Below are 55,534 nucleotides of genomic sequence, written 5' to 3'. Positions count from 1 at the left end.
CGATTTCAATGCGTATAGACAGATTGTTTAAGACTGTTACTTTCCAGCACTGCCCAGATGACTTCAATGTGTGATCAGACGATAGAAGGCCAGTGCAGATGTTTCCTACAGCACTTACGCAATACCTATTAACCATAATAGGCTTCAGCTGTGGTCTCTTTGCTCCAGCACAGACCACTCAAACACTGGGATGTCCTTCTCTGAACTTCACCTTCCTTTTTTAAATCAAGTATTTATCTTCATCTAACAGTTCAGAGATCCACATGAAAAAAAAAACAAAACAAAATGAGGGACAGAAGAAAATAAACAACATTTTTGAAAAAAGGTTTTGCTGGAACATGTTTCTTTCAACCACATATAGTAGCCATGGTAATCTTTCAGGATTTGTGGAGGGAGAAATCAAGTCAAACAGTTCTGAAGCAAACTGATGTATTCTGAGAGAATTAAAAGACATTATAACAAGTTAAATGTAACATTTTTATTGTTACTATCAGGAGAGTGTTGTGAGATTTGTTGTTTGAAGAAAAAAAGTAACCTTTTTGATTGATTAGGTAATGTTACTAGGTTTAAGAATGTAAAGGCTCAGTTTAGGAAAAGCACCCGTGAAGCTTCACTGCAGCACATGTAAAAACCTCCCAACACAAATAACACCAGTTGTGTTCCCAGTCTGAGATTTATTCTTTGATATTAAACTGCTACATGAATAAAATGCAACACCTCAATGCGAGATTCAGATTTAGAAAAATAAAAGATTTAAAATGATGAGAGAAAGATGGAAAATATAAAGGAAACATTTTAAGAAACATAATAAGTAACTCTGAGTTAATCATGCATCCCTAGTTGCACAGTAAGATGTGCTGTATTTCCATGATGACTTCAGGTGCGCTGAGGTGGCAGCACAAGTTTCTTTCTCAGGGTGAATCTCACTTCAGGCATCTGCTTGTCCAACGAGGAGGTCTCGCTATGTGCTACATCATCGTTCACGTAGTGGAGGATGGAGACGATGTCCTCGCCCCTAAGAGCATTTATAGAGATACAAAAACATGTTGATATCACTGTCAGGGTCAGTGTACACATGTGTTTGGTGATTTTAAAACAATTACCTGGGACAGCGCTCCTTCAGCTGCTCACAAAGAGACTGAATGAACCAGCTTCCATTGACTATATGTCTAAATGAAACATGATCTTCAACAGTGGCCATGGCAACCAGAACATCAGCTTCCTCAGGGATGGTCAATGGTGAAGTATCATCATCAGTCTCCATCAACTGCACTCCACGCTGTTTGTTACTTCCTTGGCAGGCCTGGATCAGGAACACTTTGGGCTTACCAGTGAGGACAGACTGGTCACACCCCCTGAACTTTCGGGTAATTTCTTTAATGGGGAAGGGGTCCCTGTCAGTTCCCAAAACAACACCCTTTTTTCTGTGACTCAGAATAGAGCAGATGAAAGCATCACCGTGCTCAAGAACCTGCTGAGGATCAACAAAGCTGCTGCCATCCCACTCTTTAAAGTTGAACTTCTGCAGCTGAGACATGTCTGCCAGGGAAGCAACAAACGTCAGTGCCTGATCCATCTGATCCTTGGTCAGGTCTTTACACATCAGCACTCTGAAGCCCAGCCAGCTGAACACCTCTGCCAAGCTTTCTGCAAAAAATGTAATTAGAGAAAAATATTTAAGCACCAGATACTAACAAGAAAGAATAAAAAATCTGCCCCTGAAACTTACGGGCATCTTTATCTGATCCTCTTCTTGGTGAACCATCCAAGAAGTTCTTATTGTTTATGATCACGCAGAGGCCGACGGGCCGGCTAATGATTTGATAAACATCCTAAAGAGTGGACACCAAGATTTTATATGTGTTACTACAGGCTGCGTAACCACAGAATTTCATCTACATATCTGTCTCAAGCGATGTCACAAGTGTAGGAGGCTGTTTCTGCATCAGCATCTCACCTTTGACATATTCCCATCTTGTGGCAGAACATCTGAGGGAAGAACAATAAAACTGAGTTAAACAACCAAACACAACAGGAGACACAGCGTTTCTATACAGTGTTACGTGTGTGTTACCGTGCTGACATGAAGACACTTGGACAGGCTTGGATAAAAGGGGGGTGTAAGTCAGTTGTAAACTCGCCAGCTGAGGGAAAGTTTCTTTAATGGCGCCATCGGTTTGCAGGAGGTTCAGGAAGTCTTTGCATCTTTCTTCTCCTTTATTCATGATCGTATCCACGAGCTCAATGACGTGGGTCTCCACGTTTGCGTTGTTGATGCTTTTAAGATTGTTGTACTCCCGCTGAGTGATCAGCTTATTCTTATAAACTTTCTTGAGAATTAGCTCGCGGTTTCTGCACAGAATATCTTGAATGTCTGTTTTATTGCTCCTCATTGCATCTTTGGCCGACATGCTGAATCTGCGCAAAGGAAAGAGTCAGAGGTGATCCTAAACACTGCTGTCTATGAGAAGGAAGTAGTTTACTACAGCTTACTATCGTAACAATAGCTGCACATTATATTACATAAAACGTAATTCTCTTACGGTCAGTTGGAACTTCTGCTGTCCTTGAAAACGAAACCTCGTTCCTTCTCTCAAATAACATCTAGCACGAAACTATCCCGCGTGTCGCTACCCGATCCGTACCGGAAACCCGATCGGTACCGCGCATGCGCGAAAGGTGTCTACTTCCGGTCGTAGCGTTTTACGATAGTTACGGGTCAGAGTATCGGTTAAGATGTTAAGAATAATAAGTATATCTTAAAATGTTTGCAATAATGAAGCATTTCAGTACAATGTAGACAAAAACGAAAAATAAAAAGATAGTTACGGATCGGGACTCCCCGATCCTTACTGCGCATGTGCAAAGTCGGACCGTACAAATCGGGTCTACCCGATCCGTACCGCGCATGTGCAGATGTTTTCTTCTTCTTCTGTTCGTTTAATGGCAGTGTACTCCCCAGTGTACGAGGATACTGCCACCTTCTGACCGAGCGGATGAACCCTATTGTAAACTGAATTGGCGTCATTACAAACGTGCGTTAAATTTGATTCAGTGATAGTCGAGTGTGTTTATGCTTGTCTGTTTGGAGAGGATTGACTGGAATAGTGATGATGATGTCCGCTATCACTGGCAATTGTCAGTAAACACTTCATCTGGCTGATGAATCTTCACGTGACACATTGCTAAGTCTGTATTATTAACTCTGTAATTAGGCGCCATTCTTCTTATTTTACGGCGCTGTTGTTCAATCGGGGACGCTCTCTGTTGAGGAGAAAAGCATGAATTTGTTTGTATACGGATTATCCATTGTTTAAATGTCCCGGGGAGTCGAAAAGGAGGCAGAGCTGTTGAGAAATGCTAGGAGCTAACTGGGCGCTAACCTTTTTTTTTTTTTTTTTTTTTTTTAAACTTTATTTAACAAACAATGAGTATACAACATACGAACAGATGAAGTATACAAAACAGAACATGAACACAAAAAGCCAGGGGTAAAAGAAAAAGGTAACAATTATAAGAATACACGCAAAAATTCACATACATATATTGTTTTGAGAGCCTTTTTGTTGGTGGAGTCTGATATTGATTGAATGTACATTTCCACATCCTTAAAAAAATGACAGAAATATGGTGTTTTGTTAGTAAACTTACATTTATGGATAAAAAATTTAGCTAAAAGTATTAACAAATTTATCATAAAAAAACATTTATCATACTTCTTGGGGAACTTAAAGAAACAGAATAAAACATTTTCCCATCGTAAAGAAAACTCCCTTAAAATATGGACAATAACAAACCTGCTAAATTCCTTCCAGAATCTCTGTGTAAAAGAACAGTACCAAAAAAGATGTGTCACAGTTTCTGGATGATCCCCACAGAAAGTACAATTAGTATTTATGTCCCTTTTAAATTTTACCATGTAGTGACTGGCTGGATAACATTTATGTAGAATTTTAAATGAGACTTCTTTCACCTTATTTACAATCAAATATTTATGGGGGATCATCCAGACTGTCTTCCACTTGATATCTGGAACATATCGGTTCCAATAAGATATTATATATGGGAGAGAGACAATATCTTCTTGGAATAAACTACGTATTCTCTTATTGCTGTTACCAAGTTCCTGTGAAAAGCAGATTTTTCCTATTGGTGACTCAGCTGGATCAGGGAGAGTGACTGAGGTAGATATTGAGCTGTCAGTGTTTTTATATAACATTAAAGTACCTGAGGGTATGGCACCAAGCACCATTGAGAATTCCTGAACACTGATTGGAAAATTATATAGTGCAATAAAGTCGTTGTAAGTAAGTAGTTGTCCCTCTTTATTAACCAGCTGAGCCACCAATAGGATCCCATTTTGGACCCAAGTTTCCAGGAAAAGTGATTTATTTTTATATAAAATATCTCTGTTGTTCCAGATAAGGTATTTGTGAGGTGAGAAGTTGTGTTTATAAATGAGGGTCCACGCTAAGAGGACCTGCTTATGGAAGGATGAAAGCTTTACAGGAAGTTTCTCAACCTTGTAATTACAATTTAAAATAAAATTAAAGCCACCAAAACGAGAGAAAATATAACTGGGCGCTAACCGTATCATTCAAATATATTGAATGTCGCAATGTTGGCAAAGAGAGGAAGTGACGTAAGATTTGCGCATGCGGGGTACCGATCGGGTTTCCGGTACGGATCGGGTAGTGACAACACCGCGTTCTGCCAGTCACTACATGGTAAAATTTAAAAGGGACATAAATACTAATTGTACTTTCTGTGGGGATCATCCAGAAACTGTGACACATCTTTTTTGGTACTGTTCTTTTACACAGAGATTCTGGAAGGAATTTAGCAGGTTTGTTATTGTCCATATTTTAAGGGAGTTTTCTTTACGATGGGAAAATGTTTTATTCTGTTTCTTTAAGTTCCCCAAGAAGTATGATAAATGTTTTTTTATGATAAATTTGTTAATACTTTTAGCTAAATTTTTTATCCATAAATGTAAGTTCACTAACAAAACACCATATTTCTGTCATTTTTTTAAGGATGTGGAAATGTACATTCAATCAATATCAGACTCCACCAACAAAAAGGCTCTCAAAACAATATATGTATGTGAATTTTTGCGTGTATTCTTATAATTGTTACCTTTTTCTTTTACCCCTGGCTTTTTGTGTTCATGTTCTGTTTTGTATACTTCATCTGTTCGTATGTTGTATACTCATTGTTTGTTAAATAAAGTTTAAAAAAAAAACAAAAAACAAAAAAAAACACCGCGTTCTGAGAACAAACTCGGAAGTGACTCTCAGATCCTCCAATAGGGCTTTGGAGTTGACGTCACGCCGCAATGCATTATGGGAGCGCAGCGCCATTTTCGGGGTCTACGAATTAAAACAAACACACTGTTGGAACGACGACTACAAGAAAGATGCTTAAAAGCAGCTCAAAAGAGAATGGACTGTATAGAGACCGATTGCGTCCAGAGGCGAAGCGGCGGTACTTGCAGAAAATAGCGTGCATTGGAAATGTGGACCCGTATGAAACACGGCTGTGGAGTAGAAACCCTGAAGACCAACCGCTATTGACGTAGCCTGACATATTTTCGTACCTTGTCTGTGGAGTCAGCGCGTACAAGTCGTCATTCAAACAAAGGTAAGTCAGCTCGAGTACTGCGTGTGAAATGCGTTTGATTTCCCTGCAAACATTCAGATTAGTGCAGCATAAATTCATTCATGAGGGGAAATTACAGTGAGAACATGTGGAGGCTGTTAGAGGGATAACATAGTGAGTTCAGTGCACTGATGTGACATTGTCCTGAAGGATTTAGTTATTCTTTATGGTTAAAGAAATTGCACTAATTTATTCATATTTATTATAAATAATTCTAATTATACATCTTGCTTCCATATTTGTATCTTGTGTCACTAAAAATACATTTTATTTTAGTTTTATACATTGATTAATGACCTGCATAATCTCCTTATCATATTAAGGGATTCATAATTGTCACTTTATGCTTTCTCCATCTCTAAAGTGATGACATCCTTGCATTACATACTTTAGGTTCATTTTCTGCAGGCAGGTTTCTGACAGAGAACAGGCAGATTAACACTATAACATGCAGCCTTCTATAGATGGACACATAAAGAAATGAAACATGTATGTGCTAACTTTCTAAAAACTTTGTTACATTTATGATAAAGTAGATTAAACACATTTATGTCAGCCTTGGCTCATAGTTCTTGTCTTTAAATGAACTTTGTGTGTGTTTCAGGTCCTGCACTCTCAAAGACTGAATGAACGAGCATTACAGCCATGGGTCACTGTGAGCATCACAGGGAAGGTTGAAGCCGCCCACTGCACCTGTAAGGCCGGAGTCGTGGAGACCTGCACCCACGTCACTGCTCTTCTGTTTAATGTAGAAGCAACAGTGTTGATCTGTGGCACAGGACTGTTACAGATGAACCTGCATGCTGGGTTTTGCTGGGTAATGTGACCAAGATACAGTCAGAGGTTGGCCGTAAGATAGACTTCTCCTCTTCAGCTGCCCAAAAAAAGGCTCTTGATCAAAACATAAACAGACCATCCGTAGTGACAGGGAAAAGGAGCCGTCCTCAAAAAAGAAAAATCCCACCTGCTACTGTGGAGGAGTTGTCACTGCTGGAGGATACTTGGATACTTTGCTGGAGCACAGTAAAGCTGTGGGTTGTGGGAATGACCCATAATGTTTTATCTAGGGGTCTAGATTTATGCCTGTAGTGCACTGCCATGTAAATAATTTGCATTTACTGAATATGTACTCACTGAGTACCACTGTTCAAAAATTGAATAAAGAAACAAACTAATTTCTGCCTCTTTTTTTTTATTATTATGAAAACCACTTTATAGAACATCACATCCGTTACAATGTAGAATCCAGTCATTTATAGTTTACAAATGACAAAATGTTTACACAAAATCATGACAGTGTTTACGTGATATCAACCACTACTAACATTACTTTATTTACTGTATCTTTTGGAAAAAATACAGCAATTTTAACAGCACAATACTTAAGAATATTTAACAGGAGCAGGTTTCATATTTCCCTGGTTTTATTATCACACTGTTCACCAAAATGCAGCAAACCTTCACCATCTTATCCAGAAGGGTCACCTCTTCACCCTCACATGGAAGAAGTAATCTGATTGGCAGGGTGGTATGTTTGAAGCAGGTCCCTTGTGTAGCGCTGGAACCCAGTCACGATGTGTTTCATCCATTTCATAGGCTGGTTTGCTGCAATAATGCCAAATAATTAGCAACTCTATAAATAGAAGGTGGTTCTACAAAATCACTCAGTAGGATGTTTGTTCTAATTTGCTATGAGCTCAGAGTGCATCGAAAATAAAACTAATAGGCTATAAAGAGTGATATGAACATATTTAGAACTTACCGGAATGAAACTGTCTGGAGCACCAACAGATATTTGGAGATGGAAGAGAACTGGATATCAGCTCATCTCACAGCTGCTATCCAGGCTACACGCCTTCGTTTGCTAACATTGATACATGAGCTGCCTCGTGTTGCTTCCAGGTTGGGAAAGAATGAAAAGATAAACCATTTTCAAGCTTATTCTCTTGCCGGTCGTGCGATCGAACATTGCAGCCGACCACACAGCAAATATGAACCGTGGCTGTTGTGTGTGCCTTCGCTCCCTTTTCACTTGCGCTAGACCCCGAAAATGGCGGATCGAGCCAAAATCCTTTCCACGCCCACCCCCGTGACATCACGCTCCAAAGCGACTACACGCTATACAATAGCGCCCTCTACTTCTGGACAGCAGGAATAACAGGTTTACAGCCTTTGGTGTCGCACTGAGAAGAAGCTGTGCTCCAGCACCCCCGGTCGCAGCAGAGAGTATTCCCCACAAATCCCCCACCCTGCTGCAAAAACGCACAGTATTATTATACAAACATAACATATTTTGTAAAGATCTCACTGTGAATTTCACACTGAATTTATCCGTGTGTGTGTGTGTGCGTGCGTGTGTGCGTGTGTGTGCACACCCATGTACAATTGTACATTGTAAATCATGATTAAAAGACATAAAAGCTGCATTTTAAGAAAGAAATTTAAGGAGCGCATTGTATTTACCATGATAATTTATTTGGTGAAGGCAGACCTTTTGTATATGTGTAAAATAAACCACATATCTGCCAACCTCCTGTCTCAGGCTCAGGTGTTCCACTCCCATTGCCCCATTCCCACACACTGATATCTGAGGATGGAGGTTAGTTATTTTATGTCACAAAACAAGTGGAATTGTGTAAGGAAAAAAAAAACTTTCCTTTTTGCTAAGGCATATAGGATTCCCATGATGCATTGAGTATTTCTTCCTCAGTTACATTTCTCACTCACTGTGTGTTAATAGACCTCTGCATTGAATCCTACTTGTTATTAACCTCTGTCTCTCTTCCACAGCATGTCTTTTATCCTGTCTTCCTTCCCTCACCCCAACCGGTCGCAGCAGATGGCCGCCCCTCCCTGAGCCTGGTTCTGCCAGAGGTTTCTTCCTGTTAAAAGGGAGTTTTTCGCTTCAAACTGTGGCCAAAGTGCTTGCTCATAGGGGGTCATAGATTGTTGGGTTTTTCTCTGAATGTATCATTGTAGGGTCAACTTTACAATAGAAAGCGCCTTGAGGCGACTAATGTTGTGATTTGGTGCTATATGAATAAAATTGAATTGAATAGAACAAACAGCAGCCCGATTTCAGACAGAGCTGTCATTAAACAGAAGCTATGAACACAGCTCTCTTGAGTGGACAATTGAAGAAGTTTGTTTCAAGTTTTAGATTTAGGTTGCTCTTCATTTTGTTTTGATGCCACCAAAGAAGACTGTGTTGAAAAGCTTTCAGTAATGAACCGTTTTTCAGTACAAGCTTAAATGCTTCAGAAAGCTTCATTTAGCCAGCAGAAACACAAAGTCCATTGAGCCAAAATGGAAGGAAACACATGGGCAGACAAAAAGTACAACACAACAGAAAGCTAGGACAAACCCAGACTTTATATACAGACAGACGGAGCATTAATAGAGAATGAGTCACATCTGGGGAAAAATAAGAAACAGGTGAAAATAATCAGATAACTAAACAGGGGAAGCAAAAACGCACAAGAGACAGACTAGAAAAATAAAACATTATGGCGACTAAATAAGATATGGATGAAACACGGGGAACGTAAAATAAACTTAACCAAGGAACAGAATACAATCAAACTAGAATTATGAACAGAACACAGACTACAGGTAAAAAGGCCTGATGATGTAGACATAATGAAACCAGCCATACTATAAAAATAAAAATTGCATAATTACAACAGACTAAAGGGTCAAAGAAAAACCTAAAAATAACAGAAATTGAGCGCAGGAAAAAACAAACACACACACACACACACACCACAAAAACAAAATCAGTATATATAGTATATAGTATATACAGTGGGGCAAAAAAGTATTTAGTCAGCCACCGATTGTGCAAGTTCCCCCACTTAAAATGATGACAGAGGTCAGTAATTTGCACCAGAGGTACACTTCAACTGTGAGAGACAGAATGTGAAAAAAAAAAATCCATGAATTCACATGGTAGGATTTGTAAAGAATTTATTCGTAAATCAGGGTGGAAAATAAGTATTTGGTCAATAACAAAAATACAACTCAACACTTTGTAACATAACCTTTGTTGGCAATAACAGAGGTCAAACGTTTACTATAGGTCTTTACCAGGTTTGCACACACAGTAGCTGGTATTTTGGCCCATTCCTCCATGCAGATCTTCTCAAGAGCAGTGATGTTTTGGGGCTGTCGCTGAGCAACACAGACTTTCAACTCCCGCCACAGATTTTCTATGGGGTTGAGGTCTGGAGACTGGCTAGGCCACTCCAGGACTTTCAAATGCTTCTTACGGAGCCACTCCTTTGTTGCCCGGGTGGTGTGTTTTGGATCATTGTCATGTTGGAAGACCCAGCCTCGTTTCATCTTCAAAAGTTCTCACTGATGGAAGGAGGTTTTGGCTCAAAATCTCACGATACTTGGCCCCATTCATTCTGTCCTTAACACGGATCAGTCGTCCTGTCCCCTTGGCAGAAAAACAGCCCCATAGCATGATGTTTCCACCCCCATGCTTCACAGTAGGTATGGTGTTCTTGGGATGCAACTCAGTATTCTTCTTCCTCCAAACACGACGAGTTGAGTTTATACCAAAAAGTTCTACTTTGGTTTCATCTGACCACATGACATTCTCCCAATCCTCTGCTGTATCATCCATGTGCTCTCTGGCAAACTTCAGACGGGCCTGGACATGCACTGGCTTCAGCAGCGGAACACGTCTGGCACTGCGGGATTTGATTCCCTGCCGTTGTAGTGTGTTACTGATGGTGACCTTTGTTACTTTGGTCCCAGCTCTCTGCAGGTCATTCACCAGGTCCCCCCGTGTGGTTCTGGGATCTTTGCTCACCGTTCTCATGATCATTTTGACCCCACGGGATGAGATCTTGCGTGGAGCCCCAGATCGAGGGAGATTATCAGTGGTCTTGTATGTCTTCCATTTTCTGATGATTGCTCCCACAGTTGATTTTTTCACACCAAGCTGCTTGCCTATTGTAGATTCACTCTTCCCAGTCTGGTGCAGGTCTACAATTCTTTTCCTGGTGTCCTTCGAAAGCTCTTTGGTCTTGGCCATGGCGGAGTTTGGAGTCTGACTGGTTGAGGCTGTGGACAGGTGTCTTTTATACAGATGATGAGGTCAAACAGGTGCCATTCATACAGGTAACGAGTGGGGGACAGAAAAGCTTCTTACAGAAGATGTTACAGGTCTGTGAGAGCCAGGGATTTTCCTTGTTTGAGGTGACCAAATACTTATTTTCCACCCTGATTTACGAATAAATTCTTTACAAATCCTACCATGTGAATTCATGGATTTTTTTTTTCACATTCTGTCTCTCACAGTTGAAGTGTACCTCTGGTGCAAATTACTGACCTCTGTCATCATTTTAAGTGGGGGAACTTGCACAATCGGTGGCTGACTAAATACTTTTTTGCCCCACTGTAGTAACAAAATAAAAATAAAACAAATGCCGTTGTAACTGAACTAACTCCATAAAGGTTTAGTTTCACTAAACTAAAGAAAACAAGAAAACACCTGCAAATATTTTCTAAAATGTAGTGGTTTTTTTTTTTGTTTTTAATTTAAAATATTGTACAACAAGACGAAGCTGCAAACGTGAACGCAATTCTTTTTTCTCAACTGAAGCCTTTAATCGAAAAATCAAATAAACAAATTGGCACTCTCTTTTGGCCAGACACGTGACAGCTCTTCTGCTATCATTTTGTTCACATTTAAAATAAAAATGCAGACATAAGTGTACACATTAGTTTTTGAATGCTAGTGAAAAGGGTTTTCTTTTTGTTTGTACTCTCTTGAGAATAATCTTCTCCTCAAAATGCAACATTTGTACTTGCAAAAATTATTTACGTGCGCTTAGAATAGAGGCACAAAAATAACGTCATAGGTTAAAAATGATGTATAAGTCACTTCTAAATGTTAATGTTTGGTTTATTTCGGTGTTTCATTGGTTCCTGACTAAATCGGTTTGGCTTCATAATTGGACCGTTTAATTTAATATTGAAGCCTTACTCTGAGAGCTGTCAATTTTGAATTTCACCCGTCATATCCCCCCGATGTAAAATCTTCTGTTCTTATTTAAACGGCTGACCATGAATTGAATTTAACATTAAAATATTTTAATACAAGAGGAAACATTTTCACCGGGAGCAAAAATATTATGTTAATAAGTGGACATCCTGAAGATTGTATTTTAAATATTGTTCAGTTCTCTTCCAAACCCCAGCAGCTGTGTGCTGTAAGTTTTGAGTGTCTATTAAAATGAAAATAAAAGCATTCTAACATCTCACCTGTTTGTCTTTATTCAGGCATACATGTGTACTATGTTTATTAATAGAGAGATTAAGCTTGTGTTTCTGTCATGTAGTGGTTTTGCTTAACCGTATGAAGCTTATTAGACATTATGAAACAGATGATATGTAAAAGCGAATTTTGCCAAAGTGCTTAAGATACTTTTTAATTATTTTTTTCTTAAAAAAAATCTACTGCATCATGTGCATTTTTTTCATTTCATGTGTAATTTCAATTGCAAATATTAATCACAGTTACATTAAGAAGGCAACGCAGTTAAAACTCGTGATGTCATCACGTACACTGCGGTCCTCGGGAAGTCAGGACTCCCGTGTCTGGCGAGAGAATCGAGAAACTGGCATTATTTGTTGTATTTCGTCACTGGGAGCCTCCAAACATAAAAACTTGAGCCTAAACAGAAACACGTGAAAGGCAGTCCTGCTCGTGTATTCATCACCAGGAGATATTAAAGACATGAAAGGCAAAATCGTGTGCCATAGCCAGGGGTTAAAGTGCGCCCGTGTTTTTTTATTTATTTATTATTGCAATGGTGGCTGATAATGAAGTCGTCAGCAAAGAACAAGTGACTTTTAACGAACGTAGCACATAAAGATCGTTGAATGTAGTACAGCTTACATGTGTGTTTATCAGTTAGCCATCTTAACTATATTCCTGGACAGCATTATTCTTCGACAGTAGTCCACAGTGGTGCAGTTTGGTATGTAGCGCAGTGAGTTTTAGGACTCAGTAATGCAGTGCAACGTTGTTATTGTTAAGTGTGATTCATCAATTAGCTGTCAATCACTTGAATTGACCTCATTTAAATCGATAATAAAATATAAATATTATACATATAAGAATCCCCAAAGAATAAATTCGAAACCCAATTGGTTAAGAAAGAACAAGCCCCGCCTTCCCCTGCTATTTACGTGCTCCGATGCAGCCTGACTCCATCCTGACTGATTCTTGATGTTCAGCACACACATACACACACACACACACACACAAACACACACACAGACACACACAGAGAGAGGTACTGTTTAAAGTTTAGTGTTAACCTGAGTCACTGATCATTTACAGCAGGGGTGTCAAACTCAAATACACAGTGGGCCAAAATTCAAAACTGGAACAAAGTCGCGGGCTAACATTAATATTTATTGAAAAAAAAAACTTCCTCCAGATATAAGAATGAATCTTTTCTTATGGACTCAAATAAGTTTTGCTGGAAAACTGAATATGGAACAAGCAAAGCTTAATACTAAACAATATATATATTAGCTGTATAATACCAGTAGGCCGGCTCTAATAGTAATTTGGTATGGCTTCGCGGGCCAAATGTAATTAGGCTGCGGGCCAAATTTAGGCTGCGGGCCAGAGTTTGACACCTATGATTTACAGTATTACAGAGTCTGTCAGTCTTTGCATGATATCCACGTTACTGTAAGTTTCCAGCTGACTCTCAGGTGTGCCAGCAGGAAAGAGGCTCAATAAATTTGCATCCTGAGGTTTGTCATGTGGGATTAAATGAGGCAGACTTTGTACAGACAGCAAGGATTGTATTTTACACTGACCCTAGATCAGTGTATCATACAACCTTAAGTGGGCCTTTTTATTTATTTATCATCAGCAAGGAACAAGTGACTTTTAATGAACGCAGCTCATAAACTTTATGGACAGGATCATACTTCTACTTTTTAATGACACCACCCTCTACTGGTGCAGTTTGATATATAACATTACAGGACACAACAATTATTAGTATTACTTGTGGCTGGAATGACTTCGGGTGTCCATAAGTTATGTTTGCGGTACTTCAGCATCTAGCTAGCCCTACCGACGACCAGCGAGCATAAAGGCACTGAGGTTTTTTTTTTTGAAGTGTCAGGTAATTTCAAATGCAACATTTCTATCAGCTCAACAAACATCAGCGAACACACAAACTGTCTGTGTGCAGTTTCTTTTCAGTGTTGCTAGCTAAAGGCCCAGCTGCTGTATTTTACAGAGAGAGAACAGTTTTCAAATGAAACAATGAAACAAATACCGTTTACTTTCTACAGGGCACGGGTCGTGTTATGAAGGGACTAAGTAGGGGTAGGTTTTGATTATTGATTTTCCAAATAAAATCGAGTCTAGATTGAATAACACAATATCGATTCATTCACAAAATTTCGATAACCACCAAACAGCTAAAACAGTAAATGAGAGCAGGTACACGGATTCTGCACAAAGACGTGAGATCAGTGAGATGTCGGCTTTCTCACTCGACAGCACGGACACGCCGTTTCTGACGCGTCGGCGCCTCCGCGCGTTGTGTTTACGCCCTTTTGGCTCTAGATTTTAAAGAAGCGGGTTTTGTCTCTCTCCAACCAAAACTGACCGAACCAGCAGCAAAAGAAGATCCACATTTTGCTTCACATAAACATCGTCCCCTCTTACTTTTGCTGTTTTGCTTCCACCACGATTAAATTACACTTCATGTAGCTGTTGTTTATATGTTAATTCATGGTTTTCTTTAGTTTTCGTTCTACTGCAGAATATTTGTTTGTTATCTGCTATAAAATCCCAGGCCAGGAAAATCTCCTTCATGTTTTTCTGTGTTTTATCCTCAGTTACTTTCACACAAAGGCATCTGCTGTGATGCTTAAACCTCTGATGAAGTCTCACAACTGTCAGCTTTCTTTTTATAGATATGAAAATATGGATATGTACTGATAAATGATCAGAATTATAATATTTATGACTTTCTGAGGCAAAATTTCCCCGATTCAAATCGAATCGATTCTAGAAATCAGTGACGATACCCAGCCCTAGGACTAAGGTGCAAGTACCCCTTACATGCATTTTGCAGGCAATTACACAGTAGCACCCGCAGCTAAGGCACAAGTAGCCTGTAATTATGTGTAATTTCTGTAAAAAGTCAGTTTTTTGCAGGATTCTATAAAATAATTACACTGTTAGATCCCAAGTACCCTGTGATTACGTGTAATTTCATGTATACGTGTTGTGCCAAAGGTGACTTGAGTTATTTAGTTGATGATATTTTCCTCTAACCCAGGGGTCTCAAACTAGCCACCCGTATATTGACGTGAAAAAAAATATGATGGAGTTTGGCCCTTGAAGTTACTTTTTTTTGTTAGAGAGGATTTGTTTGTTGTTGTGTGCAATGTTAAAGCAAGTTCTTTAAAAAGCAAAAAATAATTAAATTATTTAATGAGCCGCCATGTGTGTGGCCAGAACATTTAAGTTTGAGACCCCTGCTCTAACCCATTCACAACTGGCCTAGTTATGGGAAATGAAACTGGTTATAAATACCAAGGCTGTAAACACGTTTATTCCTACTATAGTGTTTGACATTTTACCATTCTGTCTGTGAGGACTGAGTTACATTTGCAATTACCAGCCAAAATGGCAAAACAATGTTTTGTTCAAAAACAAAAATAAACAAATATCTTCAATGAAATCCTCTGATCACACTTTTCTGCTGTCACACAGAGTCACCTTCTGCTCATCCACTTGAATAAGTGCCTTTTGTTCCAGCCTGTTAAGATCATTTAGGAAACAAGCCTGTATTAACTGGTGATAGTTACAGCTTGACTCATGCAGGTGCCTGCTAGGGAAATGATCTACTTCGTGGTAGGTCTGGATGTGTGCTTTATAGAATGGGGACAAACGTGCAGATGGGGACATGCAGCCTGAGGAAATATATCCCCTTTTACATTTGGGTAGGATGGAGAAAACCAGGGTGACTTCTGAGAGGTTATTAGTTATTCTCTCAAATATTATCTTTGAAAAAGGAAAAAAACAACAAAAACAAACAAAAAAATCCTCATAAACTTGATTGTAGGACAGAGTAGTTATACACTACAGGTCCAGCCTGCTTCCTCTTTGATAGGTACTGATGGTGCACAAAACAGCTATATAAGCAAAATATATTTGTTATCAGTAGTATTATTATTTTGTCTGTCACTTAACATTTTAGACAGAGAAGATCTGAATTATTTGGTTAACGGACTGTTATACATTTCATACAGCTACATTTTGAATGGAAATTACAACCATGTCTGAGTTTTCATTATTACGGCATCAACATTTATGTCTAAACAAATTTTTCCCAACAAGTTGTTGTAATACACATTTTAGGCTAAGTAGTCTTCCACAGGGCACACATGAAATTATCATTCAGGCACAATCACGTTTCTTGCAAAATGATCGCTTTGTTTCCAGCCATTATTAATTACTGCAGCAAGTACAGTAGCTTACAGAAGAATGAAAGTATTTGCTTTGAGGAGTTGCATATTCTTTTGCAGAACATAATGCAATGAAGCAGGGCCGCTGAATCATCTGTGCGCACACTCTCAAGGACACCAAAAGAGGTAACATGCAATAACTATTACCTTTAAAATGAAGACTTTGTAAGTTAATAAAACCTGTGTGCTGCTGTTAGTTACAGTTGTGATATTTAAACTGTGTAAATGTCTGTAATGCAGACTCAGCATGTCTGCCAAAGACATTGTGAGGAGAAATAAAACAGCCATCCAAACGATTCTGTCTGGAGACTACAGGCTGATCCTCAACAAAGTTTATGAGAAGGAGCTGATCGCTGAACAGGAGTACAACAACCTCAAAAGTATCAGCGGAAAAGATGTGGAGGGACATGTTGTTGAGCTCGTGATTAAGATCATGAGTAAAGGAGACGATACCTGCGGAGCTTTTCTGAACCTCCTGCAAACTGATGAAAACATTAAAAGTACTTTCCCTCAACTGAATGACACCCTGTTTGTACCTAAGCCTGACCAAGCTTCTTTACTTCAGCAAGGTAATTACACACACAGAGAAATGTTGTGTCTGAGATCATATTCTAGTTGGATGTGTAACTCTGTTTCTCTCTATGTTCTGTCACAAGACGGCTCCAGTCAAATGGAGGTGAGGTCCTACTTCTGGAAAGGCAGAGCAGCTCAAATAAGTTACAACATTTGTGTCAGAGAGATAATGTGCTGTTTAATCAATTTCCTTCACATAATATTGCAAGCTGTATGACATAGGGTCATCTCAAAGACTGTTGCTACATTCATATAGCCTATGGTACTTAGTGTTTGTATCTATCAGTCCATCCAGGCCTGTGCTGGTGGGAGCAGGTCTGTGATACAAAGCTTGTACTCAACTCTAGAAGACGAGCTGGACTCTACTGAGGTGGCAGCACTTTGCTTCCTGTGTCGTGATGTTGTTAGCAGAAGTCATCTGAAAGGGGTCAGTGCTGCATGTTCTATACTGTTATCCTTCCACTTGTTTTACTGACATGTTTATGGATGCGTCACTTGTAGGACTGACAGTATGATAGATTGCTTAGATATGTTCATATTCACTGATAGACTTTCTAATGACCCCCCCCACAGATCACTAATATCAAAGACCTGTTCTCAAGCTTAGAGGAAAAAGGTCTCCTGCAGAACAATTGTTTGCTTTCTCAGCTTCTCTCAACTATTGATCGAGTAGACCTCGTCAGGTCCCTGGGCATAGATAGCAAACGATCAAAGGACACAGATGGGAGTCCTGTTCTGTCACAGTACAGGTGAACGCAGTCCCACATTGACTTTAATATGACAGCATGCATATAGTAATAATTAGTACTTAAATGCTATCAGTTTGAATTACAAAATCTTTTGCCTGTTTGGCTTTCTCTCCACATTTTTATTTTTTCTTCTTTTTTCCCCACTGTTAGGGTGATGCTGTACAAAATATGTGATGCTATGAATAACGACAATATCACAATCATGAAGTTTCTACTGAGATCAAAGCTGCTGAAAAGCACACTGGATCAATGCAAAGTGAGATAACATTTGCACACCTTTCCAGCTATTTAAAAATCAACTCACCATATCTACATCTACAGGATGTAGTCATTAAGAAACAACTGCATCTGGGCTTCAGATTTTAAATCCTGTGGTGATTTTCTTTTTAACAAAACATTTATTTCTCAATAAATGAACATCAGTACATCACAAGAAGAGAAAAAATTGTCACAGAAACACAGGGCTGAAATATAATTGACCATATATAACAAAACACACTCTTTTCTTAAAGCACCACTGAGAAGAAAAATCAGTTAAATTATTTGTCAATGGATACAATGGAAATTCAGTTTTAACCTCCTAAGACCCGAAATCTTTCATGGCATGAAATTTTTAATTTCTCTTTGCTATTTGAGCTGATTGGGAACAGATGAATGTAAAAACAAAGAATTTACAGATTTTTATTTTTTTCCTGATTTTTGTTTCTGAGAAAAGTGAGATCCACATATTGGGACATTTTAAATTTAAAAGAACAGTGGCAGTATAATGTCCTCGTGTGGATATCAGGCCCTCGTAGAACTTGTCGACATCTATATTTAACCAGCTAAATGAAAGTTGTATCAACCCTTTTCCCTGCAATATTATTAATCTTAATTTTTCTTCTTTTATATATAGAAAGTTTTGCTTGACCCACCACAAAATTTAACAGCTTCCATCATAACCAGCCTCTTTTTTGTATAGCTGGCGCCAAACAGAAATGCCAATGAAGACAAAGCCTCTCCACATTTTTCAAAGACACGTGTTAACATAATGAACAGTGGTTCATTTCTATGTTTCTCTTGATCATAGACTGGATGTAAAAAAATAAACAAAACATATATAAAGCTAACTTCTGGATCTGAAATGTGAAAGCATTTAAGAAGTGCTTTAAACATATTATTCTAAGTGCATCCATCCCTAAATCTAAACTAAAAACTGAAGGTCACAGAGAATTTCAGTCTATGATCTGTGCACCCAGCTGACTTGTTCATTACAGAGCTGAAGATTTGTGTTTTTAAACTGGCATTTGAGCAGCATTTTGCTGTGAAGCAGTTGATAGATTTATAGTGTAGCTGCAGAGCCTCTGTGAACTAAAACCATCTTTGCTGTTAATTCCAGACAGCGCTGGAGGTGATTGCTGAGATGGAAAAGAAAGATTTAATATCAGACACAAATGTCAGTGTGTTGCATGAAATACTCCAAGAGATTGATCCTGAGCTGGCAATGATTGTAGAGAACTACGTTCAAGGTATGAGAGACATTTTTCACTTTACCACAGAAACACATTTAGATGTAAACAGTGTGTTTCTGTGAACATCATCAAATGATTGTACTCGTTACAGGAGTCCCCCAGCAGCAGCAGATGTTACCTCCTCATGTCAGTATTGACAAGTGTATCTGTCTGTGTGTATCACTGTGATGTTTATTCCCACAAAGGTTTTTTGACACAAATGAATCCCATCTTCCTCTGTCTGTAACTGAAACTCAGTGCAGTTGTAAGTATCTCTGTTCAGAAAAATTTGTAATTATTTTTTTAGGAATTCCTACAGTCACTCTGGTTTTAATTATTTTGTCATAATAATACTGGGCATGTAAATATGTTGTTCTTTTGTCTCTAAGGCAGAGGAGAGATTATTTACACTGATGCACGATCACAGCCCACCTCTCTTCCTGATCAGGTAGTTCGTTCAGACTTTTATGCTTTCATTCATTCTTTTGTCGGAACACTAAAATTTATATTAATGTAAAAACATAATAATTCACATTTGCTTTGTTTGTGTCCTGTAGTCAGAATGCTACACTTTGACTCATAAGTCTCATGGTTTATGTGTGATCATCAGTAATGAGACCTTCACTACTGAAACATGTCTATGTGATCGAAGGGGAACTCAGAAGGATGCAGGTAGAGTTCTTACCTTCAAACCATATCATGATCCGATTTATGTATGACTGTTTTAACTAGAAGCACTGAGACCTGCACCAGTTACTGCACATACAGATCAGATATTCTTTGGTTTTGTAATCTACTGCTATACCTTCATTTGTTTCTTTTCTATGTGGCACAGATGCTCTGAACACAGTGTTCACAAGCTTAGGCTTTAAAGTGCTGATACACAACAACCTGACTGCAGCACAAATACGAAATGAATTAAGAATGTACAGCAAGAAGAATTTTGTGAATGATAATGCCTTGGTAAGTAGATTCATACATCTTTGGAATTGTATCCTCAACCACCATTCTATATTGTTAATTTATTTTATAAATCCCTGGATTTGCATGTCCCAGTGATCCCAGAGGCTATGTTGCCAAGGACTTTTTGTAACCTGGTAAGGTTTTGCATGGCAAATTGGCCCTGGGTGAGGGACCAGACAGAGCAATTCAAAAACCCCTATAAGCAGAATATCCAGGGCACAGTTTCCCAGCATAGGGTTACTGGGATCTACCCAGGAGCCAGGCCTGGGGAGGGTGCCCAACAGTGAGTGTCTGGTGGGCAGGCCTTAGTCTATGTGGGCTGGCTGGGACAGCCCGAAAAAGGGACATGGGCCCACCCTCCTGTAGGCCCAACACCCACAGGAGGTGCCATAGGGGTCAGGTGTATTGTGTGCTGGTTGGCAGCCAGGGGCGGAAACCCTGGTGGACAGACCCTTGGCTACCGAGACTAGCGAATAGGATATGGAATATATTGCGTGAAGTCGAGATGTACCGGCTAGATCAGGCTCTGGAACCAGTCTCCTGGAGAGTTGCTGCACTCTGTCTCAGTCTGGTGTTGGTGTAAACCGATCACCACCTGGTGGTGATTCTGACCAGGTGGTGGGAGAGGAGGCTGGATAGACCTGGCAAGCCTAAACATATAGTGAGGGTGCACTGGGAACACCTGGCAGAGGCCACGGTCCGGCTGAGCTTCGACCCATCCCAAGGGAGACTGGGGACATTAAGTCCGAATGGACCACCTCCATTGCTGAAGCTGCTGCACTGAGCTGTAGCTTAAAGGTAGTTAGGGCCTGAACCAGATGTTAAGACACTAGAGGTTAAGAGAACCATCAGTCCAAGACTGATGGTTCTCTTAAAGCTGTAGCGCCCAGATTACTTACAGCTACTTCGGTGCAACTGATATAAGATGCGGTAAGCTGAAGACAGCTTCAACCGTCTGTTTGCTGAAAAATAGTAATGCAACCGCACCGCATTTTTTTGTTAGTAATGGTAACGGCGTTGTAACGATAGAAATAGTAATTAGATAGATTACTTATTACTGAAAAAAGTAACGCTGTTAGTAACGCAGTTATTTCCATCACTGGTAATATGCATTTTATATATGGTTAGAAAGTTTCACACAGTTTTTTCATTTTAAATAATCACATTTTTACATGTTTAAATTTACACAAAATTTCAGAAATCTGCACTGTCATCAGTGTTGGGAAGGTTACTTTTAAAATGTGTTCCACTACAGATTACAGAATACATGCCCCAAAATCTATTTTGCAATGTATTTTATTACTCAGTGAGAGTAATGTATTCTGAACACTTTGGATTACTTAATATACTGTCATGCTTTTTACAACTTCATGAATGTACTATTGCTGTGTGATTTATTACTATTACTGAAGGTTACTCACCATACCAATACCAACTAGATTTTTTAAATCTTAATATAAAATGAGTAACAGTAGGGTGGACATTAGGTAATGTTGCACCTTTTGCAGTGATCTCATATAGAAAGCTACTCCTGTATCAGTAATACATTTTCTTTTTGTCTCCTTTCTGAACTGCACATGATTATTTGCAGCTAGCAGGTTGTTAATGCAGCCTTCATTAATAGTAATAAATCACACAGCAGTAGTACATCAAAGATACTGAATTGGATATAACCCAGGTAGCTACCACAACTTAAACAAAGCAGTTGCAGTAGGCTAATGTTAGTTTTGAAAAAAAGATTTACTTCCAGCTGAGAGCAGCTTGTTTGCTGGCAAACAGTTTGCATTGCATGGTCAGATTTTGCTCATCCCTTTGTTCTTTAAATGTGAAGTGGTGTCCGATTTTCCAAGTAAGAAATGCATTCCTGTCCATGCACTGCTGGCTCTGGCTCCACTGTGTAAATGACACCATCAGCATTAACAGGACGCTTACATTAGATCAGAGGTCTCAAACTTAAATGAGCTGTGGGCCACTGCTGGCACTGTCATCTCATTGGAGGGCCACTTCAGTGTTCAAGTAGTAGAAAATACACAAATAAACAAAAAAACACAAAATACTTCTGAAAATGTAGTGTTTTGTTTGTTTGTTTGTTTGTTTTTATTTCAAATATTGCATAATAAGACAAAACTGCAAACGTGAACCCAATTTTTTCACAGTCTTAACTGAAGCTTTTTATTGAACTACCAAATAAACAAATTGGTACTCTCTTTTGGCCAAACATGTGGCAGCACTTCTGCTGTCATTTTGCTCGTATTTAACAAAATAAAAATGCAGACACAAGTGTACACATTAGTTTTTGGTTGCTAGTGAAAATTGTTTTATTTATTTATTTTGTACTCTCTTATACCTCGGCCAGGTCCGCGGCTCCGAACCATAGTAAAGGGACCTCTGGCTAATATGTTGGGTTCCGTGTCGGGCTCATAGCTGGGAACTAGCTTTACTGTCTGGGTCAAATTTGCTAGCGAGAGACAGAGAGAGGCATTGAAATGTTGCTCCAATGGAAATGATTGTTTTGGAGGCGGCAAACACAGTGTGCAGTCGAGTCATGACCTCTTACAACTGGACTCGTCAGGCACTCTGCACTGGCTGCAGTGGTTATTATTATATTTACATGCTTACATCTCCCGTTTCTAGTCGATAGCAACTCATACTTTTTGACTTTCCTTTTTCTCTCTTCCTCGTGCTCACAAACACACATAACACCAGGGGCAGTCCCACACATTCTCCCTGCAACACGAACTACACTGCCCATTAGGCTACATTCTTTAGGGCTATGCCTGTAACACTCTGCTCATATTGCCTTCATATTAAATAATCTTTTGCATATTAATCTTTAAAAAATATTTCTTCATGTCATTATGCGGGCCGCAAGATTGAGACCCAGGCATTAGAGCCTCTTATTGCACATTGGATTTCCACCGGCGTGGAATTACCAAAAAATAAAGAGGGGATAGCTTACAATATGAAACAGGAAAAGACCACCGTGTTATCCATCTGTTTTTACAAAGTAACTGTATTCTGATTATTACCTTTTTAAATGGTAACTTTAACGGAAAACAGTTACACTTCTTTTGTATTTTAAATATGTAATGCCGGTACATGTATGCAGTACTCCCCAACACTGACTGTCATGAACAAATTTTTCACCAAAAAATTTAAACCTAATTTTTCATGATTTATTTGGTTAACAGATTACTCAAGTAATCAATGAAATAATCGATAGATTAGTTGATTACAAAAATAATTGATAGCTGCATCCCTAACTCATTGCATACGTCAGGCTAGGGTTGGGTCCAGGGCAACTGTCAGTTGTGAATTAGTTAATTTGGTATCATTTACCAACATTCATACTACCTTTATACTGATCAGAGGTTGATAAGCAGCCCAGATAGTTCATGTAACATCTGCCTATATACTGCACAATGTCCTTCTTCTTCACTTAATCCTTGCTTTTGGCTTCGTTCACTTCCCCTTCTTCATTTCTAAAGTCAACCTTCAGAGTACCATTTAAATCTACCTAGCTACATTCCCCCCCTGACACCACCTTGCAGTATCCTCTCTCTTTACGATTTTGTATAAGATGTAGTTTGATGTAGTTCACCTTTGTGAACCTTTCTCCACTCTTATAATTCACTTCTACCTTCTTCTTAAAGTATGTGGTCACCACAGCTATTTTTATCCTTTTCACAAAATCCACTACCATGTGTCCTTTTGCATTTTTTGTTCTTAACACCACATCTATTCAATATGCCTCTGATTTAAGGTGGTATGCGTGCTTTCGCATGGAGAAAAGGGGTGTGTCTTTGGCACAGACGGGGAAAAGGTGTTCCTGAAAGATCTGATGCTCCCCTTTACAAGTGGAAGAGTCCCTACCTTGTCAGGGAAGCCCAAACTCTTCTTCATTGAAGCAAGTCAGGGTGATGAATACCAGAAAGGATACTATCCCAGCAGCAGAGAGGACGAGAACCAAAACAAAGGAGCACTGCAACCAGACGCCTCAGTCCCTGATAAGGCAGTGCGAGTGCCTGAACTAGCAGACTTTCTGATCGGCATGGCCACATTGGAGGACTTCAGATCATTTCGAAACACAGTCACGGGATCTATCTACATCCAGGAGCTGTGCAAGCAGCTGACAATAGCAGCAAGAAGGTGAGTTGAAGTGATTAGTTTCTTTATGGCAGACCATACTACTCTCATATGGGAAGGTCATAGTGCAGTAGTTTCCAACAAAGTAGATTTTTTTTAATGTAATTTCTGTTACATACAGTTCGGTCCATAGAATTATGGACAAAGACACAAATGTAGTAGTTTTTCCTCTGTAGAGCGCCTCAATACATTTTCACACAATCAGACCTTGTGCTTTCATTCAAGGGGTTTTACAAAAAGCACAGTCTTAACTGTTTTAAAATTACACCCATTTTCTGAGGCTCAAAAGTCATCAGGGAAGACAAATCAAATGCATCAAATCTCTGTACATTTCTGTCTTCCTGCTTTTGGTGCTTTCAAACATGGTGTTGGCATGAGCTGCGTGTTTTGTTAAAATGATCCAAGATGTATCCTTTTTGTTTCACGTGTGTTCCTTCCAGACAGGAGATGGATGATATCCTCACTGTCCTGACACGTGTGAACAGGGAGGTCAGCAAAGGAGAGTATTTATCCCACAAACAAATGCCACAGCCCAACTACACTCTCACCAAGAAGCTTGTCCTCAAATTTGTATGACCCGACTGTGACCAAATACAACACTGCATGTCTACACAATTCCCGGATTCACATTACAGTTTACACTGTGTGTGTGTTTGGTTTGATAAATGTGATTTTTGTAATTATGAACTGAATAAAAATTATCCACAGTGGCAAATGAAATGGTACATTTTTGTCATTTCTTAAATATAAATAGGAATTTTTTATTTGGTGTTTTCCAAACTCTAGAAAAGTGTTTTTCACCTAAGAATCATAAAATCAAATCTTACACTCTTACACCACTTCTTAATATTTGAGCAACTGCCAAACATAAACATTACAGGTAAAGGAGCTGCCGAGGTGTAATAGGTTATATAAGGTACTGGTTAAAATGCTGCTTCAAACCAGACAGCATTACATCATATAGACCAGTGTTGTACCTCTCTCTTGACCTCTGTATACAGTGACAACCACAGGTGAATGAGACAGGTTGCATAAAGCACTTTGAGCCCTCAAAGAAGAAAAAAACATTATATAAGAATCACACACCAAAAGTTTTACATTTGGATCCGTCACTGCATAAGAGCTGGACTGATTTCATTGCAGGTCTTGTGTTATCTGGCATGCCTCAACCCATTCTTCCCGTTTCCTTTTAAGAATGGCTTGTTGACAGCCACCCTTCCACGAAGACCTTGTCTGATGAGACTTAAGTGAACAGTAGCTGGATAAACTGAAGGGCCAGATCTCTCAGGTGCTAGATTTTCTTCATATTTATTAGGGACATGGATTTCATGTACTGTTCACCTGCTGTAGATAGTTTTCTGTCCACTATCTTTATAGGGACTGACAGTTTGCATCCGATAAATTTGAAGAAATGTGTTTTTAGAAAGTGCCTAAAGATAAAGGAAAAACATCCTCAGATCAGATAAAAGAATTGAACTAAAAATGATTGAAGAAGCAGCCAATGATTATTGTTTAAGACCGCTTTGAAAAAAGAAGAAGCAAATTCTGGATACTGTCCCTTCAGCTTGGGGCCTGAAGAGGATGGGAGGGAGACACAATTCTTCTTGGAAGGAAATGCAGACCCGGGGAGAGAGTTTGAGACAGTGCCTTCAGAAGCAGACTTTCTGATCGGCATGGCCACCGTGGAGGATTTCGTGACGTTTCAAAACAGAGTCACAGGATGTATCTACACCCAGGAGCTGTGCAAGCAGCTGACAAGATCAGCAGAAAGGTGAGAGAAATAGGATACAATGCTACTTTGGAAGAAAACAGTAATATGTAGGTCTGCTTTTGGTGATGTAAGATGTGCTTATGTAAAACATCAGAAAGGTCAATGTTTCAAATATTCCAAAAATTCAAGTTGTCTTTTTTTAGTGTGTTTCTGATGTTTTCCTTGCAGTCAGGAGATGGATGATATCCTCACTGTCCTGACACGTGTGAACAGGGAGGTCAGCAAAAGAGAGTTTTTCATCCACAAATACAAACAAATGCCAGAGCCCAGATTCACTCTCACCAAGAAGCTCGTCCTCAAACCTGTCACCCGCCTGTGACCAAAAATAAGTCCCAGATTCACATAGACTTGATGAGCCTGGTTTACAGTGTGTATGTATGAATGAATTTCTATTTTGATCTCATCTCAAGAATCAAATAAAATATCATAGTATATAAAATGTGGTTATAAAATCTAGCTTCTGAAATTGTTTGTCACAGTCTGGCTGGCAGACCGTGGAGGTGTAGGGAAGGAGGACCCAGGCGCGGTGCTCTGTGTGTAAACAGTGCATTTATTTACAGTGTATGGAACTAAACAACAATAAATCCCCGTGCTTTCCCCAGACTCCCGTGTCGTGTCTTCTCCCAGTGTTTGTGCTCTCCGCTCCAGTGTCTCAGCACTCCCCGTGCTGCTGCTGTCTGGCACTCCACACCTCTCCTGGGAACACAATAGAAGCAGCCGTCAGGACACATACAACCGCGGGCGCGCACACACACACACACACACACACACACACACACACACACTAACCAAGCTCAACTGGGTGACTAACGTGGAGTCTCACGCAATGATCCCGCGTCGTGGGGGAGCTCCAAGACTCTCCTAAGTAGCTCCCCCGACGAGGCCTGATCAGCAGGTGTGTGGCTTCGGGTGTGGCCAGTCCGCCAGCAGGGCCACACCCACTAGGCCTGAAGGCGCCCGCAAACCGGCGCTCGCCAAAACACATATACACACACACACACACCCGCAAACAGGGAGAAGGACAGCAATACCAAATATACATACAATAATAATATAATTCATAACTGGTCAGGGACCCTGGGTCGTCTTTTTTTCTGCCACATAATTATACGCTACTGAATTATGATTAAGTGGTGGTCATTTGTTTTACAAACCGTTCCTCCACATTTAAAAACTGATTAATAATGCCATTTAATGTGTACATGTCATTGAATTTGGGCACTGAGGTGATTACTAAAATGTATATTATTGTGTTTTTATTGGTGTTTACATATAGGCAGAAGTGCCTGTGTCCTATATTTAAAGTTGGGGAGACATCATACTTTTGGTGCTGCTGGTCTAATAAAATCAGAGTAGTAGTACTTTTCAGAGTAGTCTACATCACCTGAGCGGGAACCAGACTCCTTCACCTTCTATATGCTCTGGTTTCAGACTTTCAAGCATCCAACCCACAACTTGTTATGACTAATTACAGATATATGTTAAGTACAATTTCAAAAGAAATTACATAAGAGTAGTAGAAATATGGTGACAATTATTATAAGCAAATTACTTTCTTTTGGGACATGAATTCAATAAATAAAAAGGAAAATTTCACTGTCGTATATATTGTTTTCAACCCTTTATTTGTAGAAACGTGTGATATTTTGTTAGGTCCTGTGTATGATATACAACAAATGAACTTGTATACTTAATGACTCAAAACAAAAAGAAATATAATAATAGACAATTATAAAAAATTATATATTTTTTAAAAGGAATGACTGGTGTTGTTTTTCTTTATAGTTTAATTCTAAATTTTGGTTTTGGTGTTTAATTATTCCAAATTCCTCAGCCCTTTTTTATTCAAGTATACAGTGACTGTCTCACAGCTGGCCTTTTAATGGGAAATTAAACTGGCTATAAATCCCTAAAGCTGTAAACATGTTTATTCTTTTAGAATAGAATAGAATAGAATAGAATAGAATTCAACTTTATTATCATTGCACATGTCACAAGTACAAGGCAACGAAATGCAGTGTGCATCCATCCAGAAAGTGCTTTAGCAATAATATAGATATATTACAGAATATTGATCTATTATAGGTATTTTACAATGTACACGGTGTGAAGGTATATTATGAATATGATATAACTATAAGTATGTACAGGCTGTAGTGAGTGTACAAGCTATGTACAGGATATGAACAGGATATTAATATTGTTAAAACTATGAAAACTATATATAGTTTGCAGTATAGTGTTTTTGTAGTGTTGGGCATTTTAACATGAGTCTGTGAGGCCTGAAATGAGCTTTACCCTGAGGAAGAAATTTGTGCTGCCACCTGGGTGCAACAGAATCACCACAAATCACCATCTAAATCACCGCAGCACACCTTACTCCATAATTAAGAATAGATGATTAATTCAGGGTTTCATACCATATTTCTTGCAATATTTTCTGTCCGTTTTTATCATTCTAAATCTTTTATTTTTCTAAATTTTAAAGTTACATGGAGTCAATTCTAAGTCAGTCAAAACAGTTTAAGCTGACTTATACATGCTTTATTCTTATTAAACTACTTTAAAACTAAATGTAAAATTATGTTAATATTCCCACATGAGGAGAATAAGACCCGAAGGTGCATCTTGCTTTGAGTCATTTTAATTTTTGTAACCTTTGGATTCATGTGTGATTGACTTCATTTTCAGGTTTAGTGTCTGATTACTTTAAATGGAACATAAATGTAGCGGGAATATTTTCGTGTGTTTAGAAGTTCTGTTTTTTTGAATTAATGGCCAAAGGACATTCAGTAATCCTACAAACGTCACTACTGTTTAGTTTTCTGTTTTCATTTATGTCTGAAGTGATAGCAGAGCTTTACATTTTCATTTTTCAGAAATCCCTCAGTCAGAACATGGTATATTATGTTTAAATGGAAACTAATACTGTGCTAACTTAAGCCTGTTAAACGTCATAATTCCTGTTTTCATGGATGCCTTAGTGTTAAACTTAATTGTTACACCTGGTAGAGCAGCTACATCGATCATTTTATGAAAGATGAAACAATTTAGACAGTTTGTAACTCTCAGTGACGCTGCAGGGTTAGTTTGACTTTGAGAACTGAAGAGGAGTTTGGACCCAGAAGCCGCTATGTCACGGCCGGGTGTGCCGTGTGTTTTTGGAACAGGACCCAAAAGCAGATGCTGACAGAGGAGTTGCAGGTTTTAACAAAAAGCGAGCCTTCATTGCGGCCGATAACATTAGCAACATAAAACTATGAATAAACTGTGAAAAAACTATAACCAAACTGTGAAACCTATGACAACTATGGAAGACTATGACTACTGTGGAGAGATTAACAGATGACCTGACAATGGCTGTGTCCAAATTCAGGGGAAGAATGCTCAGAAGGATCGGTAGGATCCTTCGACGGCCGGTGTCCGGGTAGGATGTGTTGGATTATAATATTATTTTATGCCATGTTAGACCCCTAATTAAAGATTGTGAATTATTATGTAGTTTTAGTTTGTATTATGCTCTTGAATTAGAAGAAGGTGAGAACTATTACATTTGGTAAACTGATTTGCATTATATTAGACTGCTGATATATTGTGAATGAATGATATTGTTTTATGATGCATTATACTGCTGAGTTATAAGAAATACTGTTTGCAGAAAGTCATCGCCTTATTTGTCTGATTAGAAGAGAACAGAGCATACTGCCCCACCTCACCAGGAGCAGATAAACAGGGAGCCAAGGTCGTAGCTTAGGCGCTGTGTGAGAAAGAATGTGAATGTTTAGGCTTTTATGATTAGGTGGGGGCCATTAGAGGCTATAAGAGTTTGATCAAGGCTCCACCATTTTGAGATCTGATGCTGTCTGCTGTATGGTGTCCATCTCCCACGCGTGTGTTCATTAAATCATCGTTTGACTTGACCCGGCCGGACCAGTGTGGTTATTTTTGGTTTTCCTCTTGTATCCATTCCCAATATTTGAATCCGTAACACAGGCAACATGCTTGCTTTTCAAAATGATGGCCATTTCACATGTTATAGCAACAAGGGAGCTTAAGTGATTTTTTTTTTAATTTGATCATTTGAATTTATTTATTTAAAAGGGACAGTGCAGTTTAACATAGTTCAAGTGCAAGACATGAAACTGATGTACCGCACATAGGTTTATAGCTACTGCTAATTTTCAACAATTGTCCCTTGTTGGCCTTACAATCTAAATAGATACATTTGTAGATATTATGTTTCTGTTGCTAAAAGTCAATTTTTTTTCATTCAATATTCTTGGCAATTCTTATTTTAAACTTAGTAGGATTTCAGAAATGTACAGTAAACCTATCCCACTAAACCTTAAACAAATGTTTGATTCAGTGTCCTTTGTAGTGGACAGCAAGACTCCCACATTTTCAACCTGTGTCCACACTTCAGGAAGCAGAGGGCTGAGTGATGTAGAGTTTTTTAAATTCTGGATTTCACTCAGTCAGACTTGCATATAGGATGAGATGGAGGAGTGCAGGGAGGTGAGAGTCAGAGGGCACACCAGCTTCTGAGGAGCCTGAGAAGGAAGCCACTGTCACTTATGGACAAGCGTGTAACCAAAGGTGTTTTTTGGCTCTACCCGTTGTTTCTTTATGGATTCAATTTCAACCCTATTAACACTGGGTTGAAAGACTAACAATAAACATTGATCAACTGATGTAATCAGTGATGTAATCACTGATGTAATCAGATCACTGATGTAATCAGTGATCAGAAAGCCAGGTTCTTGAAAGTGTCAAAGCACACAAACCACAGGGAGATGCTCATCTCTGCAGGCAGCCCAAACATTTATAAGCTGCATATCATACATTAATATCTATGACATGACTTGAATCTGGATATATTCAGTACTATTTATAGCGATTTCAATGCGTATAGACAGATTGTTTAAGACTGTTACTTTCCAGCACTGCCCAGATGACTTCAATGTGTGATCAGACGATAGAAGGCCAGTGCAGATATTTCCTACAGCACTTACGCAATACCTATTAACCATAATAGGCTTCAGCTGTGGTCTCTTTGCTCCAGCACAGACCACTCAAACACTGGGATGTCCTTCTCTGAACTTCACCTTCCTTTTTTAAATCAAGTATTTATCTTCATCTAACAGTTCAGAGATCCACATGAAAAAAAAAACAAAACAAAATGAGGGACAGAAGAAAATAAACAACATTTTTGAAAAAAGGTTTTGCTGGAACATGTTTCTTTCAACCACATATAGTAGCCATGGTAATCTTTCAGGATTTGTGGAGGGAGAAATCAAGTCAAACAGTTCTGAAGCAAACTGATGTATTCTGAGAGAATTAAAAGACATTATAACAAGTTAAATGTAACATTTTTATTGTTACTATCAGGAGAGTGTTGTGAGATTTGTTGTTTGAAGAAAAAAAGTAACCTTTTTGATTGATTAGGTAATGTTACTAGGTTTAAGAATGTAAAGGCTCAGTTTAGGAAAAGCACCCGTGAAGCTTCACTGCAGCACATGTAAAAACCTCCCAACACAAATAACACCAGTTGTGTTCCCAGTCTGAGATTTATTCTTTGATATTAAACTGCTACATGAATAAAATGCAACACCTCAATGCGAGATTCAGATTTAGAAAAATAAAAGATTTAAAATGATGAGAGAAAGATGGAAAATATAAAGGAAACATTTTAAGAAACATAATAAGTAACTCTGAGTTAATCATGCATCCCTAGTTGCACAGTAAGATGTGCTGTATTTCCATGATGACTTCAGGTGCGCTGAGGTGGCAGCACAAGTTTCTTTCTCAGGGTGAATCTCACTTCAGGCATCTGCTTGTCCAACGAGGTCTCGCTATGTGCTACATCATCGTTCACGTAGTGGAGGATGGAGACGATGTCCTCGCCCCTAAGAGCATTTATAGAGATACAAAAACATGTTGATATCACTGTCAGGGTCAGTGTACACATGTGTTTGGTGATTTTAAAACAATTACCTGGGACAGCGCTCCTTCAGCTGCTCACAAAGAGACTGAATGAACCAGCTTCCATTGACTATATGTCTAAATGAAACATGATCTTCAACAGTGGCCATGGCAACCAGAACATCAGCTTCCTCAGGGATGGTCAATGGTGAAGTATCATCATCAGTCTCCATCAACTGCACTCCACGCTGTTTGTTACTTCCTTGGCAGGCCTGGATCAGGAACACTTTGGGCTTACCAGTGAGGACAGACTGGTCACACCCCCTGAACTTTCGGGTAATTTCTTTAATGGGGAAGGGGTCCCTGTCAGTTCCCAAAACAACACCCTTTTTTCTGTGACTCAGAATAGAGCAGATGAAAGCATCACCGTGCTCAAGAACCTGCTGAGGATCAACAAAGCTGCTGCCATCCCACTCTTTAAAGTTGAACTTCTGCAGCTGAGACATGTCTGCCAGGGAAGCAACAAACGTCAGTGCCTGATCCATCTGATCCTTGGTCAGGTCTTTACACATCAGCACTCTGAAGCCCAGCCAGCTGAACACCTCTGCCAAGCTTTCTGCAAAAAATGTAATTAGAGAAAAATATTTAAGCACCAGATACTAACAAGAAAGAATAAAAAATCTGCCCCTGAAACTTACGGGCGTCTTTATCTGATCCTCTTCTTGGTGAACCATCCAAGAAGTTCTTATTGTTTATGATCACGCAGAGGATAAACATCCTAAAGAGTGGACACCAAGATTTTATATGTGTTACTACAGGCTGCGTAACCACAGAATTTCATCTACATATCTGTCTCAAGCGATGTCACAAGTGTAGGAGGCTGTTTCTGCATCAGCATCTCACCTTTGACATATTCCCATCTTGTGGCAGAACATCTGAGGGAAGAACAATAAAACTGAGTTAAACAACCAAACACAACAGGAGACACAGCGTTTCTATACAGTGTTACGTGTGTGTTACCGTGCTGACATGAAGACACTTGGACAGGCTTGGATAAAAGGGGGGTGTAAGTCAGTTGTAAACTCGCCAGCTGAGGGAAAGTTTCTTTAATGGCGCCATCGGTTTGCAGGAGGTTCAGGAAGTCTTTGCATCTTTCTTCTCCTTTATTCATGATCGTATCCACGAGCTCAATGACGTGGGTCTCCACGTTTGCGTTGTTGATGCTTTTAAGATTGTTGTACTCCCGCTGAGTGATCAGCTTATTCTTATAAACTTTCTTGAGAATTAGCTCGCGGTTTCTGCACAGAATATCTTGAATGTCTGTTTTATTGCTCCTCATTGCATCTTTGGCCGACATGCTGAATCTGCGCAAAGGAAAGAGTCAGAGGTGATCCTAAACACTGCTGTCTATGAGAAGGAAGTAGTTTACTACAGCTTACTATCGTAACAATAGCTGCACATTATATTACATAAAACGTAATTCTCTTACGGTCAGTTGGAACTTCTGCTGTCCTTGAAAACGAAACCTCGTTCCTTCTCTCAAATAACATCCAGCACGAAACTATCCCGCGTGTCTTTTTTTTTTTTTTTTTTTTTTTTTTTTTTTTTTTTTGTTTGTTTGTTTGTTTGTTTTTTATTCAAATAAATTTTCATATACAAAACAAGTTAAGGAAACAGACCAGGATTGTAACAATTTACATTATAAAGATGGTGAAGCAAGTCATTGTAACTTTACAGGAAAACTTATAAAAAGAAAATAAAAATTAAATAAGGTAAATAAAGTAGTAAGGAACATAGACCATTTGACACAGGCAGGAAAATTAGAATAGCAAGTATTTTGTGATTTTACAGTATAGTACAGCAGTTTTTTTATTCATATTCAAAATAAGCTTAAGTGACTTAAAATACTGACAAAAGTAATTCAAGAAGACGGCAAACATAGGAGAGGCATTCTTCCACTTACATAAATGAATAAAAAATTTACATAGCACTATTACAAAATTGACAACATCTGAGATTTCAGAATCCAGATTGTCCATAAAGTAAAGAACATCCTTAGATGTGAAGGAAGGTATATTGGAAATTCTGAGTGAAACCCAACAGTGTATTTCAAACCAAAAAGCAGTAACATACTGACAAGTGAAAAATAGATGCTCTAGTGTTTCTGGATTGGAAGAACAGAAAGCACAAGAGTCGGCCTCAAAATTAAATCTTTTGTACAGGAATTCTCCAACTGGATAAATGCCAGATATGATTCTGAAGTGTGTTTCTTTCATTTTAGGCGCAAGTGGGTATTTTAGGTAAAAAGAAAATGACTTTTCTTTCAACATGCTATCAAGATCATGTCTGACATTGACATTGTAGTTGCAGAATACTATTTGCTTAAAGGTATTAGAGATTAACTTATTATTAAATTGTTTGTCCTTTATTGAGGTATTACCTATCGTCAGTGAAGGTAAGCATGTTCTTATTAATGAATACTTTAAAGTATTTACGATAAGATTTAACAACGGTGTGGGTAGTGCTTTACAAACCTTATTATAATTATTAGATGAAACGTCTATTTTATACTTATCAATAAATTCTTCATAAGATAGCAAGTTTCCGTTTGTATCAAGCAGATCAACAACAAAACATACACCGCTATCATACCAGTCTGATTTAAATAAGGACTTCTTATTGATGACTATAACCCTATTATTCCACAACACAGAATTGTGAGGTGAAAAATTGTGGGTGAAAATTAGTTTCCCAAAATTCAAAGCTTGCTTATAGAAACTAGACAACTTAAGAGGAATCTTAGATATTTCATAATCACATCTGAGCAAAAAATCTAAACCCCCGACCTTATTAAAGAGCTTGTTTGGAATATGGTACCACATAGATTGAGGATAGGAAATGCAGTCTTTTATCCATCTGAGCCTGAATGCAGCAATAATGGATTCAAAGTCTAAAGCTTTCAAGCCCCCATTTTCATAGTCTTTAACTAATTGTGATTTGCGTATATAATGTGTTTTATTCTTCCAGATAAAGCTGAATATAGTAGAATTTGACAGTTTAATCATTTTAGGAGATGTAAAAATTGAATAACAGGGGTATATGAGTCTTGAAAGTCCTTCTGCTTTAGACAGTAAGATACGGCCTAATATGGATAAATCACGTGTTAACCAATGATTAAATATTTTTTTAACTACATTTAATCTAGGAGTTATGTTATTATTCTCTTGATCATTAGTATTTTTACTGATTATTAAACCAAGGTATTTTACCTCCTCTTTTACTGGAATATTGTTAATAATACTTTGATTACAGCTGTGCACAGCTAGGATTTCACATTTTTTAAGGTTTAGTGTTAAGCCGGATGCTTTTGAGAATGAAAGGATTTTATTAATTGCAGTAGAGACCATATTTACATTCCTTAGAAATAAGGCAGTGTCATCAGCAAATTGACTAATTTTAAATTCTTTATCAAGAATGTTTATGCCTTCCAGATCTGAAGAGAGTTTGATATAAATGGCAAGCATTTCTGCTGCAACAATAAACAATAACGGGCTAATAGGGCATCCCTGCCGAATGCCACGGTTAATTTTAAAACTATTAGAAAACCCTTGATTGAGAGCAATACTACTTGTTATATCTCTGTACAACATTTTCACTACACTAACAAATCTGGGACCAAAACCCACAGCCTCCAGAGCTTTAAATAAAAAATTATGCTCCAAAGAATCAAAAGCTTTAAAGAAATCAAGAAATAAAATAAGGCTATCATGAGGAATTAAATGATTGTAATCCAACATATCTAATACTAAACGGGTATGATGATGGATATGACGTCCTTTTATAAAGGCTGACTGTGTCTCATCTATTATTTGAGTTATTCCTGTTTTTAATCTGTTGGCATAGACGTGAGCTAATAATTTATAATCACAGCAAAGAAGTGTGATAGGTCTCCAGTTATCCAAAAAGATAGAATCCTTGTTTGGTTTAGGAAGTAAAGAAATGATTCCTCGTTTCATAGTTGGAGATAGCATCTGATCATTTATGCATTCATGAAATACCTCTAGTAATAAATCTTTAATGTCACTCCAGAAATATCTGTAAAATTCAATCGTGATTCCATCGGGACCTGGTGATTTACCACTCGCCATCTGGGAAACAGCAGTATCCAATTCAGCTAAAGTGATTTCAGACTCATTGAGATTTTTAAAGTGTGTGTCAATTTGAGGAATTTTTTCATGGATAGAGCTAAAAAAAGAATTAGTCTCCGAACTGGAATAATTTGTAGTGTAGAGGGCTGAATAGAACTCTGTAATATAGTTGTTTATAGTCTGTTGGTCTTCAGTCAGGGTATTGTTAATTTGTAACTTCATTATAGTTTTTTTTGTTTGTCTAGTTTTCTCCAGGTTAAAGAAATAAGAAGAATTCTTTTCCCCCTCCTCAATCCATTTAGCCCTTGAACGAATGAAGGCACCTTTTGCTTTGTCTATATAAAGTTCATCTAGTTTGTACTGCAACTGGTTTAGTTCTATAGAGTTTTCCTCTGTTAGATGTGATAAATTGCACAATGAACTTATTTTTGCAGTGATTTCTGCCTGTTTCTGTCTCCTTTTATTCGCCATTAATTTTCCTTCTTCACTGGCAATTTTTCTGACATTAAACTTCAACCATTCCCATTTACTAATAGAGGAAAACTCCTCCATTGCTTTAACCTCTCCTATTAAGGATTTAATTTTTATACAAAAAGATGAGCTTCTTAAGAGGTTACTGTTAAACTTCCAGTGAGAGTTCTTCGGTTCTGATAATCTATTATCCGGGGAGATTGAAAGTGTTATGGCACAATGATCAGTAACAGGGGAGTGAAGAATCTTACAGTTGGATGATAGGGGGAAGAGACTACCAGTTATTAAGCAATAATCTAGTCTTGAGCATTGAGAGCGCTCAGAATTACTCCAGGTGTAATGCAGTTTTTCTGGGTTTAAGTTACGCCAGATATCGATTAGGTTGAGGGTGCAGGAGAAATCCATTATTATTTGGTTAAAATGAGAAGAGTTATATTTAGTTGGAAATCTATCCAGGTTTTCATCTGGTACCATATTAAAATCACCTGCAACAACAACTTTTTCAATTGAATAAATGATTTTCCATTCTTCTATCATTTTTTTCAAATCAGAAATTAATTTCCGGTTTTTAGCTCTATTGTTGAACCCATAAACATTTACTAAAATGTACTTAGTATCATCCAACTCTATGTTAACCATTAACCAATGACCTTCCTCATCACCTTTATGATCAATAACTCTTCCATTAAAACGATGTAGAAAAATAGCCACTCCTGCTGAATGAGAGGTACCGTGAGATAAATAAATATCACCGCTTCCCCACTGCTTTCTCCAAAATATATGATCATCTTTACTGCTGTGTGTCTCTTGAAATAAAAAACAATTAGTGTTAGGCTGTTCCTTACAAAAAAGAAAAATCGCTTTACGCTTTATGTTATTTCTTAAACCTCGAACATTTAAAGAAAATATTGAAAGAACCATTGAATATAGCTTAAGAGTGCTTTAATAACTAGAGTAGGGCAATGGAACGTTTTACCTCCTATTAACTAATAAACCCAGTCAAAGTTAAGGACCATTGAACAAGTTACCGGCTTAAATTTAGTTGAACAGTCATACCTTCTTAATTAGGTCGTTATAAAGTTCTTTCATTCTTTGATTTGACGACCATCGATGACAGCATATCCATCCTTCAGGAAAGCTTTGAGCCCTCTGCTTCTTGCCTCCTCCACCCTCGGCCACAGACGTTTGCGGGCGTCTCTGTCTTCTTTACAAAAGTCCTCTCTAAACCGAATCTTCATCTCCTTGCAGAACTTCGCGTCCTTGGACATCTTCCACACTAGGTCTCGAACGGTTCTCATGGCAAACTGTATGACGATCAGCCTGGGTTTGTCACCAACTCGTCCCTTCTGACCCAACCGGTGCACTGTATCCACTGTGTTGTACAGCTGCTCGGCGTTCGCAGGAATTATCTTGGTCAGAATTCTGATTATCTCTTCTCTTGTGTTCTCCCCCTCCTTTTCGGGAACGCCAGTTAGCAGCAAAGACCATCTCCGTTTGTATCTAGCATGCTCCAGACACATTTCACGAAGAGCCTCATTCTCTTTTTTCAGCGTCGCCATTTGCGTTTTAACACGTTTCACATCTTCCACCACAGATTTAACAGCTTCCGTATTAGCATCCACGGACTCCTTTACTTTTCTTACAGCGTCGGTGTTTTCTTGCAGCTGGAATTCATAATTCTTTAAATGTTCACTTTGGGCGTCGAATTTACATACCAGTTTTTGGATAGCGTTCAGGAGAACTGTGTTTGAAACTTCGTTTTGCGTCTGTGATTCGTTAGCCTTCATTTTCTTAGGATTTGGACTTTTAACCGGTGTGTGGTGACGATCATCTTGCGGTCTGTCTTGTGATAAGTCGTGTTGCTGTTCCATCCATTCAATATCTTCTTCGTCGCACGCCTGTCGAAGAGCCGCTAGGTGGTAACCATGATCGTTGTTAATGTTAGCCATTTCGCCGCTTCGGAGAAGGTGGCCGAGAATGACGGAGAGAAATACAAGGAGGAAGTTTTTGAGTTTTAGAGATGAAGTATAACTAGTCTGCTTCTAATTCCGGTTCACTTGATTGCGGTCAAGACATAAAGGAGGTTCTTTTCAGGAAACGTCTCGGAGCCCACTCAAGTTGAACTGCTCACTCCGCCATCTTCCACTATCCCGCGTGTCGCTACCCGATCCGTACCGGAAACCCGATCGGTACCGCGCATGCGCGAAAGGTGTCTACTTCCGGTCGTAGCGTTTTACGATAGTTACGGGTCAGAGTATCGGTTAAGATGTTAAGAATAATAAGTATATCTTAAAATGTTTGCAATAATGAAGCATTTCAGTACAATGTAGACAAAAACGAAAAATAAAAAGATAGTTACGGATCGGGACTCCCCGATCCTTACTGCGCATGTGCAAAGTCGGACCGTACAAATCGGGTCTACCCGATCCGTACCGCGCATGTGCAGATGTTTTCTTCTTCTTCTGTTCGTTTAATGGCAGTGTACTCCCCAGTGTACGAGAATACTGCCACCTTCTGACCGAGCGGATGAACCCTATTGTAAACTGAATTGGCGTCATTACAAACGTGCGTTAAATTTGATTCAGTGATAGTCGAGTGTGTTTATGCTTGTCTGTGTGGAGAGGATTGACTGGAATAGTGATGATGATGTCCGCTATCACTGTCAATTGTCAGTAAACACTTCATCTGGCTGATGAATCTTCACGTGACACATTGCTAAGTCTGTATTATTAACTCTGTAATTAGGCGCCATTCTTCTTATTTTACGGCGCTGTTGTTCAATCGGGGACGCTCTCTGTTGAGGAGAAAAGCATGAATTTGTTTGTATACGGATTATCCATTGTTTAAATGTCCCGGGGAGTCGAAAAGGAGGCAGAGCTGTTGAGAAATGCTAGGAGCTAACTGGGCGCTAACCTTTTTTTTTTTTTTTTTTTTTTTTAAACTTTATTTAACAAACAATGAGTATACAACATACGAACAGATGAAGTATACAAAACAGAACATGAACACAAAAAGCCAGGGGTAAAAGAAAAAGGTAACAATTATAAGAATACACGCAAAAATTCACATACATATATTGTTTTGAGAGCCTTTTTGTTGGTGGAGTCTGATATTGATTGAATGTACATTTCCACATCCTTAAAAAAATGACAGAAATATGGTGTTTTGTTAGTAAACTTACATTTATGGATAAAAAATTTAGCTAAAAGTATTAACAAATTTATCATAAAAAAACATTTATCATACTTCTTGGGGAACTTAAAGAAACAGAATAAAACATTTTCCCATCGTAAAGAAAACTCCCTTAAAATATGGACAATAACAAACCTGCTAAATTCCTTCCAGAATCTCTGTGTAAAAGAACAGTACCAAAAAAGATGTGTCACAGTTTCTGGATGATCCCCACAGAAAGTACAATTAGTATTTATGTCCCTTTTAAATTTTACCATGTAGTGACTGGCTGGATAACATTTATGTAGAATTTTAAATGAGACTTCTTTCACCTTATTTACAATCAAATATTTATGGGGGATCATCCAGACTGTCTTCCACTTGATATCTGGAACATATCGGTTCCAATAAGATATTATATATGGGAGAGAGACAATATCTTCTTGGAATAAACTACGTATTCTCTTATTGCTGTTACCAAGTTCCTGTGAAAAGCAGATTTTTCCTATTGGTGACTCAGCTGGATCAGGGAGAGTGACTGAGGTAGATATTGAGCTGTCAGTGTTTTTATATAACATTAAAGTACCTGAGGGTATGGCACCAAGCACCATTGAGAATTCCTGAACACTGATTGGAAAATTATATAGTGCAATAAAGTCGTTGTAAGTAAGTAGTTGTCCCTCTTTATTAACCAGCTGAGCCACCAATAGGATCCCATTTTGGACCCAAGTTTCCAGGAAAAGTGATTTATTTTTATATAAAATATCTCTGTTGTTCCAGATAAGGTATTTGTGAGGTGAGAAGTTGTGTTTATAAATGAGGGTCCACGCTAAGAGGACCTGCTTATGGAAGGATGAAAGCTTTACAGGAAGTTTCTCAACATTGTAATTACAATTTAAAATAAAATTAAAGCCACCAAAACGAGAGAAAATATAACTGGGCGCTAACCGTATCATTCAAATATATTGAATGTCGCAATGTTGGCAAAGAGAGGAAGTGACGTAAGATTTGCGCATGCGGGGTACCGATCGGGTTTCCGGTACGGATCGGGTAGTGACAACACCGCGTTCTGCCAGTCACTACATGGTAAAATTTAAAAGGGACATAAATACTAATTGTACTTTCTGTGGGGATCATCCAGAAACTGTGACACATCTTTTTTGGTACTGTTCTTTTACACAGAGATTCTGGAAGGAATTTAGCAGGTTTGTTATTGTCCATATTTTAAGGGAGTTTTCTTTACGATGGGAAAATGTTTTATTCTGTTTCTTTAAGTTCCCCAAGAAGTATGATAAATGTTTTTTTATGATAAATTTGTTAATACTTTTAGCTAAATTTTTTATCCATAAATGTAAGTTCACTAACAAAACACCATATTTCTGTCATTTTTTTAAGGATGTGGAAATGTACATTCAATCAATATCAGACTCCACCAACAAAAAGGCTCTCAAAACAATATATGTATGTGAATTTTTGCGTGTATTCTTATAATTGTTACCTTTTTCTTTTACCCCTGGCTTTTTGTGTTCATGTTCTGTTTTGTATACTTCATCTGTTCGTATGTTGTATACTCATTGTTTGTTAAATAAAGTTTAAAAAAAACAAAAAAAACAAAAAAAAACACCGCGTTCTGAGAACAAACTCGGAAGTGACTCTCAGATCCTCCAATAGGGCCCTTTCTCAATTCTCAAGTACGCGAGTACGTACTCGCGTTCTCGGCGGGTACGTACTCGCCGAGAACGCACGGAAGTACGGACTCGCCGAGAACGCGAGCACGGACTCGCGATTTGTACAATTGGAACACCAGCGTACTTGATGATGTCACAGGTCCGGAGTTTTTACTGCCGTCCTTAATTTAACTGTGAGTAATATGTTATGAAGCTTAACTTTAATCACAGCCAAACCGGTTTACTCAGGAACAAATAAAAAGCCGAAATAAGCCAAACATTAACATTTAGAAGTGATCTAAGTGACTTATATATCATGTTTAACCTCACTAGTGAAATCTCTATTAATAAAAATAGTGTACATGTACATGCGTGTACATACCTTAATAAAAACAAGCAGGTGAGATGTTAGAACGCTTTTATTTTTATTTTAGTGGACACTCAATACAATAGACAGCTACTGGGGTTTGTTTAACCTGAGTAGCGAAAAGACCGCGGGGGGGTTGAAAACGATCTGCCGGGAGTCGGCTGTTCTCGCCGGCTGTAATAATCCTCGACCTCGCTGTAATAATCCTCGACCTCGCTGTCTGCTATGGAGCTGGCGGGTCACAGACGTCTCCGAAAACGTCGGACCTCGTTTGGAAATATATGATATCTTGATAAACTGAGCAGATATTCGAAGTTTACACAGATACATTCTCGCTTAAAAAGAACTTAAAAGTTTATTTTGTGACCCAGAAAGAGTAATATTTAAAAGTTTTTAGCCCCGCTCGTCCGCCATTGCCGCGTTTGAGTTTTGGACGAAATGCATTCTGGGATATTTAGCTGTACCAAGTCCACACAAGTCACCACCGATGCATGCTCGATAAAACGGGCGGAGCGAGAACACATCCGGGACTTTTTCGCGTTCTCGGCTTGATGCGTACTTCGAATTGGAACAGTACTTGGTCTCCGACTGATGACGTATCACGAGTACACGAGAACGCAAGTACGCACAAGTACGCATATTGAGAAAGGCCCTAGGGCTTTGGAGTTGACGTCACGCCGCAATGCATTATGGGAGCGCAGCGCCATTTTCGGGGTCTACGAATTAAAACAAACACACTGTTGGAACGACGACTACAAGAAAGATGCTTAAAAGCAGCTCAAAAGAGAATGGACTGTATAGAGACCGATTGCGTCCAGAGGCGAAGCGGCGGTACTTGCAGAAAATAGCGTGCATTGGAAATGTGGACCCGTATGAAACACGGCTGTGGAGTAGAAACCCTGAAGACCAACCGCTATTGACGTAGCCTGACATATTTTCGTACCTTGTCTGTGGAGTCAGCGCGTACAAGTCGTCATTCAAACAAAGGTAAGTCAGCTCGAGTACTGCGTGTGAAATGCGTTTGATTTCCCTGCAAACATTCAGATTAGTGCAGCATAAATTCATTCATGAGGGGAAATTACAGTGAGAACATGTGGAGGCTGTTAGAGGGATAACATAGTGAGTTCAGTGCACTGATGTGACATTGTCCTGAAGGATTTAGTTATTCTTTATGGTTAAAGAAATTGCACTAATTTATTCATATTTATTATAAATAATTCTAATTATACATCTTGCTTCCATATTTGTATCTTGTGTCACTAAAAATACATTTTATTTTAGTTTTATACATTGATTAATGACCTGCATAATCTCCTTATCATATTAAGGGATTCATAATTGTCACTTTATGCTTTCTCCATCTCTAAAGTGATGACATCCTTGCATTACATACTTTAGGTTCATTTTCTGCAGGCAGGTTTCTGACAGAGAACAGGCAGATTAACACTATAACATGCAGCGTTCTATAGATGGACACATAAAGAAATGAAACATGTATGTGCTAACTTTCTAAAAACTTTGTTACATTTATGATAAAGTAGATTAAACACATTTATGTCAGCCTTGGCTCATAGTTCTTGTCTTTAAATGAACTTTGTGTGTGTTTCAGGTCCTGCACTCTCAAAGACTGAATGAACGAGCATTACAGCCATGGGTCACTGTGAGCATCACAGGGAAGGTTGAAGCCGCCCACTGCACCTGTAAGGCCGGAGTCGTGGAGACCTGCACCCACGTCACTGCTCTTCTGTTTAATGTAGAAGCAACAGTGTTGATCTGTGGCACAGGACTGTTACAGATGAACCTGCATGCTGGGTTTTGCTGGGTAATGTGACCAAGATACAGTCAGAGGTTGGCCGTAAGATAGACTTCTCCTCTTCAGCTGCCCAAAAAAAGGCTCTTGATCAAAACATAAACAGACCATCCGTAGTGACAGGGAAAAGGAGCCGTCCTCAAAAAAGAAAAATCCCACCTGCTACTGTGGAGGAGTTGTCACTGCTGGAGGATACTTGGATACTTTGCTGGAGCACAGTAAAGCTGTGGGTTGTGGGAATGACCCATAATGTTTTATCTAGGGGTCTAGATTTATGCCTGTAGTGCACTGCCATGTAAATAATTTGCATTTACTGAATATGTACTCACTGAGTACCACTGTTCAAAAATTGAATAAAGAAACAAACTAATTTCTGCCTCTTTTTTTTTATTATTATGAAAACCACTTTATAGAACATCACATCCGTTACAATGTAGAATCCAGTCATTTATAGTTTACAAATGACAAAATGTTTACACAAAATCATGACAGTGTTTACGTGATATCAACCACTACTAACATTACTTTATTTACTGTATCTTTTGGAAAAAATACAGCAATTTTAACAGCACAATACTTAAGAATATTTAACAGGAGCAGGTTTCATATTTCCCTGGTTTTATTATCACACTGTTCACCAAAATGCAGCAAACCTTCACCATCTTATCCAGAAGGGTCACCTCTTCACCCTCACATGGAAGAAGTAATCTGATTGGCAGGGTGGTATGTTTGAAGCAGGTCCCTTGTGTAGCGCTGGAACCCAGTCACGATGTGTTTCATCCATTTCATAGGCTGGTTTGCTGCAATAATGCCAAATAATTAGCAACTCTATAAATAGAAGGTGGTTCTACAAAATCACTCAGTAGGATGTTTGTTCTAATTTGCTATGAGCTCAGAGTGCATCGAAAATAAAACTAATAGGCTATAAAGAGTGATATGAACATATTTAGAACTTACCGGAATGAAACTGTCTGGAGCACCAACAGATATTTGGAGATGGAAGAGAACTGGATATCAGCTCATCTCACAGCTGCTATCCAGGCTACACGCCTTCGTTTGCTAACATTGATACATGAGCTGCCTCGTGTTGCTTCCAGGTTGGGAAAGAATGAAAAGATAAACCATTTTCAAGCTTATTCTCTTGCCGGTCGTGCGATCGAACATTGCAGCCGACCACACAGCAAATATGAACCGTGGCTGTTGTGTGTGCCTTCGCTCCCTTTTCACTTGCGCTAGACCCCGAAAATGGCGGATCGAGCCAAAATTCTTTCCACGCCCACCCCCGTGACATCACGCTCCAAAGCGACTACACGCTATACAATAGCGCCCTCTACTTCTGGACAGCAGGAATAACAGGTTTACAGCCTTTGGTGTCGCACTGAGAAGAAGCTGTGCTCCAGCACCCCCGGTCGCAGCAGAGAGTATTCCCCACAAATCCCCCACCCTGCTGCAAAAACGCACAGTATTATTATACAAACATAACATATTTTGTAAAGATCTCACTGTGAATTTCACACTGAATTTATCCGTGTGTGTGTGTGTGCGTGCGTGTGTGCGTGTGTGTGCACACCCATGTACAATTGTACATTGTAAATCATGATTAAAAGACATAAAAGCTGCATTTTAAGAAAGAAATTTAAGGAGCGCATTGTATTTACCATGATAATTTATTTGGTGAAGGCAGACCTTTTGTATATGTGTAAAATAAACCACATATCTGCCAACCTCCTGTCTCAGGCTCAGGTGTTCCACTCCCATTGCCCCATTCCCACACACTGATATCTGAGGATGGAGGTTAGTTATTTTATGTCACAAAACAAGTGGAATTGTGTAAGGAAAAAAAAAACTTTCCTTTTTGCTAAGGCATATAGGATTCCCATGATGCATTGAGTATTTCTTCCTCAGTTACATTTCTCACTCACTGTGTGTTAATAGACCTCTGCATTGAATCCTACTTGTTATTAACCTCTGTCTCTCTTCCACAGCATGTCTTTTATCCTGTCTTCCTTCCCTCACCCCAACTGGTCGCGGCAGATGGCCGCCCCTCCCTGAGCCTGGTTCTGCCAGAGGTTTCTTCCTGTTAAAAGGGAGTTTTTCGCTTCAAACTGTGGCCAAAGTGCTTGCTCATAGGGGGTCATAGATTGTTGGGTTTTTCTCTGAATGTATCATTGTAGGGTCAACTTTACAATAGAAAGCGCCTTGAGGCGACTAATGTTGTGATTTGGTGCTATATGAATAAAATTGAATTGAATAGAACAAACAGCAGCCCGATTTCAGACAGAGCTGTCATTAAACAGAAGCTATGAACACAGCTCTCTTGAGTGGACAATTGAAGAAGTTTGTTTCAAGTTTTAGATTTAGGTTGCTCTTCATTTTGTTTTGATGCCACCAAAGAAGACTGTGTTGAAAAGCTTTCAGTAATGAACCGTTTTTCAGTACAAGCTTAAATGCTTCAGAAAGCTTCATTTAGCCAGCAGAAACACAAAGTCCATTGAGCCAAAATGGAAGGAAACACATGGGCAGACAAAAAGTACAACACAACAGAAAGTTAGGACAAACCCAGACTTTATATACAGACAGACGGAGCATTAATAGAGAATGAGTCACATCTGGGGAAAAATAAGAAACAGGTGAAAATAATCAGATAACTAAACAGGGGAAGCAAAAACGCACAAGAGACAGACTAGAAAAATAAAACATTATGGCGACTAAATAAGATATGGATGAAACACGGGAACGTAAAATAAACTTAACCAAGGAACAGAATACAATCAAACTAGAATTATGAACAGAACACAGACTACAGGTAAAAAGGCCTGATGATATAGACATAATGAAACCAGCCATACTATAAAAATAAAAATTGCATAATTACAACAGACTAAGGGTCAAAGAAAAACCTAAAAATAACAGAAATTGAGCGCAGGAACAAACAAAAACAAAAAACACACACACACACACACACACACCAAAAACAAAATCAGTATATATAGTATATAGTATATAGTAACAAAATAAAAATAAAACAAATGCCGTTGTAACTGAACTAACTCCATAAAGGTTTAGTTTCACTAAACTAAAGAAAACAAGAAAACACCTGCAAATATTTTCTAAAATGTAGTGGTTTTTTTTTTTTTTTAAATTTAAAATATTGTACAACAAGACGAAGCTGCAAACGTGAACGCAATTCTTTTTTCTCAACTGAAGCCTTTAATCGAAAAATCAAATAAACAAATTGGCACTCTCTTTTGGCCAGACACGTGACAGCTCTTCTGCTATCATTTTGTTCACATTTAAAATAAAAATGCAGACATAAGTGTACACATTAGTTTTTGAATGCTAGTGAAAAGGGTTTTCTTTTTGTTTGTACTCTCTTGAGAATAATCTTCTCCTCAAAATGCAACATTTGTACTTGCAAAAATTATTTACGTGCGCTTAGAATAGAGGCACAAAAATAACGTCATAGGTTAAAAATGATCTATAAGTCACTTCTAAATGTTAATGTTTGGTTTATTTCGGTGTTTCATTGGTTCCTGACTAAATCGGTTTGGCTTCATAATTGGACCGTTTAATTTAATATTGAAGCCTTACTCTGAGAGCTGTCAATTTTGAATTTCACCCGTCATATCCCCCCGATGTAAAATCTTCTGTTCTTATTTAAACGGCTGACTATGAATTGAATTTAACATTAAAAATATTTTAATACAAGAGGAAACATTTTCACCGGGAGCAAAAATATTATGTTAATAAGTGGACATCCTGAAGATTGTATTTTAAATATTGTTCAGTTCTCTTCCAAACCCCAGCAGCTGTGTGCTGTAAGTTTTGAGTGTCTATTAAAATGAAAATAAAAGTATTCTAACATCTCACCTGTTTGTCTTTATTCAGGCATACATGTGTACTATGTTTATTAATAGAGAGATTAAGCTTGTGTTTCTGTCATGTAATGGTTTTGCTTAACCGTATGAAGCTCATTAGACATTATGAAACAGATGATATGTAAAAGCGAATTTTGCCAAAGTGCTTAAGATACTTTTTAATTATTTTTTTCTTAAAAAAAATCTACTACATCATGTGCATTTTTTTTCATTTCATGTGTAATTTCCATTGCAAATATTAATCACAGTTACATTAAGAAGGCAACGCAGTAAAAACTCCGGAACGGAGATGTCATCACGTACACTGCCATCCTCGGGAGGACTCCCGTGTGAATCGACAAAGTTCGGACTGGCGAGAGAATCGAGAAACTGGCATTATTTGTTGTATTTCGTCACTGGGAGCCTCCAAACATAAAAACTTGAGCCTAAACAGAAACACGTGAAAGGCAGTCCTGCTCGTGTATTCATCACCAGGAGATATTACAGACATGAAAGGCAAAATCGTGTGCCATAGCCAGGGGTTAAAGTGCGCCCGTGTTTTTTATTTATTTATTATTGCAATGGTGGCTGATAATGAAGTCGTCAGCAAAGAACAAGTGACTTTTAACGAACGTAGCACATAAAGATCGTTGAATGTAGTACAGCTTACATGTGTGTTTATCAGTTAGCCATCTTAACTATATTCCTGGACAGCATTATTCTTCGACAGTATTCCACAGTGGTGCAGTTTGGTATGTAGCGCAGTGAGTTTTAGGACTCAGTAATGCAGTGCAACGTTGTTATTGTTAAGTGTGATTCATCAATTAGCTGTCAATCACTTGAGTTGACCTCATTTAAATCGGTAATAAAATATAAATATTATACATATAAGAAACCCCAAAGAATAAATTCGAAACCCAATTGGTTAAGAAAGAACAAGCCCCGCCTTCCCCTGCTTGTTCAGACAGCTAGGATTGTATTTTACACTGACCTAGATCAGTATAAGTATCATACAATGTAAACGAAGCACTGAAACTTGCACATATTTTTATAGATGCATTGAAGCTAATCGGGATATTTACTGTCAATCTGTGGCTGCGATTAATCACTTTACTGGAAACTTTTTTAAGTAGTAACTCATTACTTCATCACAGAGGCTAATATTTCTGTCCTAAAATCGTTTAAATAGTAACAGCCTTATTGTAATATAAGCTAACCTTTACACGTAACGTTAAACTAGCACCATAAAGACAGTAAAACACGTAATAATATCTACAAATGCATCTTAAAGCTGTTATATTAGCACTCGTTGTCAGTGGCGGAGCGGGGGGGTGGCTTACTGGGCTTAAGCCCGGGTTGTTTTTTCTGAAGCCCGGGGTCTTTTGGAGTGTAATTTTTTCATAGTTAGATGCCTTGCTGACAACTGTATAAAACAAAAACTACACACAATACTCGAAGCACATAGTGCACACTGTGGGAATTTACGACTGTGCATAAATCCCCCCTAATATTGGTATGATCCGAGCTCAGGCACTAAGCGGGGCGGGGACAGCTGCTGCCTGTTGGAGAAACGGAGCGAGGCCAGTGTTGCCAACTTAGCGACTTTGTCGCTATATTTAGCGAGTTTTCAGACCCCCTAAAAAAAGACGTGAAAGCGCATATCGCTTTTACTCTCAACAAGCAGCGGGTGCTGTAACGCAGTCAGTTCTTCTTTTACTCTTATGCTGTTTTGTGGATCAGGTTTAAAACTACTTATAAACACACACACACAAAGTAACTCCACCAGAGCGCCTATTTCGGGTCACTTTTGCCGGTCCAAGCCGGGTAAAGGAGCAGGGTTGGAATTGTGACATTAAAAAAACAATAATTTCTAAAATAAATTTAATTTGTAGTTCTAAATAAATTCTAAATGCATTTAGGATGTTTTTTACTCACTTTATGTCTCTTCCACGATGTTATTTCTCTCTCAAACAACATAGATTACAATTACATTAGCATGACCAATTATGCAAATTAGGTGATGACGTCATTTAGCGACTTCTAGCGACTTTTAGGACAACCAATAGCGATTTTCCTTACTGAGGAGTTGGCAACACTGAGCGAGGCAGACAGAGAAGAACTGAAGTTCGACCAGGTACCAAAGCAAATCATTCGTACTGTACAAATAATGTAAATATGACGGTGTATCACGAAAGATTGATAACAAACTGATCACTTGACCCATATTACGTTACTTGCTCTTCAAGTGAATCAACAAATGGCGAAATGAAAAGCCGAACAACAACAATGCTGTTTCTTTAGAGAGTCTTAGCTTACGTGTGTTTATTTCATATTTTCAGTTGTTTCCCTCCACGGCTAAATAAATCGGTTTCAGTAATGCACTGATATACAAGAATGGACATAAGGGGCTTCTTTCAAAGAAAAAACTCTGGTAGTATTTTATATATTGTGCTTTGTATGTTGTTCAGTATATTTCTATGCAAAACAAGAGGAACTTCAATACACAGCAGTATATTCACAGTTTAAACCAGATATTTATATACACTTTACGGAAAACACAAGAACATTTTTTTCACTGTACAACATCAAGTTAGAGTAAACTTGTTTTGTTTTGGATAAATAAATATTGAAATATCTTTTGAATGAGTTAAATGTCAGAATAAAGAGAGACAGAGCTGTCTTTTTTTTTATCACTTTCATCAAATTTAGGAGTACATGTACACTAAGTTTATTGTTAATTGATAAGAAAACTGCAGACGATTCCATTCTGAGCTGAAGAAGCTTCTGATAGGTTAGCAGAGTCCATGTGAGTAAATTGGTGACACACCTGTGGATGCATATAAGGCAAAACACAGAGCCTGTTTCTTTAAAATGGGAAAATCAAGAGATGTCAACCAAAACACCTGGAAAAGAATTGTGAAGCTCCATAAGTGTGGCTCAGTTTTGAATACAATTTGGTGCCATTTGCAATTAAGAAATACAGACAGTTTCTCTCTTTACTCTTAAAGTTAACAAATATGTTTTTTATATTTATCAATCTAAAAAAAATAAACATTTAGTCTGATTTGATGTTACAATTAAAAAAGTGTTTTTATCTGAAGAGTTTGTAAATATCTGGTTTCAACTGTATATTTGATGATTGTCAGCACAAAGAGGGAGAGAGAGGAACAGAGAGGGAGAGAGAGGAGAATGAGGACAGAACAGAGATGGAACAAGAGCAGGTGAGACACACATGTTAGTCAAATGGTTGTTTACCAAAAGTATCACCGTATCATAGGTACTCATGTATCTCCCCATATGGAAAAGAAATAGTAAAAACTTATATGATTTACTCATGAAAGTGGCCACTTTCTCATTACTTTCATATATTGTTTTAGTAAGAATCCAAAACATACAAGTTTCATTATATAATTCTTCAAGGGATCTTATATCTGTTTTCACTCTTGTATGCTTTTCATACAAGTTTCACACAAAACAGATACAAACTTTATAAGATTTATATATATCTTTTCCATAGGGGTCGTACCTAGTGTTTCTTTTTAGGTTTGTTATTTTTCAAATTCTATATTTATTAAGTTCTGCAGGCTTGTTTGCACAACAAGGCTAAATAATTATAGAAACTTTTCTCAATCTAAATAGTGGACTTTGGTAGAATTAAAAAATTAGTGTAGTGCAGGTCTATGATGATTTTTAGTGCTACTGTCATCTAGTTCTGATTCTTGTTCTGTCTTGGTTAAGTCCTCAGTAGTCCTGATTTTGAACTCTTGTAGTCCAGTTTTAATTCCGGATCAGTTCTGGGTCTGGTTGAATTGGGGTTTAGTCCCTGTGTCTTGATACAGCCCTGATTTTGTTCTGCCTCGCTGCTTAATTAAAAAACTAGTTTAAGGTGTCCTGCATATGTGATATATTTTTTTCCTATATGAAGTCATTCTTTTTTGAACAAACCCATATGGAAAAGATATATATAAATCTTATAAAGTTTGTATGTGTCTTGTATGAAACTTGTATGAAAAGCATACAAGAGTGAAAACACATATAAGATCCCTTGAAAAATTATATAATGAAACTTGTATGTTTTGGATACATACTAAAAAAATATATGAAAGTAATGAGAAAGTGGCCACTTTCATGAGTAAATCATATATGTTTTTACTATTTCTTTTCCATATGGGAAACTCAAAACAGAGCCTATTAATCTTTCAGTCATTTCTGCCCCCCCCCCCCCCCCCCCCAAAAAAAAAAAAAAAAACCACATGCATACTACCCTTTAGGGCTAAGCCCCGGGTGTTTCAAATGTCTGTTATATAGTTTAATGGTTAACGGTTAACGGTTAGACCAGCATAATGAGCGGTTAAAATGGTGTTACATAAATAACATGGTAATTGTATTATTTGTTTGTCTAGCTCTTACGTTGGTTCGTTGTCTGATACACGGCAAGGAATAATAAAGGTCATTCAACAACCATCAGTTCTGGCCTTCTCAGTTCGACTGGATGCTATATTAACATTATTGACACTCGCTGACTTTCCATAGTCGTTGATAAGCGAAGCAGACTCTGACCCTGCGTCGCATATTTGATGAGGAGTGAGAACGTGTTGCAATGTATATATGTAGGTGTGGTTTGGCTCTAGAAGAAATGTGAGGCCCTTTCTCAATTCTCAAGTACGCCGCCGAGAACGCACGGGAGTACGGACTCGCGATTTGTACAATTGGAACACCAGCGTACTTGATGACGTCACAGGTCCGGAGTTTTTACTGCCGTCCCCTCATAATTTAACTGTGAGTAATATGTTATGAAGCTTAACTTTAATCACAGCCAAACCGGTTTACTCAGGAACAAATAAAACACTGAAATAAACCAAACATTAACATTTAGAAGTGATCTAAGTGACTTATATATCATGTTTAACCTCAGTAGTGAAATCTCTATTAATAAAAATAGTGTACATGTACATACGTGTACATACCTTAATAAAAACAAGCAGGTGAGATGTTAGAACGCTTTTATTTTTATTTTAGTGGACACTCAATACAATAGACAGCTACTGGGGTTTGTTTAACCTGAGTAGTCAAAGGAGCTTGCAAAGAAAAGCGTCTGGACTTCTTTAAGTTACTTGAAGACGTTTCACCTCTCATCCGAGAAGCTTCTTCAGTTCTAAGGTCAAATGGTGGAGAGTCCCAGATATAAACCTAGTGGGAGTATCCCCCCACACAGGGACAAAAGGACCCCCTGATGATCCTCTAATCGCCTGAGCCAAGGTGTGGAACTGGGTGTGGGTCCCAATCAGCCAGAGTTTCGGGTGAGCTCATTGTGAAACCTGGCCCCACCTTATCATGCGAATTCCTGAGGTCAGATGGCCCAGGATGTGAGTGGGTGTTAAGGCGTCTGGGAAGGCACTTCCCAAGCGCATGGCACAACACAGAAGAGCCACCTCCACAGGACAAGACTCAGCTGTCCATCTGCATCTTAAGGATAAAGGACACTCTTTTGAGGATGCCAATGTTCACATTTTGGACAGAGAGGACAGATGGTTTGAAAGAGGAGTGAAAGAAGCCATCTATGTCCACTGTGAGCGACCATCTTTGAACAGAGGCGGTGGTTTACGACACCAACTCTCTGCCATCTATAATCCAGTTTTGAGATCCCTTCCCTGAAGAAGCTTCTCGGATGAGAGGTGAAACGTCTTCAAGTAACTTAAAGAAGTCCAGACGCTTTTCTTTGCAAGCTCCTTTGACCACGATGACCTGAATGACTGAGAACCTTCACAGACATTTAACCTGAGTAGCGAAAAGACCGCGGGGGGGGGGGGTGAAAACGATGTGCCGGGAGTCCGCTGTTCTCGCCGGCTGTAATAATCCTCGGCCTTTGCTGTGTCCCAATTCAGGGTCTTCACGCTTGAAGTACGCATTTCAAGTGCGATTATGTCACCGCCACGCGACGACGGCTGTCCCAATTCGAAGTGTACTATATATATATATATATATATATATATATACATACATACATACATACATACATACATACATACATACATATATATATATATATATATATATATATATATATATATATATATATATATATATATATATATCATAATAATCTGACAATAATATAATATTGGCCATATTATATTTACATTACCACAGTGAGATGATTTTAGTCTCATGAACAACATTAGCTAATTGTTATTTACTAACTACTCTTCAAATGACTGTTCAGTACAGAGATGAAGCCCAACAATCATGTTTTACAGTCCCGTGGCCTCAGCCTCAGATACTCAACTAATCAAAGTGATGTCATGACAAAACATTTTTCTCCTTCATTTCTGTCAAACAATGCTGTATGTAACGTTTCTCGCGGTTAGTATCATGGTTGCTAGGCAACCTGAACAGCGCAACGAAGGGCTAGACCGTCCCATTTCACAAGCCTCTCACTTCCGCACTTCTGGTACTCATAGTACACGCCGTACGTAGTACGGGTAGTGCACGTACTTCAAGCATCCAGACCCTGAATTGGGACACAGCGCCTGTGTTTCACTTGTGATTACACTTCAGCGGAAGTATCAACAGTGCATGCATTAACCTGGACGTGGACAACAGCAGAGGTGGGCAGTAAAGACAGATAATTTGTTACTGTGCTAAGTACAGTTTTAAATTTACATCTACTTCACTTGAGTAGTTTTTTTCCTTTTCATTTTCAAAACAGGCTCGTTACTTTCGGTTTGACGTTTTTGAATGGAGTCATTACTTCGTCGCTGCGAGAAACACATGAAAGGCAGTCCTGCTCGTGTATTAATCACCAGATGTGATATAAAAAGAGATTAAAGAGGCAAACACATGTGCCATAGTTAGGGGTTTAAATGGGCCTTTTTATTTATTTATCATTAGCAAGGAACAAGTGACTTTTAATGAACGCAGCTCATAAACTTTATGGACAGGATTATACTTCTACTTTTTAATGACACCACCCTCTACTGGTGCAGTTTGATATATAACATTACAGGAGGCAACAATTATTAGTATTACTTGTGGCTGGAACGACTTCGGGTGTCCATAAGTTATGTTTGCGGTACTTCATCATCTAGCTAACCCCACTGACGACCAGCGAGCATAAAGGGAGTGAGGTTTTTTTTTTGGAGTGTCAGGTAATTTCAAATGCAACATTTCTATCAGCTCAACAAACATCAGCAAACACACAAACTGTCTGTGTGCAGTTTCTTTTCAGTGTTGCTAGCTAAAGGCCCAGCTGAGAAGAAGGAGAGACCAGTTTTCAAATGAAACAAGTACCGTTTACTTTCTAGGGTACGTGTTATGGAGGGACTAAGTAGGGGTAGGTTTTGATTATTGATTTTCCAATTAAAATCGATTCTAGATTGAGTAACACAATATCGATTCATTCAAATCCTGAATCCTGATTTTTAAATATAACTTTATTTTGCCCAAAACGCCAGAATTTCAGGTTAAACCTCACAAAATTTCAATAAACACCAAACAGCTAAAACAGTAAATGAGAGCAGGCACACGAATTCTGCACAAAAACGTGAGATCAGTGAGATGTCGGCTTTCTCACTCGACAGCATGTCGGCGACGCCGTCGGGGATGAAGACCGAGAGCTCACAGATTCTGACGCGTAGGCGCTTCCGCGCGTTGTGTTTACGCCCTTTTGGCTCTAGATTTTAAAGAAGCGGGTTTTGTCTCTCTCCAACCAAAACTGACTGAACCAGCAGCAAAAGAAGATCCACATTTTGCTTCACATAAACATCGTCCTCTCTTACTTTTGCTGTTTTGCTACCACCACGATAAAATTACACTTCAAGTACATCTCTCTCTCTCACTCTCCCTCTGTACTTTAAGAACACTTTCCCATCTAAAAATCTCTGTTTTCTGCATTATTCGTTTGCTTATTACACACCGTCATGTACAGGCCGTTGTTGATTTTTGTTTTTAATTTAACTGACTTCCGACAAGAAAGTCTCATTTCGGCTGTTCAACACAGAAGAAATTTAAACTGTTTTAATGTGAAATTGCAAAAAGCTTAGCTGTGTCTCTAAACCTGTGTAACTTTGCTCTGCTTCACTTCAGCAGCGTCAGGTGTTGTTTATATGTTGATTCATGGTTTTCTTTAGTTTTCGTTCTACTGCAGAATATTTTTAAGTTTGTTATCTGCTATAAAATCACAGGCCAGGAAAATCTCTTTCATGTTTTTCTGTGTTTTATCCTCAGTTACTTTCACACAAA

At 38.5% G+C, this 55,534-nt stretch overlaps 5 protein-coding genes, 2 long non-coding RNA genes and 1 pseudogene across 7 annotated transcripts; 5 read left to right on the top strand and 3 right to left on the bottom strand.

The window, feature by feature from the left end:
- Positions 1–647: 647 nt before the first annotated feature.
- LOC148097799 (caspase-8-like) lies at positions 648–2,549 on the bottom strand. Its single transcript, XM_087831646.1, has 5 exons — positions 2,075–2,549; positions 1,958–1,989; positions 1,730–1,832; positions 1,104–1,647; positions 648–1,015 (listed from the first exon to the last, which is right to left on the bottom strand). The coding sequence occupies exons 1-5, from the start codon at positions 2,409–2,411 to the stop codon at positions 877–879; spliced, it is 1,155 nt and encodes a 384-aa protein (XP_087687772.1). The 5' UTR covers positions 2,412–2,549; the 3' UTR covers positions 648–876.
- Positions 2,550–5,380: 2,831 nt separating this feature from the next.
- On the top strand, positions 5,381–6,836 carry LOC148097798 (uncharacterized). The gene is made up of 2 exons (XR_015716788.1): positions 5,381–5,643; positions 6,266–6,836. It is a non-coding gene; the product is annotated as an uncharacterized LOC148097798 (long non-coding RNA).
- Positions 6,837–17,469: 10,633 nt separating this feature from the next.
- On the top strand, positions 17,470–20,059 carry LOC148097797 (caspase-8-like; annotated as a pseudogene).
- A 3,730-nt stretch (positions 20,060–23,789) lies between these two features.
- Positions 23,790–24,829, top strand: LOC148097796 (caspase-8-like). The gene is made up of 2 exons (XM_087832571.1): positions 23,790–24,112; positions 24,550–24,829. The coding sequence occupies exons 1-2, from the start codon at positions 23,805–23,807 to the stop codon at positions 24,683–24,685; spliced, it is 444 nt and encodes a 147-aa protein (XP_087688697.1). The 5' UTR covers positions 23,790–23,804; the 3' UTR covers positions 24,686–24,829.
- A 938-nt stretch (positions 24,830–25,767) lies between these two features.
- LOC148097795 (caspase-8-like) lies at positions 25,768–26,199 on the top strand. The gene is made up of 2 exons (XM_087832575.1): positions 25,768–25,880; positions 26,049–26,199. The coding sequence occupies exons 1-2, from the start codon at positions 25,783–25,785 to the stop codon at positions 26,197–26,199; spliced, it is 249 nt and encodes an 82-aa protein (XP_087688701.1). The 5' UTR covers positions 25,768–25,782.
- A 5,222-nt stretch (positions 26,200–31,421) lies between these two features.
- On the bottom strand, positions 31,422–33,374 carry LOC148097794 (caspase-3-like). Its single transcript, XM_087832576.1, has 6 exons — positions 33,292–33,374; positions 32,823–33,166; positions 32,706–32,737; positions 32,501–32,621; positions 31,875–32,418; positions 31,422–31,786 (listed from the first exon to the last, which is right to left on the bottom strand). Exons 2-6 carry the CDS (start codon positions 33,157–33,159, stop codon positions 31,651–31,653), a joined length of 1,170 nt encoding a protein of 389 aa, XP_087688702.1. The 5' UTR covers positions 33,160–33,166; positions 33,292–33,374; the 3' UTR covers positions 31,422–31,650.
- Positions 33,375–33,486: 112 nt separating this feature from the next.
- Positions 33,487–38,553, bottom strand: LOC148097793 (uncharacterized). The gene has a single exon (XM_087832572.1). The coding sequence runs from the start codon at positions 38,368–38,370 to the stop codon at positions 37,507–37,509; it is 864 nt and encodes a 287-aa protein (XP_087688698.1). The 5' UTR covers positions 38,371–38,553; the 3' UTR covers positions 33,487–37,506.
- A 3,772-nt stretch (positions 38,554–42,325) lies between these two features.
- LOC148097792 (uncharacterized) lies at positions 42,326–43,806 on the top strand. The gene is made up of 2 exons (XR_015716838.1): positions 42,326–42,613; positions 43,236–43,806. It is a non-coding gene; the product is annotated as an uncharacterized LOC148097792 (long non-coding RNA).
- Positions 43,807–55,534: the final 11,728 nt, after the last annotated feature.

The sequence above is a fragment of the Neolamprologus brichardi genome, chromosome 18 (assembly GCF_056152115.1).
Source record: "Neolamprologus brichardi isolate AB-2024 chromosome 18, ASM5615211v1, whole genome shotgun sequence".
Taxonomy (NCBI): Eukaryota; Metazoa; Chordata; class Actinopteri; order Cichliformes; family Cichlidae; genus Neolamprologus; species Neolamprologus brichardi.
This window is presented reverse-complemented; position numbering and strand designations above follow the sequence as displayed.

Coding starts and splice junctions, on each gene's coding strand:
- LOC148097794 (XM_087832576.1), bottom strand. CDS start 33,159: ATGTCGGCCAAAGATGCAATGAGGAGCAATAAAACAGACATTCAAGAT. Junction 32,738..32,822: donor AGTGTCTTCATGTCAGCACG/GTAACACACACG, acceptor TTCTTCCCTCAG/ATGTTCTGCCACAAGATGGG. Junction 32,622..32,705: donor AAGATGGGAATATGTCAAAG/GTGAGATGCTGA, acceptor GTGGTTACGCAG/CCTGTAGTAACACATATAAA.
- LOC148097793 (XM_087832572.1), bottom strand. CDS start 38,370: ATGGCTAACATTAACAACGATCATGGTTACCACCTAGCGGCTCTTCGA.
- LOC148097796 (XM_087832571.1), top strand. CDS start 23,805: ATGCTCCCCTTTACAAGTGGAAGAGTCCCTACCTTGTCAGGGAAGCCC. Junction 24,113..24,549: donor CTGACAATAGCAGCAAGAAG/GTGAGTTGAAGT, acceptor TGTTCCTTCCAG/ACAGGAGATGGATGATATCC.
- LOC148097795 (XM_087832575.1), top strand. CDS start 25,783: ATGGCCACCGTGGAGGATTTCGTGACGTTTCAAAACAGAGTCACAGGA. Junction 25,881..26,048: donor CTGACAAGATCAGCAGAAAG/GTGAGAGAAATA, acceptor TTTTCCTTGCAG/TCAGGAGATGGATGATATCC.
- LOC148097799 (XM_087831646.1), bottom strand. CDS start 2,411: ATGTCGGCCAAAGATGCAATGAGGAGCAATAAAACAGACATTCAAGAT. Junction 1,990..2,074: donor AGTGTCTTCATGTCAGCACG/GTAACACACACG, acceptor TTCTTCCCTCAG/ATGTTCTGCCACAAGATGGG. Junction 1,016..1,103: donor CTGAAGGAGCGCTGTCCCAG/GTAATTGTTTTA, acceptor AAATGCTCTTAG/GGGCGAGGACATCGTCTCCA.